Here is a 72,089-nt window from a genome sequence, read left to right as displayed (position 1 = left end):
CAAGCCATAGGGGACAAGTAAAGTGGGCTTTGAGAGCAGAAATACCATCCCCCATACCCCAGGACCAAAGGTGATTACAACACAGGATGATATAAATTTTTAAAATGACCAGCAAAGGAGAAAGAACCCAACCATAGAAAGTTACTGGGGGAATAGAGAAGACCAAGGTTCATCTTCAGAGGAGTATATTGAAGCAAAAAAAAAAAAAAAGCCTCTCCTACCCCATGTCATCATACCAGGGGGAGATCCTGAACCCCAGGTGGTGGAACAGGCAAGCCCCAACACCAGGACCCTCAAGTGCCTCAATACTGGCAGAGGAACCGGTGGAAACCAGCTCAGAAAACCACCACATACCATGGCATACTCTGGCAGCCAAGTCTCCTGGTGCCTCAGCAAAGCTCTGGGAAGCACAACTCCAAGAGGAAAAGCTCCAGGCAGAGAAACATCCTGCAGCAGTGAAACATCCATCTGCAAGGAGCCAAGGAAAGGAGCAAAAGCCCCAGGTGAGCAGGCATCCTCCTGGGGCCACACTCCCCATCTACCCCTAGAGCTCCAGTGTTGCTGACTCCAGCCCAACACCAGGGCTTCCAGAACCCTAGAGCCTCCACTGCCAGCATCTGAAGCCCCAGCACACAAAGCCAGTGACCAGGCCTCAGGCTCACAGCACAAGAAGCTGGGTCAGTGCCCCCTGCTCCCCAGCAGGAGAGCTTAATTTTTTTAAAGGCCAAAAAATAAGCAAACACCATGACCATAGATTCTTATTATGGTGACAGTGAAGATCAAGGCAGAAATTCTGAAGAGGACAACATTGTCAACAAATCCATATCCAAAACCTCAAAAGTGAATGTGTACTGGTCTGAAGCCCAAAAAGCCTTCTTGGAAGAGCTTAAAAAGGATTTTAAAAGTCAAATTAGAGAGGTAGAAGAAACATTGGAGAAAGAAATGAGAGGTATGCAAGGCAGAGTCAATAGCTTGAAAAAAGGAAGGACAAAAATTAATTGTAGAAAACAAGTCCTTAAAAAATATAATTGGCCAACTGGAAAAAAAAGTACACTGAAGAAAACAATTCCTTAAAAAGCAGAATTGGCCAAACAGAAAATGGGACACAAAAACTCACTGAGGAGAACTCTTTAAAAAGTAAAATGGGCCAAATGGAAAAGGAGGTACAAAATCTAATAGAAGAAAATAATTTGTTAAAAAATTAGAACTGGGCAAGTGGAAGTTAATGACTCTATGAGAGAGCAAGAATCAGTCAAACAAACAAAAGAATGAAAAAATAGACGAAAACATAAAATACCACATTGGTAAAACAACTGACCTGAAAAACAGATCCAGGAGAGACAATTTAAAAATTATTGGTCTACCTGAAAACCACGATTAAAAAAAAGAGCCTGGACAGCATCTTTCAGGAAATCATCAAGGAAAACTGCCCTGAGGTCCTAGAACCAGAGGGTAAAATAGCCATAGAAAGAATCCATCAATGACCTCCTGAAAAAGATCCCAAATTGAAAACACCAAGGAATATAGTTGCCAAATTCCAAAATTACCAGGTCAAAGAGAAATACTGCAAGCAGCCAGGAAGAAACAATTTCAATATCATGGAACCACTGTCAGGATTACTCAGGACCTTGCAGCTTCTACATTAAAAGATTGTAGGGCATGGAATATGACATTCCATAAGGCAAAGGAGCTTGGATTACAACCAAGGATCAACTACCCAGCAAAAATGAGCATAACCTTTCAGGGGAGGAGATGGCCATTCAAGAAGTAGGGGACTTCCAAACCTTTCTGATAAAAAGACCAGAGCTAAACAGAAAATTTGATCTTCAAATACAAGACTCAAGAGAGATATAAAAAGGTAAACAGGATAGAAAAAAAACAACCTGTTATTCATAAGGGCAAATTGTTTACATCCATACAAGGGAAGAGGACACTTGTAACTCTTGAGAACTTTACTGTTATTACACCATTTTAAAGGGGTATACATAGACAGAGTGGGTGGGTATAAGTTGACTTTGATGTAATGATAAAAAAAATCTAATTAAGGGGGTTAAATGGATCTAAGCAAGTGGACTAATGGGATCTAATTAAGGGATTGTACTGAGAGAAAAGGAAATGAGGCAGACAAGGGTAAATTATATTACAGGAAAAGACACAAAAACCTATTACAGTAGAGGGAAAGAAGGGAGGGAGATGAGCATTGTTTGAACCTTACTCTCATCTGATTTGGCTCAAGGAGGGAACATAATCAGTCTGGTATAGAAATCTAACTTGCCCTATAGGCAGTAGGAGGGAAAAGGGGAAAGAAAATGGAGGGGGGATAGAAGGGAAGGAAGAAGTAGTAAGGGGAAAGGGGAAGAAAAGGGAGGGGGCTAATAGAAGGGAGGGGAGAATGAGAGCAGTGGGACTGAGGGAGTGAGTGGTCAAAAGCAAAACATTAGTGAGTTAGGAAAGGGAGAAAGGAGAAAGAAAAGCATTAACAGTGGGGAAATAGGATGGAGAGAAAGACACAGATGGTGATCATAACTGTGAATGTGAATGGGATGAACTCTCCTATAAAACAGAAGTGGATAGCAGAGTGGATTAAAAACCATAATCTTACAATATGTTGTCTACAGGAAACACATTTGAAGCAGAGTGATACACACAGAGTAAAGGTAAAAGGCTAGAGTAGAATATATTATGCTTCAGCTGAAGTAAAAAAAGCAGGGATGGCAATTCTGATCTCAGACAAAGCAAAAGCAAAAATAGATCTTATCAAAAGAGATAAGGAAGGAATCTACATCTTGCTAAAAGGCACCATAGACAATGAAGTAATATCATTACTAAACATATATGCACCAAGTGGTTTAGCATCCACATTCTTAGAGGAGAAGTTCAGGGAGTTACAGGAAGAAATAGACAGCAAAAATATACTACTGGGGCACCTCAACCTCCCCCTCTCTGAACTAGATAAATCTAACCACAAAATAAACAGGAAAGAAGTTAAGGAGGTGAATAGAATTTTAGAAAAGTTAGATGTGGTAGATATGAAATTAAGAAAACTATTGAACTTATAAATACAACTAAGAGCTGGTTTTATGAAAAAAAAAATAAAATAGATAAGCCTTTGGTTAATTTAATTAAAAAAAGAAAGAGGAAAACCAAATTACCAGTATCAAAAATGAAAAGGGTGAATCTACCACCAATGAAGAGGAAATTAAAACAATAATTAGGAACTATTTTGCCCAACTGTATGCCAATAAATTTGATGATCTTAGTGAAATGGATGAATATGTACAAAAATATAGATTGCCTAGATTAACGAAAGAGGAAATAAAATACTTAAACAATCCCATTTCAGGAAAAAAAAATTCAACAAGCCATCAATGAACTCCATAAGAAAAAATCTCCAGGGCCAGATGGATTTACAAGTGAATTCTATCAAACATTCAAAGAACAATTAATTCCAATACTATATAGACTATTTAGAAAAATAGGTGAAGAAGGAGTCTTGCCAAATTTTTTTTATGATACAAATATGGTGCTGATATCTAAACCAGGAAGAGTCAAAACAGAGAAAGACAATTATAGACCAATTTCCCTAATGAATATAGATGCAAAAAATTTAAATAAAATATTAGCAAATAGATTACAGCAAGTTATCACAAAAATAATACAATATGACCAGGTAGGATTTATACTGAGAATGCAGGGTTGGTTCAATATTAGGAAAACTATTAGCATAATTGACCATGTCAACAACAAAACTAACAGAAACCACATGATCATCTCAATAGATGCAGAAAAAGCATTTGAAAAAATACAATACCCATTTCTATTAAAAACACTAGAGAGCATAGGAATAAATGGAGTCTTCCTTAAAATGATAAGGAGCATCTACCTAAAACATTCAGCAGGCATCATATGTAATGGGGATAAGCTAGAAGCATTTCCAGTAAGATTGGGGGTGAAACAAGGATGTTCATTATCACCACTGTTGTTCAATATAGTACTGGAAATGTTAGCTTTAGCAATAAGAGAAGAAAAAGAAATTGAAGGTATTAGAATAGGCAAAGAAGAAACAAAGCTATCAATCTTTGCAGATGATATGATGATATACTTAGAGAATCCTAGAGAATCAAGTAAAAAACTACTTGAAATAATAAACAACTTTAGCAAAGTTGCAGGCTGTAAAGTAAACCCATGTAAATCATTGACATTTCTATATATTACCAACAAAATCCAGCAGCAAGAGATAGAAAGAAATTCCATTTAAAGTTATAGTAGGCATTATAAAATATTTAGGAGTCTACCTACTGAAACAAACCCAGGAACTATATGAACACAATTACAAAACACTTTTCACATAAATAAAGTCAGATCTAACTAAGTGGAAAAACATCAGTTGCTCATGGGTAGGCCAAGCTAATAAAATAAAAATGACAATTCTACCTAAGCTAATTCACTTATTCAGTGCCATACCAATCAAACTACCAAAAAATTATTTTATGGAGCTAGAAAAAAATAATAACAAGATTCTTTTGGAATAACAAAAGGTCCAGAATATCAAAGGAACTAATGAAAAGAAATGCAGGGGAAGGTGGCCTAACCATTCCAGATCTTAAATTGTATGATAAAGCAGCAATCATCAAAACTACTTAGTACTGGCTAAGAAACAGAGTGATGGATCAGTGGAATAGGTTAGGTATGCAAGACACAGTAGTCAATGACTATAGTGATCTACTATTTAATCTACCTAAAGACCCCAGCTTCTGGGATAAGAACTCGCTATTTGACAAAAACTGCTGAGAGAACTGGAAAAGAGTATGGCAGAAACTAGGCATAGACCAAAATCTTACACCATATACCAAAATAAAATCAAAATGTGTTCATGATTTAGATATAAAGGCTGATACTGTAAGCAAACTGGGAGAGCAAGGAATAGTTTACCTGTCAGATTTATGGAGAACAGAAGAATTTATGACCAAACAAGAGATAGAGAACATTATAAAATGCAAAATGGATAATTTTGATTATATCAAATTGAAAAGTTTTTGCACAAAGTCAATGCAACCAAGATTACAAGGGAAACAGAAAACTGGGGAAAAAATTTTACAACCAGTATCTCTGATAAGGGCCTCATTTCTAAAATATATAGAGAACTAAGTCAAATTTATAAGAATTCAAGTCATTCCCCAATTGATAAAGGGTCAAAGGATATAAACAGGTAGTTCTCAGAGATGAAGAAATTAAAGCTATCTATAGTCATATGAAAAAATGTTCTAAATCACTATTGATTAGAGAAATATAAATCAAAACAATGCTGAGGTACCACCTCACACCTATCAGATTGGCCAACATGACAAAACAGGAAAATGATAAATGTTGGAGAAGATGTGAGAAAATTGGAACACTAATGCATTGTTGGTGGAGTTGTGAAATGATCCAACCATTTTGGAGAGCAATTTGGAAACATACCCAAAGGGCTATAAAAATGTACATACCCTTTGACCCAGCAATACCACTTCTAGGTGTGTATCCCAAAGAGATCATGAAAAAGAGAAAAGGACCCACATGTACAAAAATAATTATAGCAGCTCTTTCTGTGGTGGCAAAGAATTGGAAATTGAGGGGATCCCCATCAGCTGGGGAATGGCTGAACAAGTTGTGGCATATGAATGTAATGGAATACTATTGTGCTATAAGAAATGATGAGCAGGCAGACTTCAGAAAAACCTGGAAAAACTTAAATGAACTGATGCTGAGTGAATTGAGCAGAACCAGGAGAATGCTGTACATAGTAACAGCGATGTTGTGTGATGACTAACTTTGATAGACTTAACCTTTCTCAGCAATGCAAGGATCTAAGACATCTCCAAAAATCTCATGATGGAAAATACTATCCACATCTAGAGAAAGAACCATTGAGTTAGAATGCAGATGGAAGCATACTATTTGCTCTTTTTTTCTCTTCTGTTTTGTTTTATTTCCTCTTTCTTGTGGTTCCTCCTATTAGTTCTAATTCTTCCTTACAACATGACTAATGTGAAAATATGTTTAATAGAAATGTATATGTAGAGCCTATATCAGATTGCACATTGTCTTGGAGAGGGAGGGAGGAGGCAGGGGGAGAAAAATTTAAAACCCAAAAGTATATGGAAGTGATTGTTGAAAACTAAAAATAAATTAATAAAAAATTTAAAAAAAATAAAAGAAAATTAGAATTGGGCAAGGGGAAGTCAGCAAATGAGAGTCCAAGAAATAACAAAACAAAATATAAAGAATGAAAAAATAGAAAAGAAAGTGAAACGTTCACAAGAAAAACAACTGATCTGTTAAAACAGGAATAATCAGACTACCTGAAAGCTATGATCAAAAAAAGAATCTTGATACAATAATACAAGAAATAATTAAATTGTCCTAAAGTATTAGAACAAGAGAGGAAAGTAGAAATAGAAAAAAATCCACTGATCACCACGTGAAAGAGATCCTAGGAGGAAAACCTATAAAAATACCATAGCTAGATACTGAAACCCCTGGCTCAAGGAGAAAATATTATGACAAACAAGGAAAAAAAATTCAAATATGGCAGAGCTACAATTAGAAACACACAAGACCTAGCAGAGAGTACAATAAAAGACTGGAGGTCTTGGAACACTATATATAGAAGAGCAAAAGAACTGAGGTTGTGGCCGAAAACATAGTACAGAAATGTTAAGCATAATCCTGAACAAAAAAAATGGATATTCAATGAATTGCCAGACTTTCAGGATTTTGCTGCAAAAAGACCTGAAATCAATGGAAAATTTGATATGCAAGATCCATACGAAATATAAAGTAAACATCAAAGACTAATTACAAGGAACTCAATAAGGACAGACTATTTTTTATATGAAGAAATGTAAATCATATATTTAAGACTTACCAGTAATTGGGTAGGTCAAAAGAAAGATTGTGGTAGAGCTTAGTATGATGTGATACTAAAAAGTAAACCATCTAGGAAAAGGTAAAAAACAGTAATTACCTTATACAAATGAGGTGCAAGAGGAAAAATGAATACAGATGAATTAGATGGAGGAGGACGGCAGGTAGTTCTGGAACCCTACTCTCATCAGGAATGGGTTAAAGAGGGAACGATATATATAAATCTAGAAGGGTACAACAGTCTTCTAAATTTAGAAAGAAATAAAAGACTAAGGGGATAGGGAGTGGGGAGAGGATAAGGGAAGGAACTTTGGTGGGGGGGTAGATTAAGGAATAGGAGGGCAAGGTAGCAGGTAGAAGTAAAGTAGAGGAGTCAGGAGGGTTGGGAAGTAAGAGACACACACAAACATAAAATAAAGATCAGGAATAGAGTTTATCAGGGGGAAAAAAGCAGGGGTAGTAATCATGATCTCAGAGTTAAAGCTAAAATAGATTTAATCAAAAAAGAAAAATAGGGAAACTACAAGATGTCAGTTATATTAATCAATATTGTTTTAGACTATTAAAATAACTAGAGAGTATAAAGTTGGAATATTGCTGTGGTATAGGAAATGATGAGTTGGTGGACTTAGAAAATATGGAAAGACTTGGACCTATGAAGGAAGATGTTATCCACCCTCAGAGAAACAGAGGACAAACCTCTATAGTACAGTCTTACATAGATGCATATGAATGTATATGTCTATATGTGAGTATGATTACAGATATCTAAGTATATTTATCTGTATGTAAGTGTAGGTATGTATGTGTATATGTTTGTGTGTATATGTGTATATATGTGTGTGTGTGTATCTGTGTAAATTGTAGCCTTCTTGGGGGAGGGAGAGACGAATAAGGAAGAAAAGAACAAAGTAAGAACTGCACAGCAGAAAACAAGAGAAAACTTACAAGGAAGCAAAGAAAAGATGGACAGTTCTGAACACAATGTGGAGTATTTATTATATAGGCTTTCTTGAAATGGAAATATATAGCTATATATTTTGAATCCTCTCTTATGTTCTGCTGTGCACATGGCAATGAGTTTTTTCCTTTTCTTATTTTGTATTTAAGTTTAAAATAAATTAATAAAAATTTTTAAATAAAAAAAAGAACTTTGGAATAGATTGTGAGGCATGGGAGACCCTAGAGTCCAGGACTGTCCAGCATGGTGTTCCTGAATCAAAGAATGTGCTATGCTCTATAGAAGAAGAATTGTAGTAGCTCCCAAGAAACATGAGATGCTCAAATTTAGAGACATCTCCACTTCCAATGTTCATATGGACGGTTTATGCTGGATCTGTGGTTAGAGTCTTCTGAGCTCCTCGTGGTCTGATCAGTCACAGTCAGATATACTGTACCTTGACCCAACATAATGATGTCATTTTGGTCCTCTTCAAGCATGAAGGACAACAACCATCTGTGTGATCTTAGGTAAGTTACTTAAATTTCCTGTAGCCTCACTTTCATCATCAGTAAAATGAGGAGGATGGACGGGGTGACCCCTTAGGTCCCTTCCAGCTTTAAATCTACTTTCTTACGATAATACTTCAGGCTTCTTGTCGTCGTCTTCGTTGTTGTTGTTAAATTGTTTTTCAGTTATGTCTGATGCTCTGTGACCCCATTTGAGGTTTTCTTGGCAAAGATAATGGGGTAGTTTGCCATTTCCTTCTCCAGCTCATTTCACAGATGAGGAAACTGAGGCAAACAGGGCTAAGTGACTTACTCAGGGTCACACAGCTAGTAAAGCATCTGAGGCTGAACTCAGATGAGCTCAGCAGACTCAGTTATTATTATGAGGGTAGCTGGGTGGTGCAGTGGATAGAGTCCACTGAGCTGAGCCTGGAGTCAGGTAGACTCATCTTCCTGAGTTCAAATCCAGCCTCAGACACTTCCTGGTTGTGTGACCCTGGGCAAGTCACTTAACTCTGTTTGCTTCAGTTTCCTCATCTGTAAAATGAGCTGGAGAAGGAAATGGCAAACCACTCCAGTATCTTTGCCAAAAAAACCCCATAAAGGATCAAGAAAAGGCGACCATGACTGAAATGACTGAACAACAACAAAATTATTATGATGAAACTTACAGAACTTAGGTTTCTGACCTCATGGAGTGTAGAGTCTATCGGGGGAATAAAACATTTACACAGACATTGTAATGCATAAAATGACATGTCATCAGAGAGTTGTAAAACAAAGCATTCTGTGAGTCCAAAGGGGATTTGAGAAGGTTTCATGGAGGAAATATTTGCATTACATTTTTAAAGACAGTTGAAATGTCATTCAATTTAAATTTGCTCTTAAATTATTAATCCATTAATATGAAATCCATTTTACTTCACTTTTTAATTCACCATTTTGCTGTCAGTTACCTCAGTGTGTCTGTGATTTCACCAATGTGACTGTTCCTTTCACTTAAACCAATCATAATACCTTCCCAACCCTCCATGCCTTAAGAGATAGTTGTATGTGTTGTTGTGGCCAAAAATAATTACAGCCTGATAGCCAACTGCTGGTGATGAGCCTCTCTGCATCTAGCTGGGCTGGCCCTTGACCGGAAGATGTGTAATCAGTCATCAGGCCATACTCTAGGCCTCTCCAGCTTCGTAGGACCTGACAGACTTTCTGCTCTGCCAGCCTAGCCTTGATGTATTCAGAGTCACATCTGTGCCATCATAAAGCACTGGAGGAGGCCTTTTGTGGAAAAATCTTCCTGCAGTTATAATGATTTGTATGTCTATATTTAGCTCATATCATCCTAAAGTTATAAAGCTGCATTAGGACACCTAAAGCATCTTTTCAGGAAAGACTCCTGCTTTCAGGGATCTGGACCTCTAGGTTATGGTTATAAAGTTTATTTCCACTCAATTGTTCTAGAAATGACTTCTCAAAGAGGGCATGGCTTGGTCATGGTGTGTGTATGCATCGTGATTCTGTCACTTACCTATTCTCTGAGAATGAATGCATGCTGTGTGACATAGTCATAAAACTTTCCTGTGGGCAGTGGCCCAAATTAGCAGCAGGTAGGGCTCTGCGTTCTCTAGTCACATGTAACTCTAGAGGGAAGGGAAGAATACAGGAAAAGAAGCTAAATCTAGAGCTGGAAGGGACTCCAGAGTTCGTCTAGTTCAACCTTATCATTTTACAAATGAGGAAACCGAGGCCCAGGTAACATATGCAACTTGTCCAAAGTTATACATGGAGTATCAGAGGTGAGATTTGAACTCAGGTCCTCTAGCTCCCAATTCAGGAAGCTCTTCTTGAAATTCAACCCTGGGCTTTAAGGAGATGATAAATTTCATTGAGCAACTTGATGACTTCTGATTGTTCAATGTTTCCTTCCTTTTTTAGATATTTGTCTTATTTTTCCTCAATAGAAACTCAATTCTGACCAATTGACACATTTCTCTGGCTTTCCATTTCAGTATCACACTCAACAACACTGGCCAGCTCCCTTTTTCACAGCTCAGGACAAGCCCAGAATTTAGTGCTGAGACCCTTGCCAGCTGCTGTGGATTCTACGACCATACCAACTGTATCAAAAACAGCCTGTTTGTGTAACAATATTTGATCATAGCTCATAGAACCTCAAAGGTCTTTGTAGTCATCTAATCCAGTGGTAACCCCTACAACTGTATATGAATTTAGAAAACAATAAATTAACATGATCTATGTTGTATTATATTTTTAATTCTTTTGTTAAGCATTTCCCAATTACATTTTAACAAGGTTCAGGTTACACTTGAGAGTTCCCAAGTGCCAGATCCATAAGCTTGGTGCCTCTGATATAGTCACCCCTCTCATTTTACAATTAAAACAAAATGGTTTCAAATTCCTTATTAATGTCCAGACTGATTTAATACATGGTTCTGTGAGGTTTTAAATTGTCCAGCCTACAATAAAAGAAACTGAGGCAGAGCTCTGGGATAAGGGCACTTTATTAAATAGTTTACAGTCCCCTCTAATGAAGTGGCCCTCAGCTCTTCCTCATGATCTGAGATGCCCTCGTCCTCCAGGGCCGTATTTTTATAAGGTTTGATACCAGGTTTAATATTTGCATGCTCTAGAGGGGCTCCACAGAATACGGAATCTCGTTGATTGACAGACCTTGCTTTGAGGGCCAAAAATGACGTATGAGCCAAAAATGGTATATCAGCAGGGGGAGTGTCTTGGGCTGAGTAAAGCATGGGACTTTTCCACTAAGTGGTCATAAGAGGGTCACCTGCTCATGTTGGATGAGAAAAAGTGGTTCAGAGGTACAAAAATAAGTTGGGGGATTTTCTATGTAATTGAGTCACCTCTGCCATGCTGGGCTTGATTACCATAACAAGGAAAAACAAGCGTAGAGAGCCTCTAGTCAGCTTCCTATGATTAAGCAAGTGAATTTCCAATCTGCAGTTCACAGCTCTGGGGCCTGATATACAGAACTTATAACCACTATCCCTATGGAATCATATCAAACTGATTAATACTGATTGACATAGAGTAGGGCTCCACATGAATCACTTCTCATAGTTCCTACCGTACAATTAACCCACCAAAGTCTTTAACAATCATGTAAAATTTAAAAATTTCATTTTGGTTCATAGTTCACTGATAAAAGTGAATACTCATGTGGGACCAGACAAATTTTCCCCCCCTGTGCCAAATTAAAGCTTGTCCTAAGAATGAGCTTGGGTTTGAAGGATTAAAAGCATTTCACACAAACTGTTATAAACTTAAGACCAGAAGCTATTGTGGAAATTGGTCAGCAGGGTACAAAGTGGAAATACGGTTTAATGTGTGAGTGATGTGAGATTTGGGGCAAGTGAAGGAAAGGAATGCTTTTCTTAGGTTTGTGGTCGTTTGGGTTTATGAATTTCCATAGTCATGTTTGAAAGGCATATGCATATTTATTGAGAGGGATGAAGTTTCCTTTTAAACATTCTCAAGGCCACTGTATTCTCCATTTCCCCAAGTAAATGTCAATTAAGGCCCTTCACAATTTTGGCCCCACTTTATTTCCAATTTTATTTCATTATCCACTCCTTCATGAAATCTATGTTCCAAACAAACTGAAAACTCCATCTCCTACCACTGTCTCCCATACTCTGCTTCTCAGAATCCTTGCCTATCCTTCAAGGCTCACTCAGCTCAGGGGCCAACTCTTTCTTGAAGCATTGTCTGGGCTCCCCCTCCCGCAGGTTATCAGTGCTATCTCCTTCCTAGAATTGCTTTATAATGTATTTATCTGTGCTTATGTTGTATCCCCAGTAGAATAAAAGCTCACCGAGGGCAAGACACTACTTCTTTTGCATGTTTGTTTGTCTTTCATGGCACCTAGCAAAATGTCTTGAACAGAGACGGACCTTAAAAAATGTTTGTTCGATTGAATTCAATTACTGCACATCCGGCGAAGAGATGTGCGAACCTGTCTAGGGTCTAGGGTCTAGACCACTGAACCTGGTCTGGGTGCGGGAGGGGGAATGGCCATAGCATCCGCCCAGCTGAGACCAAGGAACTTCAATCTGGTGAAGTAAGAAGGGTCTGACGGCCAGCGGAAGAACTGATTCTACAAGGAGGGACCAGAGTTGCCCTGAGTGACCAGTCTAGTCTTGAGAAGAGAGGAGGAAGAAGAGACGAGGCACTGTCGGAGAGGAGAGGTGGGACATGGGGGGGTGGGGCGGAGAATGATGGGGAGGAGCCGGATGGAGGGGGCGGGGCGACAAGAAAGGAAAGAGTGGGGCGATGGGGGCGGGGCGTAAAGAGGGTGGGGCGAAGGGGAGGGGAGGTGCCGGATGGAGGGGCGGGGCAACAAGAAAGGGAAGAGTAGGGCTACGGTGGGGGGGCGGGCGTGTAAAGAGGGTGGGGCAGAGTCCTGGGGGCTCCCCCTCTCGCCCAGCCCCACCCCGCATACATATATATGCATATATATAGAGACTTCAACATTGGAATACTAGTTTTGCATATGCCTTGATACAAGGACCTAAACTAGAGTGGTAGCCCTAGTAGAGAGAAGGCCACAGATGTGAGAGAGGTTTTGGATTAGAACAAATGTCTTAGCAACTGATTAGATATGTGGGGTGAGTGAGGATAAATAATGGAACATAAATCAAAAGTTGTGACCTTGGGTTACTGGAAAGATAGTGATGCCCTCAACAGAAAGTCCCTTTTAAAGAAGAATGGGTTTGGAAGTAAAATAATGAATTTCGTTTTGGACATGTTGAATTTCACATTTTGAATTGGGACATTTTAAAATCCTTAACTTCTTTCAGAGGTCAGTTCAAGTGCTACTTTCTACACGAGGCCGTTACTGCTACCCCTTAGCTACCAGTGCTGACTCTACTTCTCAAAATTACCTTGCATTTACTTTTTATGTGTGTCTGTGTGTGTGTGTATGTATGTATGTATGTGTGTATACATATATATGTGTGTGTTTGTGTATGTATATGTACATATGTACATTTGTATGGGCATATTTTGTTTTCCTCAATAGAATGTAAGTTCATTTAGGGGGACTGTTTGGTTTTTGTCTTTATATACCTTCAAGGTGCTTGATAAATACTTGTTGACTGATCTTAAATTGTAGTTTCTTTGTAGACAGAAGCATTTCTGTTTTAGAGTGACTTGTATAATATATATAATTTGTTGCTTAATAACTTTTTTGATTAGCATTCCACCTTGGATTTTTTGAATTTTATTTTTAGCTGGAAAAGATAGAAGATGGAAGAGAAGAAGAGAGAACGAGTCTGTTTCTTTAATTTCCATGGAGAATGGTATGGAGAATCTAGGCTTGGAGCTTATGGTAACTTTGCCGTTATTGTTCATGTGGCTCTGTGAACTAGTCCCAATGCTGTCAGAAGCATCACTTTCCTTCTAGATTTCTGGTCCTGTTATTATGGCATTATCTTTCATTTAAAGCTATATAAAAGAAATTCAGAAATAAACACATGGAGCACATAAAATGAGTAACAGAGGGGCAGAAATAAAGGGGGAGGAGGGAGGAAGTTCCAGCTAGGGACAAAGCATCTCCAAATGGGATAAGGGCAGTCTTCCCTCAAATCTCCCAGTAATCTCTTTCAAATTACTATACTAATTTAGCATCTTTTTCTTTGAAAGCCTAACAATAATTTTGCCTGTTATTATAGGAGTAAAAACAAAATACAGAGGAAACTACATTGACTAAAGTACAAGGGAGTCATCTGAAAGATGAGGAGATTTGGCCTTTCCTTTTTTGGAGGTATGAGATTTCTTTAAGATTTCATTTCTTCTGTTTGATAAAAAGGGAAATAAAGGAAGAAGAAGCATTAGAGAAAAGTTCTGGTTTCGGGTGACCTTAGAGCTGGGGAGATTATGTCCACCAGATGGCGACAAAGCTTCAGAGGCTCTGTTTTAAAGAGATTGCCTCCAAAATCCAGCATGAAAATTTTTTTCCATTAAAAAAAATATGTATATTTATGCTTTTCCCCAAGAAAGCTTTAGGTAAGAAGTAAGATCAGTTTAGATTACATTCTCTATACTCAAGACATCTTAGCTTTGGGCTCTACATCTGTCTTCCTCCAATAAAGCTCAATCTAAGCTTTTCTCACACAGTTAACACCCTGGAAAAGAAAGTAAGAAGTAGGAGCTATATACCTGTTAAACAGGTGAGATGGCGTTTGGAGGAAAAAAAGATACTAGACTAGCCCCGAACGGCAACTCATATGTGTAATTCCAGCAGCTCCTAAGGAGGCTGAGGTTAGCAAATCTCTCGAGCAGGGCAGTTCTGAGCTGCAGTGGTCTGTGCCAATTCAGAGTCTGCATTAAGTTCAGCAACAATGTTAAACACATTGTCTAAAAAGGGGCAAACTAGCCCAGATCAGAAACAGAAAAGGTCAAGCTCCTGTTTGGCTTAGTAGTAGGATTGGCTTGTGAGTAGGCTCTACACTTCTAGCTTGGGCAAGATGGGGTTCACTCAGTCTTTTTTTTTTGTTTTGGTTTTTTTTTGATTAGGCAATGGGGTTAAGTGACTTGCCCAGGGTCACACAGCTAGTAAGTGTTATGTGTCTGAGGCCGGATTTGAACTCAGGTCCTCCCGAATCCAGGGCCAGTGCTCTATCCACTTCGCCACTTAGCTGCCCCACTTAATACAAAAAAAAGAAGGAAGAAGAAGAAAATGATACCTTTCAGAATGTGGAAGTTGATTATTTGGTATCCTCAAGTGACAGAAGGACAAATGAAAACAGTTGTTTTCCTAAGACAAGCAGCCCTTAATTGTACCTTCTAGTGTACCTGGATTAGCTGGGATGCTGTTAGGTCCAGATTCAGATGGAGATTATTCTGATGTGCTGCTCAATGGATATGGTCCTTTGGGCTTAACCAGGGTCAATATGAAATTTTCTATCGCAAAGTCTTGCTTTCATCCTATCATCCTGTCTTCTATTCCCTTGAACAAGAGCAGATTCTGGGGCTGCTAGGTGGTGAAGTGGATAGAGCACCAACCTTGGAGTCAGGAGGACCTGAGTTCAAATCGGGCCTCAGACACGTAACACTCACTAGCTGTGTGACCCTGGGCAAGTCATTTAACCCCAACTGCCCTCACCCCCCCCAAAAAAAAAAAAGCAGATTCTGTTGGAAGCTACACAACACATCCCCTTCTGAGTAAAAGTTGATGAGAATAGGCCAGGGTTGTTTCTCCATTCTGCATTTTACATTCTTCTCAAGAGGAGCCTGAAGTCTCTCTCCAAGGCAAGACATTTCTTCAAAGTTCATGTCCAATTGTTTCGGTGGATCCTGCTGGGATTGATGTGTAGAGGTGAGACACTGAATGTAGTACTTCCAAAATGCAGAAAAATTAGAGATCGAAAACACCATCGGAGTCTTAACTATCCTCAGTGGCCAGGGTCATTTCTCATAGATTACTCTTTCCAGCTCTATTCTGCCTTGAGATCCCTTTGTTGAAGTTTCCATGACCTTCCTATACAGGCCTACCTTGATGGATTGATGATTGATGAGGGGAAAAAACCCTATTGAGGTCTCCCAGTTCTAACCTCTTTCTGAAAAGCCACTGACATTTTATATTCTCTGCTCTTAGACTCACTCTAAGGCATTCTTCCGGCCTTTTCTGGAGATCTCTATTATTTCTGGCCCTAGCCACTCACAGAGAAAGCTTAAACAAACAAAAGGAATGAACAACCAACATTTATTGAATACCTACTACAAGCAAAGCAGTATCAGTGAAGTGTGTCATGTACTAGCATAATTATCTCTCCAAAGCATCTGTTACTACCACCTCTGCCTTTTGATTCTGAGTATATTGTCCAGGCTTTTGCAAACCAAAGCCATTGTTAGCTGTTTTTAAGCTATCTCTTCAAATAAGGGATTATGACAATGACCAGAAACCATGGCTTTTGTCTTTCTCAAGATTGTCACCTCCTGTACATTTAGGATTCCCCTATGGTTTTTCCCCTCTTTCTTCCACTGTAGTCTAACCTAGAAAAATCTCTACATTAGCTCCCTTTCTCCATTGCCCTTAAAAAGAAGTCAGTTAGCATCTCTCATACAACCCTAGTGTAATAAAGGTTCAAGAACTGATTGGCATTATGGAATTTGTAGTTCAGAGAATACCCTTCATTCAAATTCCCTCAAATAAGTCCATGGCTATCTCTCACACTGTCCTGTTGAAGCATGTACATTTGGCAATAAATGAACTACTTCAACCCTTCTAATAGGTTCTCATGGAGTCCTTCTCAGGAGGCAGTAGCTTCTGTTTCCTTAAAGTTAGGGTCCCTCAGTATATTTATTTCACATATCATCTTCTAAACCATTGCTTCTGTCAAACAAAATAACTGAAGAGAAGTAAATTAGCTGGCCCTTTATAAACATTTCATGTTTCTTTTAACTTAAAAATTATTTTTGTAATGTTTTCCCTATTTTTATTCTGTTTAATTCTTGGGTAAATCTGCAGAAGGTTTCTTTGTACATATCTCTTTGGTGACCTGGAGGAGTCTCCTAGGGAGAGCAGTGGCTATTCTAGCATCTGGCTGAGCAGTCCTATCTTTCAGAGACTAGTTACACTAAGCATTGAATTAGTCTTTCTCCCCACACATATAATTGTCTTCCAGCAAGTAGGTGGCCTCTATAGAATAAAAGAGAACCAGTCAGGGCAGAGGTTATAGTTGCCTCCTTTGAATCCCTGACTCATCCATTTTCCCTCTTACTAGCTTATCCTGCCTTCTTGTTGGCTGCTTATGTCTTAGATTTCCAGAGGGTCTGGCCTTGTTCATCTTCACTTGTACCATGTTCTTCTTCCTGTCTCATAGCCTGTTATTTAATATACTCTTTGGAAAGAAGCTGATGAGGTATCTCAAGTTCTTTGGAAAATCCCACCTAAACTATTGTCTGAAATGGTGAGTAACAGATTCTTGGCCAGTAACAGATTGTTTTTAATCATTATTACTTTATAATACCATTTGAGATTTGGTAGGGCTAGATCACCTTCTTTCACATTTTTTTTTCATTGATTACCTTGATATCCTTGAGTTTTTGCTCATCTAGATGAATTTTATTATTTTTTCTAGCTCTATAAAATCATTTTTTGATAGTTTGGTATTACACTGAATAAATTGATTAATTTCGGTAGAATTGTCATTTTTATTATATTGGCTTGGCCTGCCCATGAGCAATTAACATTTTTCTAATTATACTAGTGTTCATATAGTTCCTGGGTTTGTCTGGGCAGGTAGACTCCCAAGTATTTTATGTTGTCTACAATTATTTTAACTGGAATTTCTCTATCTCTCTTTTACTGCTAGACTTTGTTGGTAATATAGAAATGCTGATGATTTATGTGGGTTTATTATGTATCCAGCAACTTTGCTAAAGTTAATAATTTCAAGTAGTTTTTTAATTGATTCTTTAGGATTCTCAAAGTCTTAACATCATATCATCTGCAAAGAATGATAGTTATGTTTCCTCATTGCCTATTCTAATTCCTTTAATTTCTTTTTCTTCTCTTATTGCTATTAGCCAACATTTCTAGTACAATATTAAATAATAGAGGTGATAATGGGCATCCTTGCTTCATCCCTGATTGTTTTGGGAAGGCTTCTAACTTAGCTCTATTACAGATGCTTGCTGATGATTTTAGATAAATTTTATTTATCATTTTAAGATAAGTTCCATTTATTCCTGTGCTCTCTGGTGTTTTTAATAGGAATGGGTGCTGTATTTTGTCAAAGGCTTTTTCTGCATCTATTGAGATAATCATGATTTCTGTTGTTTTTATTATTGATATGGTCAATTATGCTGATAGTTTTCCAAATATTGAACCAGTCCTGCATTGCTGGTATAAATCCCACCTAGTCATACTGCATGATTCTTGTGATATATTGCTCTAATCTCTGTGCTAGTATTTTATTTAAATTTTTTCTAAGAAATAATAATTTATTGCCTTATTCCTGTCAAAGTGGTAGGTGCTTCAACAAAGGACTGGTGTTTACAGATGTAGCTAGAGGTCAGAGACTGACAACACAGGAGAATCCACAGTAAAGGATGATCAGCCCTGCTGTCCTGGCTTCTGGACTGGCAGGTCTTGGTTACTGCCACCTGGCTACAATTGGGCAGAATTCTGAAAAAAGGTTTGTTATTGCCTTTCAAGAAGACATGGTAATAGGGGCAGCTAGGTGGCACAGTAGATGGAGCTCCAGCCTTGGAGTCAGGAGGACCACACCCTCATCTTTCCCTCCATTATAATGGTTTTTTCATGCCTTTTATGTGGGATAATTTATTCCATTCAATCTGCCCCCTTCTTCTTCCAGTTCAATTTTCTTTCTCACCCCTTTATTTTTTGGGGGGTATCATCCCATCAAAGTCACCTTATATATACACTGTCTGCATATACTCCTTCTAATTGTTCTTATAGTAATAAAGTTCTTAAGAGTTACAAATATTATCTTGCCATATAAATATATAAACAGTTGAACCTTATTGAATTTCTTATGTTTTCTCTTTCTTGGTTTTTTTTTTGTTTGTTTTGTTTTTTTACCTTTTTATGTTTCTCTTGAGTCTTTTATTTGGAAGTCAGATTTTTTATTCAGCTCTGGATTTTAATTAGAATCTATTTTGTTAAATGTCCATTTTTCCCCCTGAAGGATTATGTTCAGTTTTGCTGGGTAGATAATTCTTGATTGTAATCCTAACTTCTTTGTTATCTGGTATATCATATTCCAAACCCTCTGTTTCTTTAATGTGGGAGTTGCCAAATCCTGTGTAATCCTGACTGTAGCTCCATGATATTTGAATTGTTTCTTTTTGGCTGCTTGAAATATTTTCTCTTTGATCTGTGAGCTCTGGAATTTAACTACAATGTTCCTCGGAGTTTCCATTTTGGGATCCCTTTCAGGTGGTGATTGGTGGATTCTTTCAATTTCTATTTTACCTTCTGGTTCTAATATATCAGGGCAGTTTTCTTTGATAATTTCTTGTAAGATGTTGTCCAGGCTTTTTTTTTTAATCATGATTTTCAGATAGTCCAATAATTCTTATATTATCTGTCCTGGATCTATTTTCTAGGTCAGTTGTTTTTCCAATGAGAAATTTCACATTTTCTTCTATTTTTATTTTGTTTTATTGTATTTTGATGTCTCATAGAATCATTAGTTTCCTCTTGTTCAATTCTAATTTTTAAGGAATTATTTTCTTCAGTGAGCTTTTGTACTTCCTTTTCCTTTTGGCCAATTCTATATTTTAGGGAATTATTTTCCTTGGTAAATTTTTGTATATCTTTTCTCATGCTATTGACTCTTTTTTCATAATTCTCTTGCATTACTCTCATTGCTTTTCCCAATTTTTGTTCTACTTCTATAATTTGCTTTTTAAAATTCTTTTTAAGGGGCAGCTAGGTGGCGCAGTGGATAGAGCACCGGCCCTGAAGTCAGGAGGACCTGAGTTCAAATCCGGCCTCAGACCAAACACTTGACACTTACTAGCTGTGTGACCCTGGGCAAGTCATTTAACTCCAATTGCCTAAAAAAAAAAATTCTTTTTAAGCTCTTCCAGGAATTCTTTTTGGGCCTAAGACCAAATTATATTTTAGTTTGAGGCTTCACATGTAGCCATTTTGACACTATTGTCCTCTTCTAAGTTTATGCCTTGATCCTGTCTATCACCATAGTAACTTTCTATAGTCTAGCTCTTTTTTGTTTTTCACTCTTTTTTCTGCTTTTTTTTTTTTTGTGACTTGGTGTTTTTATGTGAGAATTGAGCTCTGGTCCTATACTGTCCCAAGCTCTTTGTATTGGGGCTCTGGGTCTTACTGCTGGCACTCGCTAGGCTTCAGTACTTAGCTGCTTGCTTTCTTTGGAGGGTACACTTCCCTTCTGGCTTGTACTGGGGGGTGGGGCCTCCCTGTGGGCCTCTCCTGAGTGTGGTGTTTAACTGCTGGCCTGCTCCAGGGGTGGGGCCCTGCTTCTGTATTGCTTTGGAAACAGGGTCTCTCTGCTGGTGGGCCCCAGGGGCAGGGTCTCACTATTGGCCAGCCCTGGGGAGGGGCTTCACTACTGGTCAGCAATGGGGTCAAGGCCTTGCTGATGGATTGTGCTGGCTGTGGGGTCACTGGGGTAGAGCCTTGCAACACTGCACAGACTGCTCACTAGCTTAGGGGTCTGCTGGTTTACAGGAGGGTGGGGCTTTGATGGTGTATTGCCTGAGGCCTGGAGCCTTGCTACAGGCTCCCTGCTGCGAGAATGACTGCTGCTGCTGCTGCTGCTGCTGCTGCTGCTGCTGCTGCTGCTGGACCTCACTTCCCTCCCACCCATGTGAGACAGACCTTTACTGTGGGATTGGTAAATTGCTTCCCTGTTCCTAGATCAATTCTGAGGCAGTTTTCTAGTTGTTTGTAGGGGCATTTTTGAGTACTTCAGAAGGTTCCTTCCTCAGTCCACCATCTTGGCAGCAAGTCAACCTAAGGCCTTTAAAGTGGATTACAATACATCAACAGGATGAGTCAAATATTCACATACTCCAATGGATCTGTGATCTTAGTGATTTGTATGCTCCCCTCAGTGATGCACATTGCAAGCCTACCCATTCTTCTCAACTCTTATCCATACCTTCCCATAAGTTTGACATAGGGCCAAAGTCTAGTATTCTGGAAGTCTTCCTTACTTTTTTCTGACATCATGAAGATACCAGTGGGGCACAGGGCTTGTTCACCTGTCGTTACCTTCATTATATGATCAGCCCATGTTCTTTTCCTATTATACATTTCCCTGATGGCATCTTTTGGTTGTGATCTTCTTCAAAGCTCCAATATGTTGTAGCCTGTTCTTATTCATTATATTCCTGTCTGTTGCCTCCTATGTAATACTAATGTTTAATGCTTTGGAAACTGTGGTATTCTATGTCTCACAACCATACAAGAACACTGATAGAATATTGGTATTAAAAATGATGGATCTGAGTTCAAATCTGGCCTCAGACACATGATACTCACTAGCTGTGTGACCCTGGGCAAGTCACTCAACCTCAATTGCCTCATGAAAAAAAAAAATGATGGTCTTATGGGAGAAACTTGAAGCTGTTAAAAGAATGTTGCAATTTCCTGAAGATAACCTAATCCATTCTTTTCATCCTGTTTAATTCTGGGCCCAAATTATTGTTTATTTTCACTGTTTATTTGAGATATGCACACTGATGGACAAGTTCTATAGGTTGTCAGGTCAGGCTAGACTCTTTTAAGTTGTTACAGATTTCTTTTAGGAGGTTCTGTTGGACTTGTAATACCTCACTAGTCATAAAATAAAATTCTGTGCTACATCCATTTTGGTGAACACATTTGTTGGGCATGCATCTCCTTTTTTTTTCATTGAATAGGGTTATTTTTGTTGTTATATCATCTAAAGAATCTTGAGTGATTTTGGTGTGTGGATGAGAGATGCCTTTTTTTTAATCATAATCAAACAGTAAACACAGTGGGATCTCATATTCTCTATATCTTCCAGTCAAATGCAAAATGGGAAAGATATGGTTCATTATAGAATCATTTACTAAAGCCTATCTTTTCCCCACTCATATCCTTATCAAGGATGTCTTTGATTTGTATATAGATGAGTCTCACAAAGATTTTGTATAGATAGAAAAGTAGAGCTTGGTATTCATTTGGTCACCTTTTTCAGTGTTAATACAGTCTGACCACCACCCAGAACTATGACCCAGATCCAAGCATGGGCAAAGCAAGAGAATCCTGCCTCAGCACCAGCAAAGAGATCCCTGTAATCCAAACAGCTCGTCAATTCCTCCTCAGTCTGTGGGCTGAGAGCTTAGGAAGCATCCATCACCCTGTGGCTGCACTGGGGCTGGTGCTGGGAATGAGCTTCTCTCTCATCGTGCTCACAAACCTTTCCCACTGAACTTCCACGTTGTCTTTGGCGTTTGTGGTTTGAGAAGTCTGGAAACTGCCACAGCTGCCAATGATTCAGTCCCCTGAGGCCTGCTCCAGGTTCGCGGAGGCCTGCTTTTTGCCTGCGCACCCATGCTGAACTGTGTTCGTCTCCCAGCCTGGTGCGATATACCGTTCTAATCAACCATCCAGGTTTTCTTGGGCTAGAAATTTGTTTCACTCTGTCTTTTTGTGGGTTCTGCTGCTCTCGAATTTGTTTAGAGCCATTTTTTACAGGTATTTGGAGGGCTTTGGGGGAGGCTCAAGCAAATCACTGCTTTCACTCTGCCATCTTGACTCCACCCCCATCTTAGTCTCCTTTGCTAGCTCCTCATTTATGTCATTCACTCTCCCGAAGGTTTTGTCCTAGGCTCTCTTTTCTTCTCCCTGAACATTCTCTATTTTGATAATCTCATCAGGTCCCACAGATTTAACTCTCATCCATATGTACATGTCTCTCAGATGTATCTATTCATCCCCATTCTTTCCTGAGCTTCAGTCATGTATCACTAATTACTTATCAAACATTTCAAACTAGATGTCTCAGACATCTCATACTCCACAACTATATTCATTCTCTTTCCCTCCCATTCCCTCCTTTCTTCTAAATTTCTTGACTTATTTCAAAGGCACCATCATCCTTCTAACCTCCCAGGGTCATAACTTCAGCATTCTTTCAACTTTACTCTGCTTCACCCTACATATCCAATTAGTTGCCATATCTTGCAGTTTTTGTTTTTAAAATTTTTATCATTATCTTTTATTTTTACGTCTCCTTTGCTTCCAAATATACGCCTCTCCCATCTCCTACCCCCAGAGAGTCTTTTCTTGAACAAGCCTTCTCCTAGTTCTGTTTTCTGTTAGCTTCCTAGTAAGAGAAAATCTAGTTGTTATCAAGTTATTGAGGTTTTTTTCCTTAACCTATGTGATTGCTTTGGTGGTAAATATATAACTTTCAGTTTGTACAGTTAGAATTACATTTATTGAAGTATAAATGTAATTTGTATTATGTGAAGGACGGCAATATGGACACAGCACTGCATTTTGAACCCAAAGACCCAAATTGGACTACTGGCTCTGTTTCTTATTACCTTTGTGATGTTGGATAAGTCATGCAACTTCTTTGGGCCTCAGTTTATCAGTTCCATTTGTAAAATTAGAGGATTGAGCTAGATGATCTCTAAGGTCCTGTCTAGTTCTTAATCCTTTGATCCTATATGTGGTTACCTTGGTACTGCATACTTTCCTCTAGAATCTAGCCCACAGAGCTGGACATTTAGTATTTAAAACTTGCTTAAAAAACAAAATTTCTTCTAATTTATTTAAAGGTTTCCATATCAAAAGTAGGTTGAAAAGAATATTTCAGATGCCTTTCATTTGATTGACTTTTCTGTTTTTAGACAAATGGACTCCTACAAGAATTTTTCCATTATATGAAGAGGCAACAGGAATGTTAGCTTTAGTGAAGATTTATTATATAAACATTTTATATATATTCCACGTATTTTCTAATCTTTTTGGTGAAGAGGAGAATTAAAGCACAGAGATACCTATTATCAAATAATGGTTATATATTTGGAGAAACTAAGATATGAATGAAAATGTGTTTCCCAAGACTACTACGTTTCAGTGGCAGAGCTAGAAATAGAAGTCAGAAATTTTGACTTCTGCAGAATACTTGGTTATCATCCATGTCATTTATAGTCGACATCCTTATAAAATAACTGTATTTTAAAAATCATTTACTGATGTCCCATAGGCGGGCCTCCTTGTTTTTGGAACAAAAAGAGGGTATGAAACTATAATAGAAGACATTTTTAAAGAAGCTTCTTGGTGATTAGTGTTGTGAAACAATTGTATCCATTGCCAAAAAGGGGCTATAGAATTGTAGAAACTCTCTTGAAATTCTATGAAACCATCAGAATATTAAACTGCACTCTAACATTTTAGTTATCTTCAACATATTCAAGGTTAAGGGAAATATTAAAGGTTTTTTTAGCTGTCAAATTTTAGAAATAAAAATAGGTTAAAGGTTCCTACTATGGACATCAAAATTATTTTAAGATTCAACTGATGAAAAGCAATCTGTTCCATATCATTCTATCTAAATATTTTCCTGAAATCAAAGTTAGAACAACAAAATACCATATAAATTGTGTATATGCAATTTTTGTGCTACATGCAGTTTTTAATTTGAATTTTAAAGTTTAAACAGTTTTCTGAGAACATGCGCTGTTAGATAATGATAGTTATTTTTTATTAGCCTCAAACATATTTTTAAACTTTAAGAAACTCTTACTGCCTAATTTTTAAGAGTGAGCAAAGAATTCATTTTAGTTGAAAACACAGGGAGGGATTAGTTACTTGTAACACCAAGGTAATTTAATGAGCTTAGTTTTTAATCCTATCTAGAGTCAAGGGGATTGATTGGGTGATTGCTGAATTATTTTAAAGTACATTCTTTCTTTCACTAGTCTAGTTGGGCACCTATGGGTCCAGTTGTATAAGTGAATAATATGTTCCCTCTGGTTGGTAAACAGGTAGATAAGTTCTCAGAGATTAGTGAAACTTCCATTATTCTGGGTAAATGTGAGTATGAAGGTATTCTAGAGAGCTAGTTGGATAAAGGCTTTTCCCAAGTAGGGCAGGAGTCCTTTAAGAAGAAGGTAGGTATCTGTCCTACTTAGACTGGTCATCCGCAGGGCAAGGGCCGGAAGGTATGGCCATAACAGTAACTGTGTTGGGCTACTTCCAAAAATCTTGAGCCTTGAATTAGCACAGAGTGAAACAAACACTTGTAGGTGCAGAAAAAGAGAAAACTAATCCCAATGCTTATGAGTATACAGAGGTCTTGGAAAGAAAAAACTGAATATTATAAAACTGTAAACCATTTGAATGGCTTTTTTTCTCCCACATTAGTCATGATGTAAAGAAGAATTAGAACCAATGGGAGGAACCATGAGAAAGAAGAATCAAAACAAAACAACAAAAGAAAAGGAGAGCAAATAGTATGCTTCCATCTGCATTCAGATGCCATAGTTCTTTCTCTGGATGCGGATAGCTTTTTCCATCGTGAGTCTTTTAGAACTGTCTTAGATCCTTGCATGAATGCCTTTATTTTAGGTAACATTTTCACCATTCTCACTGACTTCTCTTCTGTTTCCTAAAAGTTATAGAAAATGATTTCTTAGAACTTTTTGGTAGGATTCTAAACTAAGTTGGTGAAATAATCAGTAATAGGATTTAATTCATTTAGGAAAAGTTCAGGGAAGGTAATTGTTGGAAAATATTTCCCTCAAAAAAAGGCTAGTAAATGGTTATTCAGTGCCACGATGACAAAATTTGCTTGTCATAGTAGAATCCAAGTTGGAATCCAAGTTGAATATAATAGCATCATATTGCTATTGGAAAAATTAGTACTTTTCAGTGACCTTAAAGGTATTATACCCAAGAATTGTGGAGGAATCCTCAGCCTTGATGAGTAAAAAAAATGTATTAGAATATACTGCAGTGGTATATAGGCGACATCCCAGGTATCCTCTAGGACAGTGCTGTGGGGCCTTGGACTCCAATTTTCTCTTGGGATCTTTGTAATCAGAACTAATCCTGGATTTGCTGCATTTCAGTGGCTGGGTAACCAGATTCTGGTACCAGGAGCCTATACTTTTGGGTTCCTAAGGACTGGGGTTTGGGAGGAAGCTCAGATGTCAAGATACAAAGGAATTGATTAGATGGCTACATGTTCTTTTAAAATCCATTCATTCTCTTAATGGTATAGTCTGGGTAGACTGGGTAGACATGGTAGTAGAAAATATGGAGGAGAGAGAAACAGAGAGAGAAGATGAGACCCAACACAGAAAAAGGACTAATTCCTTGTGATGATCTATATGGATTAAACTGTTTCTCTACCAAAGTGGACATGTACAGAGGGGCATAATCTAAAAAAAAGAAATGTGAAAAGGGGCTATTAACCTGGGACCAGAGTTTCCCTTCTTGGTCTTCTGTTTTCAAATGTCAGAGGAGAAGAATTCCACATCCTAGGGAAAAAGAAGGTTTGGAAGCAGAGATATGTGCAAGGTCCAAGAGTGGGCCGCATTAGTATTGTATGGTGTCATTGCAGCTACCGGCAGTTGGATAGTCCTGATATTTCCACGTCTCAGGCATAATGTCCTTTAATTCAAGAGCAATATTATCAAATACTGATTGTGATTTGGTCCCAGGAACCCTTCTCTGTTAGACTCCCAGAGTTCTTGCAATATTACAAGTAAAAGAACAGGAAACTTCTAAAAAATATTTTCTCAGGAGAGTGGAAAGGAAAAAGACTTAGATGTTTCCCCAGAGAATGGCACCTTGATTTGGGTGGTAATAGTTGGCTAATATTGTTTTTTTAAAAAATATTTTCTTTATGCTATTCAATTACGTGGCTTAAGGACTCATTCTATTAGGCAGGACTGTGTGTGCCTAGCTTTACCTGTAATCTTTCAGACAGGGAGTTCAATATCTAATTTTCCCTTTTTTTGTAGAATAATGATAGGCCCCACTAAACTAAGTCTTATGATATTACAAAGTAAAACAATTCTAGGTTATAGGGATATTGTCTAGAAAACTGAAAAGATTGTGTTTAACATGTGTGTCCTTACTTTCAGGTTTTCTGGATTATACCAAAGTTGATTCCAGATTTGTCTTCGGAGACAGGCTGATTCAAGAGGTCTTTGCTTTTCAGGTCTGGTCATTTGTGGAGTAGAAAACTCTAATTTAAGGATCTGTTAAATCTTTATATCAACTTTACAAATAGTTTTCAAAAGTTATTACAATGGTCAAATTTCTATTTAGTTCAGCACTGGTTCCACTAACATAAATTATTATATCCTTTTGCACAGGAAGTTGATGAACTAAGAGGCCCGGGAATTTGAGAGGACATCATTGTGAATATTGAAGTTCTCAAGTATGAGGAAAGGGGTTGGGGTGTAGAGTAAAACTGTGAGCTGAATACTGAACTCCTTGAAAAAGGAGGAGGGGTGACAAAGAGGCAACTGGATTACAGGAACTAGGATGTGGACTGGGTAAAATAAAAGATGTAGTGAATCTCAAAGGAAGAAAGGTTTCAGAGTGATGACGATAGAAGAAGGCCCTGGAAGTGATAATGGGGAGTAAGGAATATGCCAACTCCCCTTTTCTCCTCTTTACCTGGTTTGTCAGAGGTATATAAGAGGGGCAACCTCCAGGTAGCCAGGCTTGAAGGGTCTTCCAGAGAAACCTAAATTTCTCTGAGTGTTAGAATATGGAAAGAATGAGATGAAGAGATTTAGGATGAAAGAGAATCTGTTAACAATAGAGGGCACAATAGAATGAGAGGGCAAAGCAAGAGAGGGCCAGAGGAGGGGGACAATTGGGTTTGATAGAGCAAAGAGAGGTGGCAGTTCTGAATCACTGTGATCAGGGGAAGATCCGGGTGTTTCTTAGCAATAGGATAGGAGCCAGGGTGGAGATTAAGATGGGCATCTCCAATGATTTATACCTGATGATTTGATCCCTAGGGCTATACTAAACTCAACAGTTGGAACTGATTCCTTAGACTCACCCCAAGTTGGCAGGGATTGAGGCATATCCAGGAAATACACTTCACATAGAATATTCACTTGGCTCCTGGTTTCACCAGGAGATGCTGGGCTGACATGAGGTCTCTGATGGTCCTGGGTCCCAGTGGTTCAAGAACTTTAAACCTTATTTACAAATGCTCTCAAGATTTTTTGGGTTACCTGACCCAAGCTTCATATTATATTATATACATTATATTTTTAAAATTTTTATTTTTAAATTTGGAATTTATTGAACAAGAAAAAAAATTTCCAAATGCAAAATAGAACAGAGTGAAATATATGTGAAACCCTGAATCTCTATTGTGTACAACTTGCTTTAAAAAATATATATATATGTAGTACTTTTTCTAGAACTATCACTCAACTCCCACTTTCACTAGCCCATGATATCCCCAGAAGATAGATGCCTACTTCTCCCCCTCAGGGGTGAAGAGGTAACTCTTAGAATCTTGGGGGGTTCTAATACTACCACTCATGAATCCCCATCCAGTATGGTCTCAAATATCTCTTTAACATCTACTAGTCAATTCACATCAATTAGCTTTTACAAATCAAAGGGATATTTGCTGAGAAGGTATAGCAAAGTCTAAAGTACAAAACATATTCTCCTAAAATGGGAGATGCCTTTCTCCCTTCTGCACCAGCTAGGTCCTAGGGAAAATGGACTCAAAATAAGAGTGCTTGATTCAAAACAGTCTTCCTCAACATAGGGTGCACTTCTCTTCCTACACATATACAAGGTCCCTAGAGAGAATGGGCTCAAATTTGAAGCACAAAAATACTAAAACACATATGGAGGGAACATGTGTAACCAAGGAGTACTTCCTGGCCCAGAAGTCCCTTTCTCCCTTCATAGAGTCTGAATCAAGTTCAGAAGAGGTGTGGCATGGCTAATCAATGTGTCACTCTCTGGTTTGTAAAATGTGGTGTCTTGGAACCATGTTGATTGATTTCTGGAATGTGTTAAGCCAGTCATTTCTCAGGACTGTATCCTCACTGGATTCAACTACCATCATTGGCAGAAGACCTGTTATAAGCTACAATTGCTAGACTTCTTAATGGTTCTTTTGACCTTTCAAAGATCACAAGTTCATAATGTAGTCCATTCTATTCTATACTCACTGAAGATCAGGAAAGAATAAACACAAGAGACAAAAGAGTAGAAACATCATGCATTCACAACTGTATAGTGGTCAGGTAGGAATTACAGCCCAATATCCTTCCCACAGTATTTCTCATTTAGTAACCATCAGAGATCAATTGTATGTAACTTTTCTAAAATACTATTCATGTCCTTAACTTATTTCTTCTTTACTTTTTGTTTAGATTTATATAGGTCTGAGAAGGTTACATTGAGATTCCCAATTTACTAGTGTTTTACTATTTCTGTCAATTGATTAACTTTTGTTTTAGCTATTTAGATGATATACCATTTGGTACATCTATGTTAAATTTTGACATTCATTGTCTAGAGTGCCTTTAAGCATAAAATGATTTTCCTGTTTCCTTTTTTATCATGTCTATTTTTATTATTGTCTGAGATTATAATTCTCACTCATGCTGTTTTGAATTACCCTGAAGCATAGTAGATTTTGCTCCATTGTCTTATTTTAACTGTAAACTTTCCTCTTTCAAGTGTTTCTTTAAAATAACATGTTGTTGCATTCTACTTTCTAATTTGTTTTTTTTCTATTCTCCTCTATTTTATGGGTGAATTCATCCCATTCATGTCCATAACTAAAATTAATTATGTATATCCCTCTAGTCTTTCCTTTTACATTTTCCCTCTTTTTACAAAGAAGAGGATATTGAAAGAGAAGGAATGTGCTCTGTACTAGTGATCTATATTTGATGCAATCTGCTACTCTTCCACTTCTTCTCTCACCCAGTCTCCAATCACAAATTATTTTCCTCACTTTCTTTTCCTTTGTTCTGTGCTTCACAGTCTTCTCTCTGAAGGCTGAGATTATTCTAATCTCTCACTAAAACTGCTCTCCTTCTTAGTCTTCCTCTTCCCTCTCTCTTTCTTTGTTGGATCCTCTGTCAAGTTTAATGTATTTCTATAGGAAATCCTTTGTGTTCTTTGCTAGGTAGGTTTTTCTCTTTTTGTAATTCTTTATCTTTGCCTTTGGGAATAAATTACTAAAAGGTCTCCTTTCCTTTGTCTTAGTAGCTGCCAGGTCTAGTATGGTCCTGAATATTGCACTTTTGTACTTAAATTCTTTCTTTCTGGCTGCTTGTGGTATTTTTTCTTTCATCTAGAAGCTCTGGATTTTGGCTTTGATGTTCCTCAGAGTTTTCATTTTGTAGTTTCTTTTAGGAAGTGACTGGTAAATTTTTTATGTTTTCTCCTCCTTTCTAATAGGCCTGGTCAGTTTTAATTAATGATTTCTTGAAATATGATATCTAGGCTTTTCTTAATCATAATTTTTTAGATAGTTCAATGATTTTTTGATTCTCCTCTCCCTGATCTATTTTCTGGGTCAGTTGTCTTTATTAAGAATCTCTTACGTTTTCTGATTTTTTTTTTCTATTTTAAAAAATTTTGTTCCAGTATTCCTCTCATCTCATGGGGTCATTGATTTGGTCCAATCTGATTTTCTAAGAGTTTGTTAAATGAGTAAGTTTTTCAGTTTCTGTACTAATCTGTTTATTCTCCTAATTCTTTCTTGTAGAGCTCCCATTTTCTTTCCCTTTCTTTCCTCCAGAGCTTGCATTTTATTTATATGATTGGGTTTTTTTTTGTTTGTTTTGTTTGTTTTGTTTTTTGGTTAGGCAATGGGGTTAAGTGACTTGCCCAGGGTCACACAGCTAGTAAGTGTTATGTGTCTGAGGCCAGATTTGAACTCAGGTCCTCCTGAATCCAGGGCCACTATATGATCATTTTAAGACTCCTCATTTCTTCAAAAAATTCCAATAGAGCTTCTGGAACATCTGTGAATTTCTTTGAGTTTTTTTCTTGTGGATAATATAGAGTTATTCCCATCTTCCGGATTTGATCCTTAAGAGACCCTGGCTTCCATAATATTTCTTTATCATTGGTATTTTCTTCTGTTTGCTCACTTTCCAGTCTTCATGAATTGGTACTGTGACAGGTCAGACTCTGCATTTCTGGAAGGAATAATGAGTCTTTCTTTTATGCTGATCTCTGTGTAATTTGGGGTCGTGTAATGGACCTATAGACTCATGTAGGGGATATGGTAAGAAAAATATGTGTATCAAGTACTTATTTTGCCTGCTTCAAGTGAAATGTTTTCCTATTATAAATTGCCTAGTTGATGCAGGTCACAATGACTACCATAGCCACAGAGAGTCTGAGTGTGGCAGGAAATATCTTTGTGGGTATGGTAAGCAGTATACCATCTCTAGCAGCTTCAGCATAAGTAAGAACCATACAGAACTCTACATGGAAAAGAACCTTTCAAAACTTTTATATTTAGAAATGTCCACATTAGCAGCAACTATTCCCTACTTATTTAAAGCCTTCTTGATTTGTGACTACCTTGTTTCACAAACCTAGGTAGCAGAAAGAATATGTTTATTTCTATTAAACTATTTCATGAAGTAGCCAACAATCTACTTTAGTTTATGGTTGCCCATATCTAAGAGTCTGACTCCTTCTCTTGTTTGCAAACAGAGGCACCTTTACTGATCCAGCCTTACCTTGTAGATATGACAGTCTCTGAAATCCATGCCTTGATGATCAGAGGTTTTGCCACAATTGCAGGCAGCATCATGGGAGCCTACATGTCTTTTGGGCTAAGAACTACTGTCTCAGCCTCATATAAGCAAAAGTATCAGACTGAAATCCAGCGAGGAAGCACAAGTTCCCTTCAGTGATCCTCTGTGATGGAGAATAAATGTGGGCAAATGCCGTATGGAAGAGCTTTGACCCTTTTGGAAAGCCCAAGGTGAGAAAATGAGAGCTTCAGAAGAACTTTCTGTTGACTTACTTCTGGAACTTAAGTACTCAGTATCTCTCTTAACACCTGTTCCTAATAGAGTCCCAGGAACATTGTATACTTGCTGTGATATGTTATCTAGGGGCAATGACAAGAAAACATTCCCTAAAGAGTGCCTAGTTTTGCCATATTTTACTCTATCATATGACATAGGTTAACACCACAGGGATATTAAACACTCCCCTTCCTACCCACATCTCATTTCACCACATTTCTACTATCTGTAGGAGTAAGGGGTCATAGCTGTCTGCACTAAAAATTTTGGGGCGATCTTGGGCTTCTAGTGATGAGGATGGGATCTGGACCCCAAAAAGGAAAAACCCTGGACTTTCCCACATGGCCAAATGTGGCGTTGGCCTGAGGCTATAATCCCATCAACTGGCCTTTCATTATAGTCTACTCCCAATTCTCTGTTCCTAGTCCTCCATAGTCTTACCTCCCTATCTATCCTATCTGTCTAATCCTATCTAGACTCCATTCTCCCTTGGTCACCAAGGTGCTCATATTCCTAAGAGTCTAGCCAAAAGCTCAGTTTCTTAAAATCTGGCCTGCTTGCTTTAGCGATACAAATGCTTAGATTCCTTAAGAGTGTGCCCAATATGGCAGATCTTTAATAAACCTTGTGTCCGGCTGAAAGGCTTGGGTCAAATTCTTTTGGGCAGGACCTGTGTGTCATGATTTTGGGGTCCCAGCACCCCTAAACCTCAACACTAGCATCCTCCTAGTCAAGACAAAGGTACACTTAGGAAGAAACCAAAGACTTCTGGAGTGAGGTGAAGAGATTCCACTTGATAACCTAGGTCTAGTTTGAAATCTAGGTGGTCAAATTTATTCCAGGGTCTCTTGTGTATTTCATTCAGCTCTAGGGAAAGCTCCAGGGATCCCTCTTAAGTCCAAATTCTTCCAGTGGACCTGGGTTTCACTTGCTAATGGGAGAAAGAGTCCTCTGATTATCTGGAATAGGCCCGGCCAGGGGATGCTCCCTTCCCCCATGGCAGCTGCAGGACAAAATTGTTCCCTAAACTAGTTCTTCTCCCATGTCTTACCTTTGGAGTAGGCCTAGAGACCCTTGAAGCCAGCCAGAAGTTTAGACATGCAGATGGTGTATATAGTTGCCTTTGTACCAAGGATACTAGAAAGAAACTTACCCTGCTTTGCATTTTTCCAGTGTTGTTATGAGAATTCCCCAAGATGTAACAAGAAGCATACATCTGTATAAAGATAAGCTAACCTGGTACAATGGCATTTCTTAATTAGTTCTTTAATTACATTTAATTGCATCAGATGTAATCCTATTGAAATCACAATTGTGTGCTAAATTAACATTAGGAACATCCATTATCTATAAAGAAATTTAATTCTTGCTTGGGTAATTCCCACAGTAGATAAGACAATGCTGAGTTAAAGGTTAGATCTAGTAGAGGAAACATTCTCATAACACATTGGAAAAAAAAAAGGAAATCTAATGTTTGAGGGCAATATTGTATCCAATGTTACTCTTTTTTCTATGATATTTCTTAAACATAAACCCAATTTATTCAAGGACTTCTCCAACTTGGTTTGGGAAAGCAAAATATATCCTCCCTCCCTCCCTCCATTTGGAACTTTCTGGCATAGGAATCAAGCCCTGTTAAATGGTCTTTCAGACTGGACTCCACATCTTTGATTGCTGCCTCTGTAATGGCTGCACCTTGTGCTCTTGCCTTGTTCAAGTAGTTTTACCCAGAAGTGGAAGTCTCCAAGTTGAAGAATGGGGATGGGGAAATACTGTTACATGATTGAGGCCAATAAGGTGAACAGAGTTAAAGAGGTTAGAAGTATAAAGGCAAGTATGGGAAAGGAGTGACAGTCATCTTAGTACAAACAGTTGACGATATGGTTACAGTCCCCATATAAGCAGTTGTTCCAGTATAATACGTAGGGAAGAAAAGAGTGGCCTTGCTCAAGAAGCAATTCTGTACATAACCACGTTTTTCTTCTTTACCTGATCTGACTTTACAAACTCTTGTTTGAAATCATTTGTAAAAATTGCTTTCCTTTCCTTTTGCGTTTTATGGGAATGCCACCTCGCCACTCTCTAAAATTTCCTGACTTTCCCATTTTTCTCTGAACTATAAAAATGTTTCATATCATTATCATTGTTCCATATCGCCCCATTGCTTCTTTCTGCCTCTTATTCTCCATTCTGTACATGTTCATTTCTCTCTTTTTTACTTCTGCCTTTAAATGTTCTATGCATTACTCCATCCTTTCTGAACTATCAACCTTCTACTTCTCATCCTTATAATTCTCAAGAAACCTATGTTATCTATCAAATGCTCTGGCTAATGTGCTTAGTCAGGAAAAGACATGTCTTCAGGTATTTGGAGGGCTGTTATGTAGAATAAGGTGTAGGTTTGTTCTGGTTGGTCCTAGAGAACAGTTGGTGGATGTAACAGAGGGCAAGGTTTAGATCTAATATAGGGACATTCAAATGAGGAATGGTATGCCTCAAGAAAATAGTAGTACCTTATCACTGGATTGTATGTAATTGGATGTAATCAAAAGGTAGTTGAATAATCATTTGTCAGAGGTTGTAAAACGTAATGTTCAGGTATAGGTTGAGATAGATGGAGTCTATCTGGATGCATTTTTCCACTTCTAGGAATCTGACTTTGTAATTTCTTGGCTCTTCATCTCAGGCTTTCACTAAGCAGGAATTTCCTGTTTGTTCAAATCAGACTATGAATTGACAAGGTAGGGACAGATCTCTTTAGTCTCTAATGTTTAAAAAGAATTCAGTACAAATAATTCCTGATACCAACAGGGAGGCACACAACTTTTTGGAAGCTGTAACCAAGGGAGCAGTAATTTCAATGCTGCCACTTTGATTGCCTTCCTGGCTATGTTAGCCTTTACCAACACAGCCCTTTCCTCACTAGGGCAGATGGTGATCATACAGGGGCTCGACTTCCAGGTAATATATTACCTCATCATAAGGAATGACTCGTTTTTCTAGGAGTAGTCAGTTACAAGAGCTATGCTTGTGCCCCTAGTCCTTGACTTTTGAACCAAGGGAGCCAACCCCATGCCAGTATGAGTGGCTTTAGGGTAGAAGAGATAATGCCATGTCCAGCCTCGAGGCTGTGATACACATGGGTTCTTACAGGACCTTGATGCTATGACTACTAGTTTCATATGCCCTACCCAGAGTCCGATGGCTAATCTTGAAGAAGGGAAGTTTTTTCAAGGGCCAATTTGGGAAGGACCAGAACCCTGATTATGGAGGAGTTTCTTGGAAATTAATGGCAAAAGAAAATGATTAAGAAATTTATTTCTCAGGTCATCTGCTCATATGCCTTGCGACCCACAGCCTTTATAATGGGTGTGGACTGGGAAGAGTGTCCAATGGTGACAGATGTTGGGAAAAAAGTACCTGAATGAGTTGATGGCCTATAAGCAGCTATCTCAGTACGAGAAGATGTGGGAAAATTGGAACACTAATAGATTGTTGGTGGAGTTGTGAAATGATCCAACTATCCAACCATGAGAGCAATTTGGAACTATGCCCAAAGGGCTATAAAAATGTGCATACCCTTTGGCCCAGCAATAGCACTTCTAGGGCTACATCCCAAAGAGATCATAGAAATGGAAAAAGGACCTACATGTACAAAAATATTTATAGCAGCTCTTTGTGTGGTGGCAAAGAATTGGAAATTGAGGTGTCCATCAACTGGGGAATGGCTGAACAAGTTCTGCTATATGGATGTAATGGAATACTATTGTGCTTTAAGAAATGATGGAACAGGAAGACTTCAGAAAAACCTGGAAAAACTTATATGATCTGATGCTGAGTGAAGTGAGCAGAACCAGAAGAACGTTGTATACAGTAACGGCCACATTGTGCTATGACTAACTTTGACTAACTCTTCTCAGCAATACAAGGACCTAAGACATCTCCAAAGGCTTCATGGTGGAAAATGCTATCTCCATCCAAAGAACTATGGAGTTAGAATGCAGATCAAAGCATACTAGAAGAAAATTCTTCTGGCTATTTTTGATTTTTTTCTCCAAATGTCAAAAAATTAAAAATTAAAAAATTAATCAGTGAAATGTTCACAGATACCTGAACAGGTAAACAAAAGAAACCTAGGGGCTCCTCCCCTCTTCTGACATGTCTGCCCAAGGTTGTTTATCCACATTTAAAATTGAAAGGCTAGGAACACTACCTTCTCCTACATTTTTTTCAGGTGAGAGCAGAAATCATCACAACTTTTGCTCTTTGCAGATTTGCCAGTCCGGGCTCTATTGAACTCCTCCTAAACATTCATAGGATCTTGAAGGAGATGGATGAAAGGGTTAAATAGAGATTTTGTTGCAGCATCTATCTATGGAATTAAGAATATGGATGCCATACTGAAATATAACGGAGAAGGATGGAACAATAAAGTTGGAAGTATTGACAATATCTTTTAGCTCAAACATGTTATTATTTCTACCACTGCTTGAGTTGGAACAGTCTATTAAAGGGAGTAGGGGGAGTTGACTAGAAAGGTAGAATGTGAAGAGTTGGAAATCCCCTCCTACCTAATGCACAGATCACCTTTTGTGTCTCCTATTTGGCATAAGGATAACTACAGTCCTTAAAGGTTAGGCTAACACAGTAGTACAAGCTTTAGCAGGGCCTACCAAGCTAAAAAGGATTTGAATATGGGCTTAAAACTTGAAAGCAAGCCATTTTAAGGTTGCTCAAGTAATTTACATGACTAGCATTAGGTTATATATATTGTATTAATATACTGGAAGAACAACTCTTCCAAGCAGTGGTAGAAATAACATTTTAGAAATTGGGCTTTATCCTTATAAATTTCCCAAATATTATTGAACAAGTTGCTATTACTGAGGCACAGAAATCAATAACTCCCTCAATTAAAGTTCACATCACAGATTCAGGAAGATGGTATGGTTTGTTTTGAACACAAAAATTTTTATTAGCATAAAAAATACATGTCTGGTATCCAACATTAAAACCAGGTCATATGTATGCATATAGGTTCTTTTCCATTAATTACTGAATACTCTTATCTCTCAGCTATGCTTTAAAGAATCTGCACTTACGTAAACATCTTAACTTACCAAAGAAAGAAAACTTACAGATGTAGTCGTGTATAGCTACTGAACACACCAAAAAGTTAGAGATGGGAAATTACAATTATATCTTGCTGCATTGAATATTTCTGTAAGAACTTTGGAAATAACAGGAAATGTGGACAAAACATTTCATTTGAAATAAGGTAAGTCATATGAAAATGTTTTTAGAAGCAAATAACACTAATGTTAAAATGTTGAGATGAGAATATTAACTAAATTCCTGGAGAATTCCCTTTGATGTTTGCATAGTTTAGCTTATCTTAAAAAATGGAAATAAAAAATTAACCCAAAATACTGTTAGAAAAAGAGGCAGTTATCTGGACCCAAAGTAAGATACACAAAACTACTTAACAGAGGGCTATCATTTCAAGCTGCCTTTTGGATAGAAAATTAAATATAACACTACTTAATAGAGAAAAAAAAAAGAATGTTAAATTCAGGGCTATCATTTCAAGCTGCCTTATGGATAGAAAATTAAACAGAGGTAGACGGTTAAACATTAGTGGCCAAGTTATTCTAGCAGCTAACCTTTGCCTTGAAACACATTGTCAGGTTCACACTTGAAGCCAAAGTGAATAGGACTTCAGGAGTAGAAACAAAAGTGTTTCAAAAAGTCAGCCCAAAGACTTAGCAATTAAGATTTTTTCCCTTATATGGAAGCGAGTGACAATAAACTAGGTTCAAGACTCTGGGGTTAAGGACATGATTGCTTAAAGCACTATATAGCTAGCTCATGCATTTGTTTTAGCAGTAGAATGAAGCTTATACCTAAGCTGACTAGCCTTATTTCAAGCTAAGCAGCCACCACCACTCATCTGGCCAATTCTAGTCAAAGTAGGATTGCAGGGTGCCACGTCGACGAATATCACAGGTCCAGCAATGGAAACCTCCTCCCAATGAATTGGCGTTACGAATATTAACTTTGATTGTCGAAATACCTGCATGAAAACAAAGATACAAGATTTAAACAAGATATTGTATCTTACCAGATTTCTTTAAGTAAGAAAATTGAAAACAAAGATTGTAAATTATAGAAATCCTGGTTTTTTAAGTCTACCAGTGATATATGGTGGCAGCTAGGGGGCAGTGGGTAGGAATGTAGATGGAAAATTAGGTTTTCCTCCTGACTAATTAGTCTAAAACAGACTAATATTCCAAGCGATAGTAAGATAGTGATATCTCCTTTAAAAGACAGAAAGACAAAACAACCTTTGACTGGTAGACTTGGGACTGACTTACAAGTTAGCTGTTACACTAATTATACATAATCATGCTATGATAATTCTGGAAGAGGTACCAGCTGGGTATCAGTAAAAGCTTCATGGAAGAGGAGGCACTTAGAACTGAGCTTGAAGGAGGCTAAGGATTTTAAGATGCAGGGGTGAAAAGGGAATGTAACCCAGGCAAAATTAACAGCCAAAGGTACCAAGATGGGAGATGGGATGTTGTATGTAAGAGCTAGAGATAAAAAGTGACAAGATGTGGCAGCTGTGGGAGAGTAGACTCCCACTCACATAGAGTGACTGGGAGTGTAGTGGTACTCTTGATAAAAGCAGGAAGTGAGGAAGAGGGGTTGGCTATTCTGGGGAAAGATAACCAATTCTGTTCTGAACACATTGAGATTGAGGTGCTTACAGGACACCCAGATCAAAAAGTCTAATAGACAGGTTTCTGGGACTCAATTTGGGACTCAAGCCCAGGACAGAGAGCAACCTGGAAGTAACCTTGACAGAGGTAAGTGAATTTATGGAAGGTCAATTAAATTACTAAGATAAAATACAGAGAGGGGACAGAAGAGGGAACATGGCAGAACCTTGAGTATACTCACAGGAAAATAAAATAGAGCCATATGAAGACCTGTGCCCTTCAAAAATCCCTTTCAAAACTATAATAATGGTTATTAATATTTAAAATTATATTTTATTTTCATTTAGTTTTAAGTAGCTCATTGAAGTACTTTAAATGTGTCTCCCATTTAAACATAGCTGATCAATCCACAAGGCTGCCTATGAAGTAGCTGTTCCCATATGAGCTATAAAGTTTTCAATGGTCCCTGAAGGGTTTAGAGAACTATTATATTGGTTACTAAGGAAAGTTAGATACATTTGAAGACATGTAGGTTGAAATACAAGGTCCTTCCACAAAATGTCCCTTGGTACCACTGTTAGAAATAAAATACTGCTCTGACCCAGAATGTTTAAGATCATTATACAATCTTTAAAAACTCTTTCATATGTAATCTTTTGACATATTGAACATACCCAGTTTTTCAAACATTTTTTGAATTGGAACTTCGTTGGCATCCACCATAACACGTTTTTCGTCCAACATTAGGACATTCATGGAGAGCCATTTGGATGACATCCAGAGTGGGTGGTCTAAAAAGAAAATAAGTAATTGTCTCAGTATCCATTCGTATTTCCACTTAAAAGAGAGGTTCTTATTAAAAGAGCACAAGGATAGGGTAATAGTACTTTCATGCTAGTAGTAATTCCCTTTCCCTAGGAGGCCTTTGAACTTTCTTCATAATCTTTTACACAAATATAAAAATGTATCAGTCTCTAATAATTACACATTTATATTTCACAATGCTTTTTTTTAAAATTATCTTTTTTAAACAATTTCCCTCTACTTGGCCAATTTTTTTTTTCCTTCTCACTTCCATGCCCTAAAGAAGAGAGTCCTGAACTGCTTTATTTTTGGGGGGAAAATATTTTCCCAAATTAACTTTGTACTTCATATAAATAAGTTCAAAATCCAGAGTTAATCTCACAATAGAAAGGAATTCTTACCATCTGGGATGACTGGAGTTGGAGGAGTAACTATAGTCCATCCTGCTTTCTTGAAAAGTTCAATCTAAAAGAAAAATCCAAAAAGATTTAATTTCTTGCTCTGTCAGCCCTTATCAATAATTCCATCTGAAATGTCATCAAGGTTTCCCATCTTTAAGTTATTTTTCAAACATTCAGATTATGACTAATTTATGCTGGTATGATGCAATTTGTATGTTACAAAGTAGAATTCAATGCTTGATGATCTTTGGACTCGAAAGTTCAGAACCAAAATTGCTAATAGAGTTATAACCAAGGTAAGCAGAGAACACACAGCTGTCCTTGATGAGCTTAAAAACTCCTACCTACATCAGTAGAACATCTGGTAAATATGAAGTCTCATGGTTTTATTATATCAAAAAAGACCCGAGGTTTTAGGGCGCTGCAAGCTCAGTGGGCTTGAACCTTGAGTTGGAACAGGCAAGAATGAGGGTATCAACGACGAGGCAGGTGAAACTCCCCCTGCGCTGTGCCCTGCTGGTCAAATTGCATCTGGAGTCCTGTTGTTAGTTCTGGGCACTACATTTTAGGATGGCCACTAAGTTGAAGCAATGAAGGTCAAATGAAAAAAAGAGGTTATTTAGCATGGAAAAAGATGACTTGGGAGGGATTCAATAGGAAGCAGTGCATAGTGTACACAGGGCCAGGTGTGAGGTCTGCTTTTACCACTGTTATTCATGAGAAGTCACTTAACATTTCTGAGCCTGTTGCCTCACATGTAAAATGAGGAAAACAGTTGGTAGTAACTTCCTCATAGAGCTGTTGTAACGCTCCAATGACAATATATAAAAAGTCATTTGTAAACCTTAAGGTGCTATATGTCAGCTATTATTCACTAGAAGCAACTCACAGAAGCTGCAAAAAGTTGCAAGGAAAAACTTCCTACTGATTAAAGCTATCCAAAAGTAGAACTGGCCGTCTTTAGGAAGTAGCAGGGCTCCTCCCCACTAGGACTTTCTTGCAAAGGTCAGCCCACTACTTGCTGAATGGGTTGTAGAAGGAATTCTTCTTTAGATTCTAGCAAGTATACTAAATTTAAATATAAAACCTTGTCATTTATTTTCCTAATGGTACAGAAATTAGCAGCAACATGGCATACTTATTGAAAAATTGTATTGCTGCCTAGAAATTAAAAAATTTAAAAACAAAACCACTCATCTGCCCAGCTGGAAGTAGGAGGCCACAGGGAATCAGGGAAAGACCCTCAGGTCAGCTGCACCCACTACAGCAGCTCCATTCTGCCCCTGCAGGGTAAGGCTGGCCATAGTGGGTGGAGAAGAAAGATACCTATTATTCAAATGGGATTTGCCCTGGGCATGCAGGCATTATCTTGTCTATGATTCAGCTGCTGCATAATTTGAAATAGTGCATGAGTAAAGAAGTGGAAACAAAACATGGAGGCATGTTGACTAGGGAATTTTAATAGCATATTATTTTACTGTATGAAATTATAAATTAGTTATTACATAGGAAGTTTTATGGATTTATGTAGAGTGAAGTAAAACCTAAAACAATATGTAAAATGAAATAAAAATGCTAAAATGAATTTCAATTTATTTGTAATTGAAATTATCAATATTAGTCCTAGAGACTGGGGACTAGAAGAATGGTGAATACATTGTCAGACCTGGTTACTGTATGTATCGATTACTTTGATTCAACTGTTATTCATTGTTGTAAGGCGGGGTGTAGTAAATTTTCAAAGTACATATGTACATGTGTGTGCACACATACAGATGAATCTTTTAGCTTTGACAAAAGCTAATGGCCACTGTTAATATCCAATGGATATCCCATTAACTATCACCAACACCATTATGCCACATACCATCATCAAGCCAACGTCTGAACGTAAGAGAAACCTAACTAATTCAACAATAACTCTAAAAAAGAAATGTACAGTTCTCACAGAAATGCCATTTGAATTACTATGTCAGTTGCTAGTCATATTATTTGCTATTTCCAGCGTCATTTTTACCTGATGACAGGGCCGGTCAGGGTTGGAAAGCACAAGACCAGGCCCAATGATATTGAAGGTGGCATCAATATGCATTGGATTGGGATCTTTAAAGGAGACGATATGCACCCTATAGTCTGGAGCAAGATGCCTACGCATCCACTCAATGCCCAGGTAATTAGTTACCTGAAAATAAGAAAATTAAAGACATGCCATTAGAAGTGGACTAATAATTTATACTGAAATACAAGAAAGCATGCAGATACGGCTTTTCTCTACCTGGCTTCTCTGTGCAAAAATATCTCTTCCAGCTCTAATGAAGTCAGCAGCATCAAAACATGGCTCATATTCAGTAGTCACAAATTTTCCCTGAGCAGCCAATTTGTGTCTGTCTTCTACAGAGTGGATTGGATAATCCTAACAGGGAAAAAACACCGAAATCAATACCCTGGTTTTAAGGAAGAAAAATAAGGCAATTGATGCAGCTGAGAATACCAGTTTAAACTTGGACTCAACTTGATAATCAAGTAACATGACGCATGCTATTTAAGAAATACCGTGCTAATATTTCTGAAACTCACAGTAAGTGAAAGCATGTGAAAAATGTGGAAAATTTGTGTAGTGTAGTATTAGGTATTGAATTAGGGTAGTCTGATACTCAGCAACTCTAGCGCACATTCCATAAAGCCATACACTGATTTACATATAGTTAGCTACAACCTTGGAAATTCCCAGAAGAAAGTCATTCCGTACTTTTAACAAAAGGAATTTGCTATTGGTCCATGGACTAAAACTAACACTGTATAGAATGAGTTTTCTAGGTCCCCTATACTGGGTCTGAGTTACTTTGGGATATTCTCTCCAACAACGCAAATCCTAACTTTTCTTCTCCTTAGCAAAAGGTCTTTGAAACTCACTGTCAGCTAGCTCAGTCAGCCATTTAGTCTAACTCATATCTGAAAAGAGATCCCCACTATACCATAGTCAAGCAAGGGTACTCCTACTCAACTAGTCTCTGCTCGAAGAGCTCCCATGAGAAGGAAGCTACCATCTTACACAGCAGTCCATTCTACTTCTGGATAACTCTTCATTGTTAGGAAAAAAATTCTGACATTAAGCCTAAATTTGTCCTTTTTCCAACTTCCAGCCAGTGCTCCTTGTTTTACTCTCTGGAGCCAAATAGAACAAGACTAATCAATCCTTTCCACATGACCAATCTTTTTTTCAAATACTTGAAAGATAGCTATCATGTCCCTTGAGTCTTCTCTATGCTAAATATCTCTGACCTTTTTATGTCATGGACTTAAGTCTTTTCCTCTGATGACTTTCCAGTTTATTAATATCTTTATTAAACTGTGGTTACCAGAAAAAAATCACAAAACTCCAAATGTGGTCTGATCATAGCTGTACAGTAAGAATATTCTCAGAAGCTATGCCTCTCTAAATGAAGTCCAAGACCAAATTAGTGTTTTTGGTTGTCATATTGCTGATTCATCTTAAGATCATAGTCCATGATTATCCCCACCCCTACACTAACCTTGATCTTTTACTGATAATGCCTCTCTATCTCATATTTGTAAAACTGATTTTCTGAACCTAAGTATGACTTTACATTTAAAAATTTTTTAACTGCTAAAAGTAAAACATTCTTAAAATTTAGAATATATCTCTGATGTGCTCTGTAGAAAAAGGTACACTAACTTTGAAACAGGAAAGTACCTGGTCATAAAGCTCATTAGCCATTGTGGGCTTAGGAGCCGTTGTCCACTTAGCCCCACGATGGAAATAATCTTTGATAATTGATCTGTATGCTCGATACTCAAAGAAGCGTGCACGCCATGCCATGGGAGCTTCAATGATTTCATTTCCAACTACAATCAGAATGTCTCTGGGCATTGCACCATACAAACCTAAAAAGGTCAAAAAGTCTTAATAATCATAATAGCAAATTTGCAGAAACATATTATTCAGGTCAAGTGTGGACTCTGCTATTTATAAACCGTTACAATCATGTCAGGGCAAGTCACTGTAGATAATACCTACCTTTTTTTTTTTTTTCTTATTTTGGCTAGGCATTAGGATTAAGTGACTTGCCCAGGGTCACACAGCTACTAAGTGTTGTGTCTGAGGCCACATTTGAACTCAGGTCCTCCTGACTCCAGGGCCGGTTCTATCCACTGTGCCACCTAGCTGCCCCAATAATACCTATTTCAAAGGACTATTGAAAACATTTTGGTAAATGTTACTATAAAATGAAGGGAAATGACTAGTTTAGCCACTAACAAGCATTAAATATTAATAAAACCAACATCTGCTTAGTACCTATATCACCTTGGGCAATCACTGTCCCTCTCTGGGCCTCACTTTCTTCATCTTTAACATTGGATTGAACTGGATAATCCCTAAGGTTTGTTCCAGCCTTAAATCCTATGTTCCTATAAAAGACCTATCAAGTCTAGAGCTACCTCCAGGTCTCACTGGATACAGCCGTTTATCATTTTATCATTTTATATTTTTATATTTCTTTGTATCATATTTTTATATATTTTTATACGATATAATTATATATTGTATATATAATATTATAATTTTTATCATAATTTTTATATTTCTTTGTATCATATCTTTTGTGATACAGAATAGTTACGCTTCTTCAGGTAATTGTGTAAAAACTACAAATTAGCCTGATATCATTTCCAGAACTATAAGTGAGAATATTTAACTGCACAAGAATGGAGCAGTGATGTTAGCCAAGGAGGAAACTAATTTCCTAAGGAAGCCTTCCTGAATAAGCTCTATTTTTTCTAATTTTTCTTTCTTAAATCAGCAAACATCTTTGATTCTGTGACTTGTTAATTGTTAGACAAGTCATTCCTAATAACTTAAGGGCCACTGTTCTAAGGAAAAGAAAACTGATTCTATTAAAAGCAATGAAAATGATTAATGGTATTCATCTGTTCACACATGAGGTAAAAGATATGTATCAAATTAAATATTTGAAGGGAACAGTTTGTCAAATGATTAAAAATAAACTCTGCTCTTCAGATTCAATGGAAATACAATCACACATCTTCAGAATGCCTAGGGTTCTACTATCTGTTTCCACAGTTCCTAGAACAAAAATGGAGATACTCTTCATGCCTTGCTTTCTACAGGTGGGACAGATAAAAATGAAAGCTGTAGTTTTTAGAGAACCTGTCTACTGTGCTTTATAGTTTAAAGGATTCTTCCTCCATCAATCCTTTGAAGCATGTAGTGCCAATATTATTCCCATTTTATAGATGAAGAGACTAAGGCTCATAGAAGTGAAAGGGTCATAAAGTGAAGAAGTAGTTGAACCAGGACTCTTATCATTCATCCTCGAAATCCATTTCCATCACACCACAATTGAAGAATTTAGGAAATATTTTGCTTTTTTCCATGAAACATCTTCGAGTTAGAATGGTCTTAAAAATATGGTACTAATGTGCTAATACTAACAGATCACTTACAAGTTTCCAGCATTTTACTGCTGGAAATTATTTTTTAATTAGTCTACAATTTGCAAAGTTCACTAGAGTAGGAAGGAACTCCTATAAGGTCATCCATCACTGCCTTCCCTCTGGCCAGAATTTCATGAGCTAAGTTAACTACAGAATACCACTCACCTGTAGACTCAAAATCTGGTGTTTTGTACTTGAAAGACCAGTCAATGGGATCAGGCCTCTTAACAGTCACTCCTTCCATTTTCAAAATATTGCACATTTCTTCAATTTCAGCAACAGCCTTTTTCAGATGCTCCTTGGGAAAATACTGGCCTCCATGTTGCTGGTAAAATGGCCAATACTTTTCATATGTGTTGGCCTAGAAGCAAAAGAAAGCAGATCAATTCCTAAGAAAAATATAACTCTTGATAGATTAGACCATTCACTGAGGGCAATGTGTAACTTCATGTAACAGAATTTAACTGTGACAGCTTTGCTGGTTTAATGTCTTCATGCTTGAGATTATTTATACTCTATCACCCATAGCAGGGTCTTAAGTATAACCCAGAATACTCTCTGGCCAGTTTCCACAGTGTTTCATAGGCACCAAGCTTAAACGGTTGAGTCTTGAAAGGGATGAATATGCCTACTGTCCCTGTGTTGTTGCCAGGTAAAGAATGTTCGATTTGGAGCAGGAGGACCTGAAGTCAAGGACCACTTTGGACAAGTTTCACCACCTCAAAGGGTCTTAAGTTTCCTCATGTGTAAATTAAGAGAGCTGGACTAGATAAACCTCTAAGGTTCATACTAGCTCTAAAAATGAGACTCTTAGGAAGTTGTTCATTTATACTTAGTGTCAACAAGCATCTTCTAGTTCTAATTTCATTATTTTGATGAACATTCATACCCTTCATGCACATCTGGTCTATTACCTCATATTGTATCTACCTACGTATTATACCCTTACAGACCCACAAAGGCTGTGGAGGACTGTGAAGGATGTGCTTAATACCTGTTTAACTCAATTCATGATTCTACAGACATATTGAAGGGTGCAGTTTTTTCTATCATCATATGGCAACTGTAGAACACATCTAGTTACCTTTCTCTGCATATCTTCCAGCTCTATTAAGGTTCACTGACCAGAAATGCATAGTATTCCAGATGCAGGCAAATTGTGGTTTTGCATCAGGACATATCAAACCCTTTAGCCTGGCATTTAAAAGCACTCCACTGTTTTGGCTCTAACCTACCTTTCTTGCCTTATTTCATTTTACTCCCCTCACACATGCTCCATTCCTGGCAAACTACGCACCTGTTCCCCAAACAAGAGCATTCCATTTTCCACTCCTTTCTCTCTCCCCAGGCTATACCGCACTGCTAGAACTGTATTGTACCCCTTACTCACCTCCATCTTCCTTCAAAGCACAGGTCAGGGATCACTTTGTATGAGGCCTTTCCTGATACCCCAGTTGTTAATGCTCCCTTCCTCTAGAATCTACTTCCTATGACTTTGTATATACTCATCTGTTTATATGATCTATCCCTCTAGTAGAATGTAAGCTCCTTGAGAGCAAGGACTATTTGATTGTTTACAATGTCTTGCAAATAGGAAAAATGCTTGTTGAAAGGAACTGACTTTGAAGACTCCTGCCAATTCCTTTTCCTCCTCTACTCAAAGCATGTTGCTTCCCTGGCTTATACTTCCCCATTTTCACTGACTAATTTTATGAACTATAAAAAACTTCAAACAATTTGTTGCTTAAATCAATAATCCTGCAACCACCTGAAAATTGTCAATAATTCTAAACTGAGGGGCAGCTAGGTGGCGAAGTGGATAGAACACCAACCCTGAAGTCAGGGGGACCTGAGTTCAAATCTGGCCTCAGACCAAACACTTAACACTAGCTGTGTGACCTTAGGCAAGTCACTTAAGCCCAACTGCCTAAAAAAAAAAAATAATAATTCTAAACTGAAATTGGGATTAAATTGAGAGTAATTTCTAGACCAGGCCTTAAGAGCTTCCACTACTGAAATCCCATTCAATCTCAAAATTTAAGAACATCTATTTCAACCAAGAGCAATAGGTTAAGTCAGAGTACCTGATTTCAGCCTATCACTACTTGTATGACCTGGGGCAGGGGATAGGAAGGAGACGTTTGAAAATGACCTTCAGCAGGCAGTAAGTAGGGCCCAGTACCTATCCTCATCCCGTACTTATGCCCTAAAACTCAGTGGTTATTTGACTTCATCCTGAGGATTAAGCAAACCACAAAGACCATTACTGCCACAAACAATCTCTAGGAAGGCAAAACAGTGATTAGGCTCACAGTGACTCCATCCAAAACCTGACCATGTCCACTAGGGTTTAAGTAGTGAGTTTATTCCAGCCTCTCCCACCAAGGAGGAAATTCTTGCCATGGCAGCTAACAAAACTGATAATAAATTACTCTTTATAGTCCTTCCAGACATGCTGGTGCCACAGCACCCATTCACTTTTTTCTTCTTTTCATGCCAAGCACATCTCTTGCAGGCCACAGCCAAAGGACAAGCAGGCTTTTAGACGTCAGCCAGGCCTACAGTAGAATGGGCCACTGACTGCCATGCTCAACTAACTAGAAGTCACCGTCCCAAGAAGTATTTTGCATGGTTTTCTGTGCAGGGTGGAATTTTCCTAGGTAGATAATGAAGCAAACTGCTCAGCAAGAGAAGTGTTTGAACAAGTATGAGGGTTACTTGGGAAAGCTGTAGTTGAAAATCAGTCGGACAAGGTCCAGGTGCTCATGATATGATATTTTTTCCAAGGGTGAGGTAGAAACTGTTTGCACTCGTTCGTTGAACTGGCTCAATTACTTAATCATTTACTCAGTGTCTGTGGGATAAAGAGCACCATTTTACATGCTCAGCACACAGCACTTTTAATAAAGGACAGTGAGAACAGAAAAGCTGTCCATGTTACTGAGCTCTCAGATGTTTTTGGAGTACTAAGCTCTGCAATGATAGCCAAGGAATGGTTAAAGAGCTACTTGCTGTCCCTGGAAATTTAAGGAACTTCAGCAGATGTTCTGTTCCTTATTTACCCAGCTGGCAACTAAGCTAATTTTAACCTTGGGACTTTAAATACCTTTTGTATTTACACACACATACACACACACACTCTCTCTCTCTCACTTTCCTTCATCCAGACAGTGTGGTGCGGTGGAAAGAATGTTAGCTGTAAAATCAAGAGCTAGATTCAAATTCTTCATGAACACTGAGCTAGGCATTTAACCTCATTAGGACCCAGTTTCCAACTGTAAAGTAAGGGGAATGGATTGGAGGGGGTCTCTCAGTCTCTCAGGTCCTTTCCAGCTTGATCTATGATCCTATTAATAAGTTGTAATCATTTACAGAAAAAAAAATCATTGTTAATAGTGTGCATATTCTGTATGTATGTATATCTCCTGCCATCTTGTCTCTGATTCCTTGGCATTTACAATTTATACCATGCAATACCTTATAATATACTGTCTTATACTCTCTACTATACAATTTAACATCTTACTTATTTTATGGTTAAGCAGTTTATATTCTCTAGATCAATTCTTCCTTCTTTATCTACTCTGCTAGTGAACTACCACCCTCATCTGCAAGATGGCTCACTTAAGTTAGGAATCAAGCACCCCTTTTTAAAACCCATCCTTGATCTCATTAGCACTTTTATTTGTAACGATTCCAGCAATGTTAACTCTGTAATATGTTAGCCAATAGTGTCTTACTATTAAGAGTTTAAAAAAACCAAGATTTGAGTTATAAAAATGCACTTAGTGCTTAAAATCTTTAAAAAATTACTTTCACTTGTTAACTCCTTTTACTCTCACAGTGTCTTAAGGTAGGTAGGGAGATGTCTTCATTTTATAGGTGAAGAAAGCAAGACCAGGAACTATGAAGTAATTTGCCCAAGGACACAAAGCTAATTAATTAGTTAAAGAACTAAGACTAGACAGCCAATAAATACTTGATAATTGGCCAACTCAAAGTCTCCTGACCTCCAGCCCAGTATGCTTTCCACCAGACCATGAAACTTCAAAGTGAAATGTCTAAGGTTACAGAGCACATCAGAACAGAGATTGTAATAAAGTCTAAATAGCCTGATTCCAAATGAGATCACATGGCCATGTAACTAACTAATATCAGCATTTTCAAACATGGTAAAAAAAACAAAACAAAACATGTCTGAGTTTGATTTTTGGGGGGTTTTATCTAACAGAAATGATCCAGGAGATGGAGTAGCTTCCGTATGTAGGAGTAACTATAAAGAACTATTCATAAATAAAAGATTAAGGGTGATGGAACAATAAAGGTCTCCAAAATCAAATAAGGGCACTAGAGAATTCATTTACAGATTTTATTCATCTGGAAATGTCAGGATCAGAGGGCATTGGTCTTGAAAGAAATTACTTGGGACATCAAGTCACTAAGAAGACCTGCCCTTCTTTATGACTTGTTCAGAAGAAATAGGAAGCTTGCTCTGACCACCTCACCTACCAGGTATCATTTAATACCTTGAATTCCAAAGGCCCTACAATCTGAGTAGTAAATACTGATGAGGATGGGATCTGGACCCAAAAAGGAAAAACCCTAGACTTTCCCACGTGGCCAAATCTCTGGCTGCCTGAGGCTATCTATAAATCCCATCAACTGGCCTTTCATTGTGGCTACGCCCAATCTCCCAATTCTGTTACCCTTAACCTAGCCTCCCCCACCACTTCCCCCAGCCTTAATCCTAACTAGGCTCCATTCTCCCTTGGCCAGGAGGTCCAGGTCCCTGGCATTCTATTACCACATAATCCCTACAGACTACTTGGCCACTCCTAGATCTCTCCCAGTCTTTCTGTATAGAAGGTCCATCTTGTGTCCATTAAGATGCTCAGATTCTTATAATCTAGCCACTGTTACAAGCTCACAAATGCTCAGATTCCTTCTGACTAAGATGGTGATACTGAATAAACCTTGCTTTTGGATGAAAGAAGGCTTGGGTCGAATTCTTTCGGGCAGGACCTGCGTGTTGAAATCTTGGGGTCCCAGCACCCCTAAACCTCAAATACATCAGGCCAGGCTCTCAGGCCTCTGTCCTGTCTTCCCATATAGACAACAAAGGTTACAAGGACACAGCAGGCACCGTGCTTGTTGATGATCTGGCCTTTGCTCCTTTAGCCACAGCCAAAAAACAAACAAACAAACAAAAAAAAACCAAACAAAAAAAAAGCTGAGATGTAACTTTGACCCAGGGATGCCAATCATTCAATGTTTAAGTACCTCACATGTGCTTAAGCTTAATAAAGGCATGTTAATTGAATAAGAGATATGAATAAGAGATCTATGCTAGACTAATAGTTTCACATTAAGCTGGGAATACAAAAGAGTCCCTGCCTTCAAGGAGTTTACAATCTAATGCTTCTGAGCATATTCCCCAGGAGGTAAAAGACAAGAAAGAAGAGCCCAAAGTATTCCAATAGTCATGTAAGCACTTTTTGTAGTAAGGAACCAAATGAAGTATTTCATAGAAAGCAGTAATTAATCTGATTTAATTCAGAGACACAATCCAATGCAATAAACAGGTGCAGAAGAACATTCTTGGCGAGTGCAACAATGTGAATTTAAGAAGTTCTAGGATCACAGAGCTAGGGCTAAAAAGGACCTCAAAAGGGCCATCTAGTCCAACCCCTCGTTTACAGAGCTGAGGAGAAGTGAGGCCCAGAGAAGCTAAGTGACTTAAGGCCACCTAAGTAATAAGCAGCTGGCCTGGAATACAAACCCAGAGCTTCTGCCTCCACATCCTGGGCTTTTCCCACCACAGAAGGTTCCTTATCATCCCTTAGGTGCTCAGTCCTGCCACAAGTGGGCAGCCTTCTAAACCTGGGGCAATGTAGGGTCAGGTCTGAGAGTGATCAGAGAAAGAATAGAGACTTGTCCACCTCCTTGCCCTGGCTCACATGCCCTCTAAGGTAATAGAAAAATTAGTCATGATCCCAGAAAATAAATACTCTTCTGGGCAGGGAGGCAGGAAACTGAGGACAGAACATTGCATGGCCTGTCACGTATGGCCTGTGTTTGAGTTGTTTTCTGCTTGTTTTGACTTGCTAAAAAGAACTGAATTTCAACAGGGATATGAATATCCATAAAAACCAGGACAACTTTTTTTAAGAAAAGCACCAAGAGACAGCAAGTTTCTGGACTTAGCAGGCAAGAGACATGGGTTCAAATTCCAGCTCAGACACACTGGCTTTGTAATCATGGCCAAGACACTTCCTACTTGAAAACTGAAAAAACGTTCTCCTTGTTCTGATTATGGACTGACATGCACTCTTCGAGGTTTATGTACAGGTCATTTCACATGTAAGCTTCTAGAGGGCAGAGACTGTTCACTTTTGAGGCTGTATCCCCAGCATGGAGCACAGTATCCAGCCCAGAGCCAGTTCTTAATAAAGGCATGTTAATTGAATAAGAGATCTATCCTAGACTAATAGACCCAATAATAGTTTTACTTGCTATTTACCTAAAAACAAATTCATACAGTTTGGAAATTGCAATTAAGGAAAAAACAATTACAGAAACACTAACAGTTAGAACTTGTTAAAGAATAGAATGGCCTGCCTCGGAAGATAATAGGGTTACCCCTTACTGGGGACCTTCAAGCAAAAGTTGGTGGCCCATCTGTTGGGTAGGGGTTGGAGAAGATGGTCTCTGAGGTCCTTTTCCATTCTGAGATTCTATGGATGTCTTCAGAACAGAAATACAATGTGGCTGGGGGGAATCAGTTTACTTTCTCTCATCCTATATCATGAGTCTACATGTTTACTTCTCCCAGAAGACTAGAAGTTTCCATTCAATCCACCTGTTACCACCCCTCTCACACATTAGATCTATTAGTCACATGTGAACAAAAACTAATTTTTAAAGTATAGATAAAATCCTACAAAGACTGACTTATTTTACCATAAAAATCTAGATTTTGTTTATAGGCCATTTTCTTCACCAACGCAACTGGCAGATGGCAATCCTGCTTTATCTAGGTAGATATTCTTTGAGCTTTGTATCTTGGTACCAAGGTACAAAAAAAAAAAAAAAAAATCACCCCAAAATCAATGTAGTGATAGGGCTCTTCACATTTTGCTGGGCTGTTCCTCAGATAACAGACCTACAGAGTCTATGGTTAGTCCCAGACTTTCTGGCTTGGTAGGATCTGACAGAAACCATGCTCCACTGGCAGCCTCTAGGAAACCATGATCACCTCTCTCACACCAAGATGAAGAAGCAAGAGTGAGACTATGGTGGAAAAATGTGATAACCCTAAAAATTAAGTGAATTTTCCAGCAACCTGGAATTTTACTCATACTTTACAATATTGTCTAAAGTTTGTTAAGCTCAAGTGTTGACAAGAGGGGGGTGGGAATTAGATGAGGTGAAAGGAGGAAAAGAAGCAGGGGAGGAAGGGAAGGAAGAAGGAAGAGAGGGAGAGGAAAGGGAAGCAAAAGACAAATAATGCAGCTGGGAAAAATTGCATGCATGGACTTAATAATGGACTTAGATTCAAATCCTGCCTGAGACAACTGCTAGCTGTGTGACCCTTAGTCATGAACCTCTGTATCTGCTTCCTTTTACGTAAAATGAGAGAGGCTTCTAAGCTCTTAACTTAAATGATTCTCATAGTGACTTAGCACTGCTCTGACTGAAAAAGCAGAGTAACTTTTGCTGGAATGATGTTGAGAACTCTAGATTTCTTGCTAAGAAAAATCTGTTTACCTGATTTTGTGATTTTATACTTGAGGTAGCATCTGCGCTGAAAAATGCATACAGGAAACACTGGGACAAGACACCTATAACAAACACACAAAACATTTGGCACATATACACACTTACATACACACTCGTAGAGCACACAGATCTTACCTTAACTTCCACAGTGAATGGTGGAACACAGGCATTTTCAGCTCTGCCTACAATCACCTCTTCAAGTGGGTCCCATTCATTATAGGAGGAGACAGGGCAGTCCTTAGGAATAGGATCTGTGGCCTTGTCATCAGCAGCAAAGGAGTTTCTGGAGGCTGCTGCAGTCTGGGTGCTCTGGAAAGTTCGCTGCACCCATCCTGTAAAAACTCTTCCAAGCTTCAAAGAGGAAAGAATTTTATATATTTTATATAATATATATCATATGTACTTCTGCTCTTTTCTGGTGATAAAGACAGTCACTACACATTTATCATTCCTCAGAATGACTGATTTACACAGGCCACCTACTTCCTGCATGGAGGCCTGCTCCTCCCCACACTGGAACAGTCTCCCTCCACATCTTCCCTTGAAATCACCCTCTTCTAGGCCTAGCTTAGTTGCCACCCACCCCCTGTATTCCCATTCTCCCTTCTCATTCCATAAGGGATTCCTAATTAACTCTCTCAAGCTGCCGTTTAACCTCTCCTGTCCATCTCACACAGCTCTCTCTCCAAACTAAACCGAAGCCTCCTTGAAGGCAGGGCCTTTGTTGCTTTTCAATATTCCATTCCCAGGGCCTTGGTATAGCACTACAAACTGAGTGAATGTTTAATGTTTGCTGGTGCTTTGAATGTCAGTGGGAAAACCTGTCTTATCCTATGCTCTCCTCACCAGGTTCTGCCTTTCTTGGCCTCTCCGCTATTTAAAGTTTATCCCTAACAGGTTTCTTCTGCAAAAGAAACTGTGGTGATAGCATTTCAAAAGGGCATTCTCTTCCATGAGAAATAACCCACCTACCTATTCCTCATCTCTGAAATACTTCGCTGTCCCTGCCACCAACGTACCAACGCACTGCTTCATTTTGGGACAGAATAGAGTTTAGAATTTAGAAGAATTAAGATTAAGTCAGGACACATATTGACGAGGGAAAAGGTGGGGAGGGGAGAGGAACTCAAGAATTTAAGATTAAGGGGCCTCAGAGGGCTAAAGGTAGAGCCCTGGGTCCGGGCCGGGAGCTGGCACACTGCACCCGGCCGCCGCGGGGCTCCGGGAGCAGGAGGTCGGCCTCCCGACGGCGGAGGGAGGAGGAGCGGCTGCTGCTGTCAGCTGCGGGGCGCGGCCGGAGCTATTCCTGGTGCAGGAGGAACCCACTATTAGGCCGGCCTCGCGCTCCATTTTGCACTCTCAGTACCGGGTCTCCCCGACGCTCCGCTCCCTTCCCGGACCCCGCAGCGGCCCCGCCCCGCCCCCTCCCGGGCCAGCCGCGGCCATGCGGGCACGCAGGAGGACGCGGAGCGCATGCCGCTGTCCGCTGTCCCCCGTCCCATCTCAACCCATCCCATCCCATCCCGGGCCTCCGGGACACGCGTATGGGACCCTGACCCGCCAGGGAGTCGAAGCAACATCACTGCACCTCCGAGGGAGCTCCGCGAGGCGCAGAGCGGCGGGGAGTACGCACCCGAGATCCCATGTAATGCACCGCCTCGGCCCCGCGGCTCCCGCCGCGCAGGCACCGAACCCGCAGCATCTCCTCGAGGACAGCTGGTCCGCGATCGTAATGGTCTCCGCTGCGGCGGCGTAAACACCTGGCTAGCACCCGCAAGGCAAGCAGGCGACACACCTCGAACTCACGCCCCGCTCCAGGGGAGCCTTATATGCCAGTTCCCCACCTCGCGTCCTCCCCCCGGCGCTGTCCATTGGCTACCGAGAACAGGTGGTGGGGCCCCACGCGGAGTCGAAAGGTCAGGGGGCGGGCCCGGCCCCGAATTAGACGGAGGCGCGGGGGTCCAGGGGCCGGAGGAGCTGCGCCTTCCCTTTTTTAGCCTTTCCCAAGGTCATCCGTGAAAGTCCTGTCACCTGCTGCTTCCTGATGTACCAGGGGACAGAAAGCTTATCTGTGTTGGGGGGAGGAGGAGCGGCGGGAAGGACGGGAGAGGGGGGCTTCAAGCATAATATATACCACGCCATCGCGTTACATCCTGTAATGTTGCATTTCATTTTGTCCTGTATGTTTTATTAAAATATATTGGGTAGAAATATTAGGTATGTGCTCTATGACATAACATTTCATTATAAAAATGTGTACAGTCTCCACTCTCTAAAACAGTCTATCACTTTATTTTCGGGTTTTTGCAAATCCTTTGCTTCTCCCAATTACAAAATGCAAGCTGCCTCTGGGTACTAAAGAGGTTATAGCCCAAGAGAAGCGAGAAGCGCCCTCTCAAAACCGTGTTCACCCAGTGGCATGACAGTAACTAAAACAGAATCCAAAAATACAGCTATGGATTACTTGGCCTTTATGTTGCACCATGCTATTTGTGTGGGGTCGGGGTGGGGGTAATGTCTGGAAGCAGAGGCCTTCAAATGTTGAATTTGGAGCCAGATGGAAGGTTCTTATCTACTTAATACACGAGTGCCTGGGGGCAAATTACAACTTCAGTTGGCATCTTTTCCCTTATCTATTAAATGAGTTGGTTAGACTTGATGGCTTCTAAGGGTCCCTTCTGGATGCAATCCTCATTGCTTAAAAGATATTTTAATTTTTTAAATATTCATGCATTTCACTAAGATTGTCAAATTTATTGGCATACAGTTGGACAAAATAGTTCCTAATTATTGTTTTAATTTCCTCTTCCTTGGTGGATTCATCCTTTTCATTTTTGATACTGGTAATTTGGTTTTTTTTTTTTCAAATTAAATTAACCAAAAGTTTATCTATTTTATTGTTTTTTTTTCATAAAACTAGCTCTTAGTTTTATTTATTAGTTCAATAGTTTTCTTAATTTCAGTATTCTTAATTTCTCCTTTGGTTTTCAGTATTTCCAATTTGGTGTTTGAGGATTTTTAATATGTTCTTTTTCTAGTTTTTTTAGTTGTATGCCCAATTCATTGATCTCCTCTTTCTCTGTTTTATTCATGTGAGCATTTAGAGATATAAAACTTCCCCTAAGGACTACTTTCACTGTATCCCATCAGTTTTGGTATGTTGTCTCACTATTGTCATTCTCTTGAATGAAGTTATTGTTTCTATGATTTGTTGTTTGACCCATTCATTCTTTAGGATTCGATTATTTAGTTTCCAATTATTTTTTAGTCTATCTTTCCGTGGCCCTTTATTACATATAATTTTTATTGCATCATGATCTGAAAAGGATGCATTTAATATTTCTGCCTTTCTGTATTGTATTGTGAGGTTTTTATGCCCTAGCACATGGTCAATTTTTATGTATGAGCCATGTACTGCAGAGAAAAAAGTATATTCCTTTCTATCCCCATTCAGTTTTCTCCAGAAGTCTACCATTCCTAACTTTTCTAAAATTCTATTCACCTCCTTAACTTTTTTCTTATTTATTTTGTGGTTAGATTTATCTAGTTCAGAGAGGGGGAGGTTGAGGTCCCCCATTAGTATAGTTTTTCTGTCTATTTCTTCCTGTTACTCCCTGAACTTCTCCTCTAAGAATTTGGATGCTAAACCACTGGTGCACATACGTTGAGTAATGATATTACTTTTTTGTCTATGGTGCCTTTTAGCAAGATGTAATTTCCTTCCTTATCTCTTTTGATAAGATCTTTTTTGCTTTTACTTTGTCTGAGATCAGGATTGCCACCGATGCTTTTTTTTATTTCAACTGAAACATAATATATTCTACTCCAGACTTTTACTTTTACCGTGTGTGTGTCCCTCTGTTTCAAATGTGTTTCCTGTAAACAACATATTGTAGGATTATGGTTTTTAATCCATTCTGCTATCCATTTCTGTTTTATGGGAGAGTTCATCTCATTCACATTCACAGTTATGATTACTATCTGTGTCTTTCTCTCCATCCAATTTGCCCCGTTTATGCTTTTCTTTCTCCTTTCTCCCTTTCCTTCTTCACTAGTATTTTGCTTTTGATCACCACCTCCCTCAGTCCCCTCTCCCTTTTATTAGTCCCCTCCCTTTTTTTCCCTTTCCCCTTACTACTTCTTCCTCCCTACTATCTCCCCTTCCTTATCTTTCCCCTTTTCCCTCCTACTGCCCATAGGGCAAGTAAGATTTTTATACCTGATTATGTTATTCCCTCCTGGAGCCAAATTGGGTGATGTTTGGAGTGTTATTCCTTTGTCCTTATCTCATTGTACTTTGCATCAAACTTATTTGCATATTTTTCTTATTCTTTCATTAGACTATAAACTCCTTGAGGGTAGGGCCTTGTTTGGTTTTTCAATTTTTTTATCCCCAGTGTCTTCCACATACACTGTAGTATTTGCACATAACAGGTGTTTGATATGTTTGTTGAATTTGAGGGTTTCCCTGTTCCCCTTCTGACTTTCCCACTGTATCTTGTTTGTACTTCTCTCATAACTCTTGTATTGTCTTGTGTTAGTCATTTGTCTTAGCTCCTGTTACTTTCCCTGTCAGAACCTAAAATGCTACTTGCCCTTTCCATCTGCTAAGACCTGAACGTGGACATGAATCCTCCTTTACATGTTGTTATAACCCCTAATTAGAATGTGGGCTCCCTGGAGGGCAGGGACTCTTGCTTTCTTGTTTGAGTCACCTGTACTTAGCTTGATATGGCAAACACTTAATAAATGGTTTACCATTCTCTTCATTTCAGGACTGATGAATGGCAAAATGGGAGAAATGTCAAGGGGGCAAGGGATTCTAGAATGGTAGTGAATACTGATCTCTGATTGGCTGACCACGGCAACCAGCCTCAAAGGAAAGACCAAGTAAAAACTAATAGACTGGATAATACAGAGGTATTGAGAGGTTATGATGATGATCAGAAGCAAATTCAGTCTACGGGAGAGGAAGATATGGCTAGTAGGCCATTATCAGGAAAGGAAATCATTATGAGCTCTATGGTTGGGCCATACTAATGGGTTTCTGAGACAGAGTGGAAATGGTCATTATAGTTCAAGAAATTATGTGTTCAGGGTGTTAAGGAGGTTCATCAAATGTTGACCATGCATTAACTAAGCAGGATGGTAGGTCACAGATTGGAGAAGAAGTTGGTGTTTAGAGGAAGAAGGATTTGAGGAAGCTATCCTGGAAGTCTGTAGTCAATGGTGACAAAGATGGGGAGACAATAGTATAAGGTGATGCTGTAAACTTCCAAAAGAGGAGAGGTTTTGGAAAGATGGTGGCAGAACAATGGTTAGGACATAGCAATGAGGAACAAGTAAAATGTCACACCCTCCTTCTTCTCCAGGAAAGGGTGTTGTTAGGGAAAAGACAGGGTTCATTTTAGGTGAAATGGCTAAAGGAATGGTGGAGGATGTGTGACAACTTGTTCACAACAGAACAGGTTCCCAAGGGCCTAGTGGAAAGAGAGATAGAGGAACTAGGGGAGGGGGAGTATTAGACTGGATAGGGATGGTACTCCTGGAAGAGATAGCAGCAGGGAGGGATAACAGTGTATGATGTTTAATTAGGGAAGTGGGAGGTGGGGAGGTAGGCTGGAGACACGTGTTGGCAATAGGGAAGGGGGAGGGCTAAGTAAGTAGAATTCTGATATAGGAGTGTATATAGAACTAGCCAGTCCCAAGGTTGCAAAAGGAATGCGCATTAGGCAGTTTGTGCCTCTGCAAAATTTGTTCCCAGGGAAGTAAGACTGGCCTGGTGGTTTTGTTCCCAGCCTCTGGTGGGTGGATAGAGAGAGGATTGATGGCTTGTGCCCTGCCTCCACAAAAATGAATAAACAATGGAACCTTATTATAACACTATTTACTACTTTACAGATTTGGATATACCACAGAGCACACCATGTCCCCTGAAATGTGTAGGCTCCGAGAAAGACTAGCATAAGCTGAAGATTCATGAAGGGGGAGTGAGGGAAAGGGAGAATAGCCCTAGCTTGTAATTAACAAGCTGGATGACATTAAACAAGTAAATCACCTAACTTCTCTGAGACTCAGTTTCCTATTAGGTCAAATGGGGCTGACGAAAACTTTCCCTCTGTCACAGGGCCCTTTAAGTATGCAATCAGGAAGTAGAATTGCAGCGTTATTAATGGAAGGGACCTCAGGAATTATCAAGTCTGATCAGGCAACAAAGCTTAAGTGCTAATTATGTGCCAGGCACTGTGCTGAGTAGTGGATATACAAAGAAAAGCAAAAAAACAGTCCCTGCTTCACATTCTAAAGGGACAGATGGGAAAAAGCTGTAAAAAGCATAAAATTCCCTAGAGGTGTCACATAGGATCTAGCCTCAGATAGAGGCTATGGCTGGAAGGGACTTCAGAACAACCTCCTCATTTTAGAGAAGAGGAAACCAAGACTTACTAAGGTTAAATGACTTGGCCAAGGTCCCACAGCAAGTGTGAGATGTAGGACTCAAACTTGGGTTCTGACTAGAGCCAGTGATACAGAAAGTACTTAATAAAAGCCTGATGTTGTCCGTACCCTTTGACTCCATAACCAGCTAGGCTTATACCACAAGGAAGCCAATGATAAGAAGAAAATCCCAATGTATATCAAAATATTTATAGCCATACTTATTAGGATAGCAAAGAATTAGAAACAAAGTAGATGCCCATCAATTGGGAAACGGCAAAACACTTGTGGTACTTGAATGTAATAGAATGTTACTGTGCTATGAGAAATGAATATGATGACCACAGAAAAGCATGGAAAGATCTATATGAACTGACGCAGAGTGAAGTAAGTAGGGTCAAGAAAGACAATGTGCACAATGACTACCAGCAATGTAAACACACACAAACACACACACACACACACACAAAACCCACAAAGAATAAAAAATGAAATGTTGCAAAATTAGAAAGAACACGCATGGCTCCAAAGAAGAGACAGGAGAAGCTACTCCTCTGCAGAGGTGAGAGATCTACAAGTTCAGTACACTGCATATATTTTCCAAATTCTTCAATGTATTGACCAGTTTTGCTGACTTTTTTCTCTTCTTTTTCTTTTTTTCTGTCTTTAAAAATATGACTTGTCACATGGGATGGCTGTCTGGGAGGGAGAAGAGGAGGAGGAGGAAGAGGAAGAGAAATATTTGGTGATGAAAAAAAAAAACAAAAGACATCAATAACAATTTTTTAAGCCTAATATAATGGGGTTAGGAGATTAACCCAATCCCCCAGAGGCTTTCCTTCTATTCTTTAATTTTGCCTGGATTCCTGTGAATCTTTGGGCTGTCCATCTGTTCCCCCATATATAATGCCCATCTCCCCCATGGCTAGAATACTTTTCTTCCTCAGTGTCTTGGAACCCCTGGCTTCCTTCAAGGCTCAGTTCAAGATCTACCTTCCTTCCTCCCACTCCTTCTTCTTACCAAAATCACTGTGTACTCATTTTCTGTACACTGACATATCTGTGGACATGGTGCATTCCCCTCTTTGAGGGCAGGGACCATCTCGATTTTGTATTTGTAACTGCAACTAGGACATCGGCTGGCCCACAGAAGGCACTTAATAACTGCTTAATCTATTAACCTTCAATTTCTGTAAATAATGGACTCACCTCCTTTTCTGATCATGCCTGCCCTTGATTAGGTATTTTATGCCCTGTACCAGTCTTCATTAATAACACTTCACAGCAGCTACTTACCAATGATAAGATGCATGTCAGTGAAAGACACCATAAAGATTATTTATAATGAGAAAGAAATAGGTTGTCACAGTGAAAATAAGAGACAACAGGAGAGCAACTCAGATGGTACACTGGTATTCTCAAGTTACAAAGAGGATGAGAGGAAGGCACCCAGCTCTTCAATGGATGATTCAGGATAAAATATGAATGAGGGTCATACAGGATGAGAAGACATGGAGAGGCTGCAATCTGCTCAAAGTAAAATAATTTTAACAGTATAATATAAAGTTCATTGCAAGCAGTCAAAAAGAAAAAGAAAAAAAGGATGAACCCTGCAACTTATTTACACCTTTCTTTTTTTTTTTAATTTTCTGCAATTTTGATTCTTCTGAGACCTGTTTTCCATGATTCATAGCCAAATACTGGTGTTAAAATAATAGCTTCCTAACAAATGTTTGCTTGGTTGAATGTAATCAACAATGTATTATCAGGTTTTACTAAAATGCTGAAAATCTGTTGTGACAAAAATGATTATTATTAATAAGTCACATTCACATAGGGTCTAATGCAATGAATCCAAACTCAAAGGGCCACACTCGAGGACCTAGAGGGCCACATGTGGTCTCGAGGTCACAGGTTCCCCACCCCTGGTCTAATATATTCTAAAAAAAAAAATAACAAATACTAGTCTAGTGGGATTTAAATAAGCTTTAAACCAGTATATCATTGATCCTAAGCATCTCCCTTTGAGGCAGACAGATTGTTCTCTGTGAATACATTCAGAACTGCTGTTCAGTGAAATAGCAATTCAAGCCTCAGATTTCTGTTCTTTCTAAGCAGAGCCATAACTAGCAATTTGGATGCTGGGGCAAACTTCACAAAACATGCCCAGGACACACAACATGAAATGTGCTCTCAAATAAACTTTTAAAGAAAATTTAAAAAAAAGTAAAAATAAAATTCAGTTGGGGTAGAAGGGTAACAGAAGTCCAAAGAAGCCACCAGGACACTGTTGCTAGGAAGTAAATCAGGTCTGAATCTTAGACCTTAGAAAACCACATTTCAAAAAGTTTAGAGAAATAATAGCTTGTGAGCAAAAATTCAAAAAGGGAAGGTGGCTCAAGGGGAAATGATGGATATCAATATAAAATTCCTACAGTACAATTGCAAATGATCTCAATAAGGAAGGATCTCAATGATCTCAATAAGGAATACTGGGGTGAGGGAGCAGTGGGCTTTTAAAGAGACTGATGTGGTGCTTAGCGGGAGTTTTCCCATAGGCTGAATGTCCCACAGGACATTTATATTCATGGTGCTACAGGCAGATAAAAATGCTGGAGGAGGAAAGCACTCCTCCCTCTTTTCCATCATCTTCATCAGCTGGCCAAGCTATCAATCAATCAAAAGCATTACCTACTATGTGCCAGGAACTAGGAATACAGATATAAAAATTAAACAGTCCCTGCCCTTAAAGATCTTATAGTTATAACTAGTTACCGAGCTATTACTGACAGGCCGCATTGTAATTTTATAACTCAGTCAGTAATAGGTTATGCAGGAACACTGAAATATGCCGAACTCTGATGACCATGGGAGAGGAATTCAATTCAATAAATATTAAGTGTATGCTATGTGTAGCACCCATGATACAACAAAAATGACAAGGTCCCTTCTTCAGGGACTCTACATTCTACTGAAGAGATAGAATGTGGAGGCAGGTAAGTAGAACATAAGGGAATTTGAGGAGGGAGAAAATATTAGCAACTGGGAGTGGGAGGTGGGTAGGAGGGAATCAGAAAAGGCTTCTAGGAGAAGGAGGCACCTGAGCTGAGCCTTGAAGGACAGTAAGAATTCTAAGAGAGGCATATGAGAGACTATTTTCCAGACAAGGAGGGCAGCATATGGCAGACAGAATAGGGAACAGCTAGTGGGTCCTGGCCAGTAGTTTGTAGATGGGGAATGTCTCTTGCTATTGTGAAAACAGGTAGCAACAGCAGATGCTCCTCGATCCTCTCTGTCTCTGCCTCCACCCTCCTCATTGCCACTTGGGACTTTCCTGGTTTCCTTTAAGTAAATCCCACCTTTTTTTGAGAACTCTCTCCCAGTCCCCTTTATGGCTAGCGCCTTCTCTCAGAGACAACTCCCAAGTTCTCCTCTCTATTTGGTGCTTGTATGTAGTTATTTGCATGTTGTCTTCCACGTTGGATAGTGAGCTCTTTGAGGACAGGAATTATTTTCACTTTTCTTGTATTCCCAGGGCTTAGCACAGTGCCTAGCATATGGTGAGTACTTAATAAATACTTCTTGACTTGGCTAGATCCTGAGACTGCTTCTTGGTATCTATCTTCTATGTAAGGAGGCAGGTTGTGAATGAACAAGGACTTTCAGGTGGGGCCCAAGTGTACCCAATTAGGAAACTGATCTCAGATGTTTCAGTGTGCGTGAGGTCCTGCTCTCTAAATAATCAAGAACAAATTATCAAAATAGTGCAACCTTATGAAAATAGTGCCAAGAAGGATCAGCTGATGTCTGCAAAAGTGATAAGAACAATGAAAACAGCTTTTTTGGGTTTTTTGTTCAGAAGAACAGGGGTAGAGCAGAGAGCACACTGTTAATTAATGACAGAAAGAAGGCAGAACTCAGACTCATGAAATGATACTTAAAATAATAATTTTATAGGATCATTGATTTGGAGCTGGAAGGGACATTAGAGGTTACCTAATGCAATCCCCTCATATTACAAGTGAGGAAACTGAGACCCAGAGACATTAGGTGACTTGTCAAGGTCAAAGGGTAAGTGGCAGAGGCAAAATTTAAACCCAGGCTCAGAATTCAAATATAGCCTTCTTCCCACCACATCTATTATGTCCTCACTCAATTCCTCTATCAAGAAGTACCATCCGCGGTCTGGAAAGTGTCAAACAGATATGATTAAAAAGAAAGAATGGCCTTCAGCACACCAGCTGACTGCAGAGGTAGTGCCCCTTCTCCTGTATTATGGAAGAACTGCTCAATGACTGGGGATGCCTCAAAATGGAGCAGTCTGACATTTTAATGAGTCTCTTCTCACTGGAAATATCAAAGCAGAGTCTAGATGCTTACATGTCAGGGATATTAGAGAAGGTATTCATACAATGGACAAGAATGCCCAGTGTAACCTCTAAGATGTTACTGTTGTTTTTGATTGTGTCTGATTCTTCGGGCCCTATTGGATTTTCTTGGCAAAAATACTGGAATGGTTTGCCATTTCTTCTCCAGCTCTCGTGACAGATGAGGAAACTGAGGCAAACAGGGTTAGGTGACTTACTTGGAGTAACATAGCTACTAAGTGCGTAAGGCCGGATTTGAATTCAGGAAGATGAGTCTTCCTGACTCCAGGTCCAGCACAATATTCACTGTGCCACCTAGCTGTCCCAACCTCTAAGACACTATGAAATTAAGAAAGTAAATCTGAACCAGAGTTTTATGCTGTTTTCTCAGGGCCTGCGTGTCATGATCTCAAGGTCCCAGCACCCCTAAACCTCTAGACCTCATCATATAGTTCCCTGCACCGGGAATAACTACCAAATCCCAAATTTTACTCCAGCCACGACTGGGAGGCACATAAGCCTCTTTTTTGGTCTTGTGGCTGGGAGGGGGATTTCCAAGCACCTAGCTAGGCTTGGCTTGGAAGTGTTTTCGGGCCTGACCTCTCAGATCCCGCTAGGTCAGACAGCTACCAGGCTGTCTCAAACTCAGCCTGAAGCTCTCAGGCTCTCAGTTCAGTGGTTCTGTTTGAGCACATGGACCTGGGTACACCCTCCTTAGCATAGAGGACAGACTCCCCCATCAGGAAGCATAGGTCCAATCCTCTCAATTCTCTCAGCACTAGGGAACTGAGAAATCTTTGTATATTTTTTTCTTTTTTTTTCCTTTACCCTAAGCCTGTAATGGGTCAATCCTCTTCAATTCCCAAGAATTCACCTCTGGGCTGCCTTTTACTGGGCTGGAAAAATTTTAGCTTCTCTAAAGGACTTAAAAAGCAGGTGTTATTTTTGCAACACTGTTTGGCCTCAGTATCACCTGGAAAATTATGAGGCATGGTCCCTTTATGGGACATTTCAGCACAAAACCCTCTCAGAGTTAGAAAGATATTGTCACAGAGAAAGAAAATGGGTGGAGATTTCCTACTTAATGGCTTTTGTTGAGCTTTCTCGTGACTCCATTCTCAGAAAAGATTGTAAGATGCTCATAGCTAGAGCCATCCCACTAAGGGGGAATGGGGATCAAATGGACTTTTTGGATGATCCTCCCCTTATGGTTCCCAGGGTTATGGCACCCCCCTCTTCCCAGCCTCCGTCAGCACCATGTCTCTGGCACCTATCTCCACCCCATTCTCCTTTGGCCTCTTCGGCTGCTCCCCATCCTTCCCTAACTCTTCCTTCTGCTCCTCGTTCCTCCCCAACCCTTCCTTCTGCTCCCCATTCTCCCTTGACCCTTCCTGCAGCTCTCCAATCTCCCCTAGCCCCCCTTGTTTCCCACGTCCCCTCCTCCTTGCCCAACTCCTCTTTCCCTTGGTTTTCCTTCTCTTTTCCTCTGGCTCAACCTTCTCTGTGTCCTGCCTCTTTCACCTTCCATGTCTCCTATCCTGCATTTCCTCCCCAGACCCCTGCTCAAGCTCCAGACGAGGGTCTCACCTTGGCATCTCCTTCCTGACCCCTCCTCCTCCTCCAGCTAATCTTTCCCCTTGCCAGCCAGATTCCTCGGCCTTGCCAGTTCAGCCAGCACTCCTCCGTCCCTCGCTCACAAGAAGCTTTGGCTGAAAGAAGATTTGGGTTGAATTCTTTCAGGCAGGGCCCACGTGTTGTGATCTTGGGGTCCCAGCACCCCTAAACCTCTAGACCTCATCAGCCAAGTCCTCCATAAATTATTTTTTTTTTTGGTGAGGCAACTGGGGCTAAGTGACTTGCCCAGGGTCACAGCTAGTAAGGGTCAAGTCTCTGGTCTGAGATGAGATTTGAACTCAGGTCCTCCTGACTCCACGGCCAGTGCTCTAGCCACTGTGCCACCTAGCTGCCCCCCTCCATACATCTTGACATGGGAGTCACATACTAGTGGGGTGCTTTGCTCTCCACCAGTTATTATTGGCTCTTGCCAGGGAATTTGCCCTTCTTGTTGAATTTTGTTTTTCTGATGATATATTTTAATCTGGTCCCTCTTCTGCAAGATTACATCAACCCTGAAACACACTTCCTCAGTACCCCTTGCCCCACCTGGTGCCCCTATCTCCTTCTGACTAGAGAGGGATCCTCCCAGATCCTCCATTTAAGGAAGGCCCCAGGGCAGCCATCTCCTCATTTCCTAACCTCATCATCCCCCCACACTCCTGGACTTCATCACGGACCCAGCTAGGGTCCCCCCTCCTTTTCTGCTGCTTTTTATATGCTGCCTCCTTCATCACACTGTGTGAGCTCCTGGAGGGCAGGGACTACCTTTTGCTTTTCTTTACATGCCAAGCCCTTAGCATATAATGGGCTTAGCCCATAATGGACACTTAATAAATGTTTTATTGACTGACTGTATGTTGTAGCTTGACTACACCCGCACTGTACTTCTCCATGTGTGACACCACTGGTAAGGAGACTCATGACCCAGAAACCATAAGAAGAATATTCATGTTTTAAATGACAGGCCTTTTCAGAAGAAGCTTGGGGTCTTTAAAGGAGCTTTGCAATTTCCTGAAGGCAATGCTTTTCAACCTCATCTCCTATTCCAGCTTAATTCTGGACTCAATGAATGTGTCCATTCCTCTCCTTACACACATACACACACATACACACACACGTGTATGTATACATACAGGTATACATACTCATACGTGTGCATGCATATACATGCATATATAATACTTCAATTATAGACTAATATATTATGGACAAATTCTATGGGTTATCCATCTAACTAGATGTCATAATCTGGGATTGGTACATAGAAGTACTGAATGCTTGTTGATTGACTGGGCAGTATATATTCTTCATCCACTTGGTTTATCTATATGAATGGTTAGGCCAAACTCTTCTGGCTGTTTGCAGATCTCTGTGCAATGTCTCTGGAACTGATACAATTAGTACAATGTCATCTGCAAAGAGAAGTATCTGGAGGACCTCATTCCATAGGGAATCCCTCTTAAATTCAGATTCTGCACTGGTTCTTTTCCATCACAATGGTTAAAACTTTGGCAAGCATGTCTCCTTGTCTTATACCTTACCTTAGGTTTTCTCTGTTGTTACATCTTTCAAGGAATCAAATAATTCTGATGATACAAATCATCTTGTGGAAGAAAACCTTTAAGGCAGTATTTTCATCTACTAAATCAAATGTTTTTAAAGTAATCAACAAACAATATGCACTGTGCCTGACACATTGTAAGCACTTAATAAAAATATCTGTTGATTGCTTTCTCTGCCTCTTTCAGTCAGTTGAAAAGAAGGCAGAATGCTGTCACACAAGATTTTCATGACATTTTACTGAAATCAACTATGTGGCCTAGTCAAAGGGTGATCTTGGATCAAGATGGAAGCACCTGGCGATCTGAAGAGGAGGAGAAAGAAGGACCAGGACAAGCACAAGGAAGAGGAGGAGAAAGAAGAGGAAGAGGAAGAAGAAAAGGAGGGGGAGAAAGAAGACGATTGTGTGATTTAATCCACGTGGGTACCATATCAAGGCAGATTTCAACCCCAGGATGCCTTAGTGGATTATTGCCTCAGCCAACAAATTCAACAACTGATGACTAATCTTTTGGTTATGAGCTTCTCTGAAATTTCCCCCACTGATCCTTAGACAACAGTCTGTCACTGGGTCTCTCCTCAATGTCTTTCCAGTTTGGTAGATGTTCCAGAGCTTAGGAACTTGAGGCATAGCCTTTAAGAGCCCAGGGTCACCGCCCTGACACAATGAGGCACTTGATCAGGATGTTGAAAACCCCGCCCTACTCCTCTCATTGAAACTTTAAAAATTTCTCAGATAAAGAAAAATAATGTTATTTTAAAACTCAAAGGGACAAAAAAAAATCACCATATGCAGTCCACAAGATATTGAAATTAAAAGTCTTATTCCCACTTCCTTTAAAAAAAAAAAACAACCCCAAAACAAAAATACCACCACCCTGGAAAGAGACCTCAGGAATAAATGATCAAGAATAAAAATGTTCCTTTAGCCTAGATAAGCAGGACACAAAGGCTGTTCACACTTAAATGAAACAATAGGCTTTTCAGGGACTTTATCATTAACCTTGCTCTGTCTTTTAGGAGTTACCATTCAGACACAAACTGAGTTTTCTGGACAGTGTAACAGTTTCAGATCTTTTTGGTTAATGCTATAATTTGGTACAAATGGATCCAGAATTCACATATGAAAACCTCAATATGTGTATATATGTATGCATGCATCTATATGTATCTATGTACACAGATACATATGGATGCATGCATTTAGACATATATAAAATACACTGAAGGACCATTAATTCAATTCAACAAGTAACTATGATATACAGCAAGCAGAGAGATGGCATGATATAGCGGCTAGGGAATGAGCCTAAAGGCCAGGAAAACTGGGGTTCTCGTTCTGCCAGTGAAGCATTTTTCTCCTGGGTGGTGGAAACTACAGGAGTAGTTCTCTCCCATGTCCCACTACCATTTCCCCCGGTACACTTCTCCCCAAGCCTTGCCCTCTCCTAGTCTCTGAAATTCTAGGAAAAGGTATATACACAGTCCTACCTTTCCTTTCAGCAGCAAACTTAATAATAATAGTTCATACACATGTACCATCTTAATGTTTACAAAGTACTTTACATAAACATCTCATTTGGTCCCTGAAACAACCTTGTGAGGTGGTATTATCTCTATTTCATGGGAGGAAAAAATTGAAACTCAGAGGCTAAATGCTTTGGTTATGGTCACACAGCTAGTTAAGTGGTAGAAGTGGGATTCAAACCCCAGTCTTCCTGACTCCAAGTCTGGCACTCTCTATAACTCCATGTTATGGTGTGGCATGACTCTCAAAAAGGAGTCTCTCCAAATTAAATTATGATTCCATGCCTGAATTGCTGGCGTCCCCAAAGGGTAGAATGAGGCCCTTAATCACACACACTATTTGTTAAGTACACTCAGAAACTTCTGCCAGGGACTGAGAAAATCATTTATTATGCTTAGTTGGCAAGCACAGGGTCATAATGGACGGTGATGGTAGGGGGGAGAGGTCCTTTCTCTGTCTGTATCTCTGCTTAGGAGACCAAATGTTCTAGCTATACCACTATATTATATTTTGTGTTATTTACATATAAGCATACACACACACCTCTTTGCTAAGTAAAAATTAGCAAGATTCCACAAGCCAGAAGTGCTAAGATGGATGATGAAAGCAAAATTAGGGAGTGAACTCATCATGAAAGACTGATTTAGTAATTACAGACTAAGACATTTAATATGTTGCCTTTTCTAGAAAGCTGTGCTGTGCACATGACATCAGTTAAACTCCTGCCATGAGACACATGTCATTCACACTAACCTTCCCTAGAGAGGCTGTATTTGAAACATGAGAACTCTGTGCACCCTGGGTCAGTACTAACAACCAGATTTTCTATTCCTGATGCCACTCTTTCTATGGGCTCTGGGAGCATCTGAAGATTACCCCCTCCCCCCAAATTCTCACACACAGCCAATAAAAATATGGACTTGCTATTACAGAGCTAACTCTTCCAAACCCCTGAGTAGGTTAAATCATAGTACTTTCATTGTACTTCGTGAGCTTTCCTTGTCCACATCTAGCCTTATATTCTCTTTTCTTTAATGTTGACACTTAAAACACTTTGGGGCCACTAAAAAAAAAATGGAAATTTTTTTTTAAATGCTCCAAATCAAAGAAGTGCCCCTATAGATCATCTGTAATGATGTAATGAGGCCGGCCTCATTACTAGTAAAGAAGGTGATGTCCAGAGAACTTAAATGACTTGTTCAAGGTCATACTGCTTTTAAGTGGCACAGCAAGGGAATAAACCCCTAATTTCCTGACGCCTCTTTCAGTGCTTTTCCCAGGAGATCATAATATCTTAGTTACTGTAGTTTTATGTGACTATTACAAAACTGCCCTCTGGGACCGAAAAAAAAAAAGGGGGAAAGACACTTTTGGAACTCAAAAATAGGCCAACCACTAAGCTCAGGATTTACAGAGAGAGGAGCAGTCTTAATTTATTCATCATTCAGTTCAACAAGGATTTACTAAGTGCCAAAGATAAATAATGAGGCCATCCCTGTCTCTGTGAACTTAGAACCACAGTTCAAGAGCTGGAAGGAACTCAGTGGTATCTGGTCCAACCCTCTTATTTTACAAATGGAGAAACTGAGATCTGGAGAGGTGAAGTGAGTTATCCAAGGTCACACAAGACACACTCAGTCAGTAGGGTTGGAAATGCATCCTGTACATAGCTTATTTGTACATAGTTGTTTGTATGTTGTCTCCCCCATTAGACTGAGCTCCTCGAGAACAAAGACTGGTTTGTCCCCTGGTTTGTTTATTTGGAGTGGCTGGGATGGGTTTTTGGTTTTGGTGTTGTTTTGCCTTTCTCTGCTTCCCTAGGGCCTGACTTGTAGTGAGGACTTAATCACTGCTTGTTGACTTGACCGGGTTCCCTGACTCCAAATCTAGCATCTCTTCCATTGTACCACACTGTCACTCCTTTAAGCCCTGATTTTATTAGCTGGGGTTTGGCACCTTAACTTTGAAAAGATAAAGGACGCAGAGCCAACAAAATGGTGTCCAAAAATAATCTCGGTCCCTGGTGTTAAGCCCATAATGATTTTAAAGGGGAAGGGGCAGGAAGGCTTTATCTCTAGGCCCCCAAGTCACAGGAGAGCCTGGGGTACTCATATCAGAGAACCGAGACCGACTCTGATTCCACGCCTGCATTGTATGGTTCTCAAAGGGTAGAGAAAGGCCCTTTACAATGTGTGCTATTTGCCAAGTCCACTCTGAGACTTCTTCCAGGAGGACTGAAAAAGTGTTCAATAGATAACATAGTAAGAAACTAGTCCATTCCTCAGGAAGGGACTGAAGGGAAGAAGGATCTATGTGTATACAAGGAATTAAGCCCTGTCAGAAATTTTCCTCAGGCAATGTAAAAACTACAACCATTTCAGGAGAGGCCATATTCATCTAGCATGAGGACAAGATGCCAGTCCTAGGAGGACAGAGTTCATTGTTGAGGGGGAAAGGTCTGCGAAATGTCTGAGGTTGCATATTCTAACATGATAGCTACAGGTTTTTATGAGGCTCAGGAACGCATTTGATAAGACAAATTCTACTGCCTTTCCCCCCACATTTAGATAGTGGATTTCTCTCTACCTCAGGGTTTAACCCTAGCTTAGGAAAGGGGCTAAATTGAAACACTTTCTGTGGAGATGGACTTGCATCCTTTGGATACATGGGACACATGTGCTCTGCCCCCTAACAAAAGGGAATGTGAAACCAGATGCTTCCAGTTGGTCCCCATGGTGGGAACAAGAGGTAGGTGGTGCTGTGCCAAAGAGAATCAGCAACTAAATCAAGTAGATCCACACACTTTGTGAGCCACTGGGAGAAATACTTCCAGGCTCTTTCCAACTGGCCTCTTTGTTGGGGCAGCAGACAACACTGCCTATCCCTTGGACTTCCCAGTGGTGGGAGATGATGTTTCTCTCTACTCCCTCCCCAGGCCCTCTCCAGCAGCTGCTATGGCTTTATGCATATGACAGTGGGAACAAATGCTTGACAAGGTGAGGCTGAAACCGCACTTCGAGTCGCTGGCAGCCTCCTCTGCTTTGTGTTTCTTTCCCCAAGCACAGATGACTGAACATTGATCCTAAGACCTGACCTTTTCAGCTCTATTGCCTACCTCACAATTTCAGAAGTTCAGGAGTTCCTGGGTGCTAACTGGCCACAGCACGTTTCCCCCTGCAAGAATCCAAAGTTTGCATGTCCAGGATTTTGATGATCCAACCCACTAACGTATTAGCAATGGGATGTACACGTGGGTAAGAAGCCAAGTGGCCAGTCCCGAGTTGTTTTCATGCTGAGTTGATGTGTCATGGTCACAGTAAAATACAAAACCAATACTTTAGTAGAAAACACAGTATATATAATACAGTAGAAGTTAATCTGAGCTGAAATGGACCTTCAAAATTGTCTAGTCCAACCCCCTTATTTTACAAATTAAGAGACTGAGGCATGGAGGGAGGAGCAGAATGTCTTGATCAAGGTCACAGAGCTAGTCAGTGACAAATGC

General features: G+C 39.4%; 2 protein-coding genes across 2 annotated transcripts in view; one reads left to right on the top strand and one right to left on the bottom strand.

The window, feature by feature from the left end:
* The window catches only part of SLC28A2 (solute carrier family 28 member 2), a 61,305-nt gene extending 50,662 nt beyond the window's left edge, over nucleotides 1-10,643 (top strand). The window contains exon 19 of the mRNA XM_027870018.1: nucleotides 10,365-10,643. Within this exon, the coding sequence (XP_027725819.1) occupies nucleotides 10,365-10,500 (136 nt within the window). The 3' untranslated portion in view covers nucleotides 10,501-10,643. The remainder of the gene's footprint in view (nucleotides 1-10,364) is intronic.
* A 26,214-nt stretch (nucleotides 10,644-36,857) lies between these two features.
* On the bottom strand, nucleotides 36,858-54,882 carry GATM (glycine amidinotransferase). The gene is made up of 9 exons (XM_027869846.1): nucleotides 54,711-54,882; nucleotides 53,213-53,428; nucleotides 45,464-45,659; nucleotides 43,536-43,726; nucleotides 42,096-42,233; nucleotides 41,838-42,002; nucleotides 39,821-39,884; nucleotides 39,290-39,406; nucleotides 36,858-37,966 (listed from the first exon to the last, which is right to left on the bottom strand). Exons 1-9 carry the CDS (start codon nucleotides 54,777-54,779, stop codon nucleotides 37,854-37,856), a joined length of 1,269 nt encoding a protein of 422 aa, XP_027725647.1. The 5' UTR covers nucleotides 54,780-54,882; the 3' UTR covers nucleotides 36,858-37,853.
* Between the last annotated feature and the right edge of the window lie 17,207 nt (nucleotides 54,883-72,089).

Source organism: Vombatus ursinus, unplaced genomic scaffold (genome assembly GCF_900497805.2).
Source record: "Vombatus ursinus unplaced genomic scaffold, bare-nosed wombat genome assembly UNPS02014794.1, whole genome shotgun sequence".
Taxonomy (NCBI): domain Eukaryota; kingdom Metazoa; phylum Chordata; class Mammalia; order Diprotodontia; family Vombatidae; genus Vombatus; species Vombatus ursinus.
This window is presented reverse-complemented; position numbering and strand designations above follow the sequence as displayed.

What these genes read in the sequence shown, in the direction of transcription:
- GATM (XM_027869846.1), bottom strand. Translation starts at nt 54,779, where the DNA reads ATGCTGCGGGTTCGGTGCCTGCGCGGCGGGAGCCGCGGGGCCGAGGCG. An exon ending in CATTCACTGTGGAAGTTAAG is followed by an intron (nt 45,660 to 53,212) that starts GTAAGATCTGTG and finishes TTTTGCTTCTAG; the next exon opens with GCCAACACATATGAAAAGTA. An exon ending in AACTCCAGTCATCCCAGATG is followed by an intron (nt 39,407 to 39,820) that starts GTAAGAATTCCT and finishes TTTTCTTTTTAG; the next exon opens with ACCACCCACTCTGGATGTCA.